The sequence below is a fragment of the Triticum urartu genome, chromosome 6 (genome assembly GCF_003073215.2).
Source record: "Triticum urartu cultivar G1812 chromosome 6, Tu2.1, whole genome shotgun sequence".
Taxonomy (NCBI): Eukaryota; Viridiplantae; Streptophyta; class Magnoliopsida; order Poales; family Poaceae; genus Triticum; species Triticum urartu.
The window spans coordinates 34,240,195-34,312,283 of NC_053027.1; the positions used below are offsets into that span (position 1 = coordinate 34,240,195).

The 72,089-nt window shown below is 47.2% G+C and overlaps 3 protein-coding genes and 1 pseudogene across 16 annotated transcripts; 1 reads left to right on the forward strand and 3 right to left on the reverse strand.

The window, feature by feature from the left end:
* Positions 1-10,636: 10,636 nt before the first annotated feature.
* Positions 10,637-32,076, reverse strand: LOC125516241. Of its 14 annotated transcripts, XM_048681721.1 has the most exons (8): positions 30,794-32,076; positions 29,667-29,983; positions 28,827-29,131; positions 27,882-28,025; positions 19,935-20,060; positions 18,287-18,590; positions 18,070-18,176; positions 17,571-17,915 (listed from the first exon to the last, which is right to left on the reverse strand). In XM_048681721.1, exon 1 carries the CDS (start codon positions 32,017-32,019, stop codon positions 30,865-30,867), a length of 1,155 nt encoding a protein of 384 aa, XP_048537678.1. In that variant the 5' UTR covers positions 32,020-32,076; the 3' UTR covers positions 17,571-17,915; positions 18,070-18,176; positions 18,287-18,590; positions 19,935-20,060; positions 27,882-28,025; positions 28,827-29,131; positions 29,667-29,983; positions 30,794-30,864. The 14 variants fall into 14 exon arrangements, with proteins under 14 accessions (XP_048537675.1, XP_048537679.1, XP_048537687.1 ...); XM_048681718.1 differs by lacking the exon at positions 17,571-17,915 and adding an exon at positions 10,637-10,886 and having other exon boundaries at positions 27,882-29,131; XM_048681719.1 differs by having other exon boundaries at positions 27,882-29,131; positions 30,802-32,076.
* Positions 11,621-12,950, reverse strand: LOC125516244. Its single transcript, XM_048681732.1, has one exon. It carries the CDS (start codon positions 12,457-12,459, stop codon positions 11,761-11,763), a length of 699 nt encoding a protein of 232 aa, XP_048537689.1. The 5' UTR covers positions 12,460-12,950; the 3' UTR covers positions 11,621-11,760.
* On the reverse strand, positions 13,784-14,542 carry LOC125516243. Its single transcript, XM_048681731.1, has one exon. The coding sequence runs from the start codon at positions 14,539-14,541 to the stop codon at positions 13,837-13,839; it is 705 nt and encodes a 234-aa protein (XP_048537688.1). The 5' UTR covers position 14,542; the 3' UTR covers positions 13,784-13,836.
* Positions 22,986-27,875, forward strand: LOC125516240 (annotated as a pseudogene).
* Positions 32,077-72,089: the final 40,013 nt, after the last annotated feature.

Genomic DNA, 72,089 nt, shown 5'->3' on the forward strand with positions numbered 1-72,089 from the left:
ATCAAATAAACTTGGTACGTAGCCAAATTATACCTGCAACAACCTGGCCATCCCTCGGACCAGGCCTCGCCAAGCCCGACGCAGAAAACCCAGGCCCGAGCTCGGTCCGGCTCGAGCGTCGGGCCTAGAAAATCAGCCCCAAGCCTGGCCCACATGTGTAAAAGCCTGTCGGGCCTCGGGCCGGGCCCCTTCGGTAAATCACAAAAACGGCGGGCCCGGGCCGGCCTTCAGGCTCAAAATCTAGGCCGGGGCCCAGCCCGGGTGCATTGTCGGGCTGGGTCGGGCCGGGCTGCCCATGGCCAGGTATAGTTGGGAGCAATTAATTGAGGGAGGCTCCTGTTCGGCCGGCCCACGACGTGAACTCGCGTTGTGCCGACGAAGTGTTCTGCTAACCACTATAGCTGGTAACCGCAAGTGACTGGGAAGAATGCGAAAGGTTTAGGAACCATTGTATCCGTGCTATTTATTAGGTTTTTGAATTATTTGTAAACAAAACTTTTTATGAAAAAGGGTTCATCAAATTTCAAAATAAAGTTTACGAATTTTAAAAAACAGTTCCTTGTTTTAAAAAAAGTTCATCAAATTTGAAAAAAGGTTCATCGGTTTTAAAAAAGTTCATCAAATTTGAAAAGAGTTCATTCTTTTCTTAAGTTCATCAAATTTGCAAAAACTTCATCGAATTTGAATTTTTTAGCAATTTTGAAAATGTTCATCAAATATGAAAAAAGTTCGTCGAATTTGAAAAAAAATTCATCGAATTTGAAAAAGTTCATTGAACTTAAAAAAATCATTGATTTTGGAAAAAGTTCATCGATTTTGAAAAATGGTTCATCAATTTTAAAATAAATTCGTTCAATTTAGCAAAAGAAAAATGAAAAAAAAACGAAAAAAGAAAAAGAGATACGAACGAAAGAGTTTTTTTTGGAATTGTATGAAGGAAAGAGTAAAGAAGATATAATTGTGCACCTAAGTTGATGCCCGTGGTTAGCGCGGTGAAGAATGACCGGGAGGTCGCAGGTTCGAATACCATCGGCCGCCCCTGCATGTTTGTGCTTTCTATACAAACAGAAAGAAAGGGGAAATGGGCCAAGCCCAAGTAGCCGCCAGTTCGTGAACGGGCGTTAAGCGCCAAATAGGATTCACCATTAATTCAAGGGTAATTCTGAAATCCCTATTTAATGCATTCTGAATCAAAAAGCCGGGTTTTTTTACGGTTTTGGCAAACTTTTAGAAGGTTCCTGAACCGGATTTTTTCTGTTATGTTTCTCTTTCCCTTTTCTCTTTTTCCTTTCTCTTGTTCCTTTTCTCTGCTTTTTCCCTTTTTCTTTTTCTTTTCTATATATTTTCGTTTTTTTATTTCTTTCCTTTTTTCCTTTTTTTACTTCCGCTTCATTTTCATTTTTCTTTCTCAATTTTTTGTTATTTGATAAAATATTTAGAAACTAAAAAAATGTTCACATTTAGAAATTTTGTTCATTTGTCCAGAAAAAAATTCTATTTTCAAATTTTGTTCATAAATTCCAAAAAAACTAAGAATTACAAAATTTGTTTACTTTGTTTCAGAAAATTTTCGAAAATTCAAAAATTTCACCTTTTTAAATTTTGTTCGCAAACCAAAAGAATGTTTCAAAAATTTCCTGTTTTCATTTTTTTTTACAAATTCAGAAAATGTTCATGTTTCAAAATTTGTTCACAAATTAATTATTTTAGGGAATATAAAATATTGTTAACAAGGTCAGAAAATGTTCTTGTTTTCAAGTTTTATTCTCAAATTCAGAAAACATTTATGTTTCAAAATTTGTTCACAAATTAACAATGTTTGCATTATAAAATTTTCTCCACAAATTAAAAACTCTTCAGGAATTTAAAAATGCGTTACCGTTTCTCCAAATTTGTTCACAAATTCATTAAATGGCTGGGTTTCAAAATTTGTTCACAAATTTAAATAATGTTCAAAATTTTAAATGTTGCTCACAAATTCAAAAATGTTTTGAAATTAAAAAATGTTCATGTTTCCTAATTTTGTTCAAAATTGAAAAATACCCAAGAATTATAAAAATTGTTCTTGTGTTCCAAAAAATTTCACAGATTAAAAAATATTCCTGTTTTCAAATTTGGTTCACATATTGAAAAAATCCCATTTCAGCATGTTTTCAAAATTTGTTAGCAAGTTAAAAAAATGTTCTATTTTTTTAAAATAGTTTGTAATTTTGAAAAATATTCGATTTTTCATTGTTTAATGTTTTTCATGTTTCGCGTTTACAAAAAGTTATTCGTAATTTTGAAAAATGTTTCGTATTCAATCCTTGTTCCTATTGTGTTGATTTTTTTTATTTTCCTAAATAATGTTTTTGTTTCAAAAAAGTGTTTGTTTTTAGAAATCTTGTTTGATATTTTTTTAAATGTTGAAATCTGCCGCGTATTTTAGTGCATATATACTGAGCTGTCATTTGACATAGTAAATACTGGGCTTGTGTTTGATCCGTCACCCACATGTTTTATGGAATTTTGCGAAGTGGTTTTATTTTTTGCTGTTGCCAGTAGTTTATTTAAGATTCGCACTGCCAATCATTCACAATAGCTAGCCAATTGCAGTGGCTAGCACATCACACACATCTGCTGCACGTCGTGAGTTCTATTCCTATCGCTAGCGTGTCTTATATATATATTTCATTGCAAAGGCTGAGCCACAGCGGATGGGCCGGCCCAGGTAAGCTGCCTCCTATGCGAAACCGCAACTCCTTGCCGCAATAAGCGGCATATAGGAGGTCCGGGGTAATTCCCCTCAAACAAAATTAAAGAGTAAAAGTTAAGGTTCCTTGACATACTTTTTCAGTGTACCCGTAGGCTACTTTTATAAAATGTTTGATAACCTAGAATAACCAGCCGGTATGATGGTCCTACGATATTCTTATGGTCTAAGGATGCAAATCAACGTTAGCATATACTCCCTCTATCCCATTAGTTAGGATGTTTTTGGACACTAATATAATGTCAAAAAACATCCTACATTATGGGACGGAGGGAGTACTATGTAGTAATATTGTCAACCAATTGACGCTGGAATCTCATGGTATATCATAAGTTGGGTCTAGGGAACACCATTATTTTGACAACAATGTGTTCTCATTGTTGCTAGCATTATAGCCTAGTGGTATTCTCAACTTGGATAACCATTAGCTTCTTAGATATCCAGATAGTTAATTGCATGGTCAGTTGATGGGAGGCAGCTATCCCCCATGGTAGCAAACTATTTACCACTAACAATACATGAGATATTCTTAGAGGCAAGACCAGGGATCTACGGTGTTTATGTTTTCACACATACACCAGAATTTTCCTCTGAATATCATATTCAAGAACCATTGCAATTATGATATAGAAAAATAAACTTAATTTTGAACACTGAAATAATATACAACATTTTATTATTGCCTCTAGGGCATATTTCGAGCAAGGATAGCATGTTTTCATTAGGTATTAATGTTTTAGTCTGGTACTTTATGAAAGAAGTACCTTAATTACCCTTAAATTTTATTAAGAACCTACAGAAACGAGAGGGTACGACCAAATGTGCAAGTTCATATTGAAGCAACTACATATGAAAATATATAACTACATCGAGTTGATGAATCTGAGTTAGATTATTATCACCATATGTTAACGTTGTTACATAATTGATTATATCCATACAACACCTCATTATGCATTCTAATGCCAACGCTTTTGATCACCATTTCTCTCTTTAACATAGTTTGTACTTGGCAACTACTGATATTGCTACTTTCGTTACTTTACTGCAATCAAACTCCGAGTAATCCATCGCATTTGCTATTAACAATTTTTTTGAGTAGGTATGCGTTTTCACATGTGGTTGAATTAACAATTCAGTTGCTAAGGGTTATAAATATTATTTGGCTCCCTTTGTCTTGAATCAATAAATTTGTGTTGTGATATTTGTGATGTGATCCCCTTCACTTGTGGGTTATCAGTCGACATGGACGTCTCGGTAGGAAGAGATAGGACGGGAGCGTCAAAATGCTATGGATTAGCATCGTGGAAGCTGGCGAATCCAGCAATAGGAACCGCTAGAGACAGAAGCAGGAGGAACTGTGAATAATAAATGGTGTAGAACTTCGTTGACATTTGGAGGTTGAGAGAGCCTATGTAGAAAAGAATCACAAGAAACAACTTCATACAATAGAGAAATCCTACAATTGAAAGCACACGGTAACCATTGGATTAATATTTGTTGGTTCTAATGCTTAGTGGTATTGAAAAATTCAAAACTGTTAATGGTACTAACATATAAAGTAAAGTAAACAAATCCCACCCCTACCCGAGTAGTTACTCTAGTGTAGACCTGCGCATGGGCAGCCCAGCGCCCGAGCCCAAAAGCCCAACATATAATTGGGCTCAGGCTCCGCTTTTTCACCCGAAGCCCAACTAAAAAGCCCGAAAAAAGGCTGAACGAGGGTAAAATAATAATTTTAATTAAAATGTGTATAATAATATATTAAAATGCTTCCAAAATGATTAGTTTAAATTTAAAAGTGTATTGTTCACATTTCTCTGGTCGGGCCAGATTTCAGGCTTTGTCAAGCCCTGCTCGGCTTGGCATGGGGTATGATCAGACTTACTCGGGTGCATGGTGCAATAGAATGGCTTTTTATTCTCTTTATAATTTACTTTTCTGTTTTTTACCTTTTATTTAGGTTACTATCAATTTTTTCCTTTGCATGCCCTCAACAATTTAGGAAATAATGTGCAAATATTTGAAATAAAATTTGCATTTGCAAAACAGCAAATGATATGTAATCATTTATAATATTGCATTTGAGTTGATGGGTTAGCACTTTTTTTAGGGATGATGGATTTATTTGAACTGTTGGTTTTTTTCTTCTTCTAAATACGTGTAACTATGAATCCCTTTTCCAAAAATAATTCTGGAATAAATAAAACATTTAAAACTGTTGTTTTCCCCGTTCCCACATGTCAGCCTCCCGTCCTTTTCCCTCTGCCCCTGCCATTGTACTAGCAGTGCCGCCGCCGCACGCACGCAACTCGAGAAAGGGGGAGCTTGCGTGTCGCCATCGATGTCACCACCACCGGCGATCTCCCAACGCCCCCTCTACCTCTCCACCCGCTGCTCACGCAGGCATTGCTGATTATCGCCTTCGCCGGAGAAGGAGAGATATGGGGGCCGACGCGGTGCTCGCGCTGCCGCTCCCTGCTGCTCACCTTTCTCTGACGATGCAAGCGAACCTAATCCTGATTCCTGACAAAGTATACATCTGCTGGCCAAATGCAAGCTTTTATCTTAAGGACCCTGAAGATGTCGGCCTTCAGGATCCGCAACTATTCTTCGTCTTCGACATTGGTTTCATCAGAGCGGAGGCCTGAATGGCTAGCACACTCACGACGTGTCTGAGATGGCAAGCCGTGGCCGGAATGGAAGGAAGAGAATAGATTGCCATTGGTCTCTATATATAATGAATGAGGCATGAGCCATGTAGGGGCTCACCCTAGAGGACATCAAGACTCTCATCGATTATGTAGAGTTCTGTTGACGACACATAAGTCACCCATCTCCCCGAAAAGCTGATGCTTTTTTTTCTGTGACCGGTCAGTGTAAGGGGCATATGATCAGGCTGTCATGTCTGGATTATTGGCAGCAAACTCATCTGCACGAGCGTGTAGTAGTTTGATTTTCAGATCCAGATCATGATACCGATGAGTATGGTGAGACAACGAGAGACGAGGAGCTGGTTGCTGGTTGCTGATGGAAGGAATGGTTGACTTGGCGCTGGAGGTTCCAGGGACATGCTTATCTGGTGAGCATCTGATTGATATGCAAATTTTAGTTGCTTCGTACTGCTAATTGTGACTGGCATGCTATTAATTGTAGGGAGCAATACCCTAGCATATTATTATAAGGAGCTTGTGATAGGCTCTCTTTTGCGATTCTATTGATCAGTAGCAATACTCTCTTAGATACAAGCTTTGGTTCGATTACACGAATGGCAGAGGAAGAACTAGGGTTTGAAGGGAAAAGGGAAAGTAGGTAGCCGCCGGTTCGTCCTTGATGCTCTGGATGCCTCTCTCATGGAAGGCCAGGTGGTGTTAAGTAGGCCGCTCTCAGACATTGAGTCGTGGAAGCTGGCCCGCGAGCAGAGTGATCGCAAGGACGGCGAGAGCCAGTACTACGGCAAGACCGAGCAGCACCTGGAGTCTTACACTCAGAACTATCAGAAGTTGCATCCGGATGTTCCTGTTCCTGATGTCGCCCAGTCTTAGATCGACGACACGGCGGTGGTGGCCATCCAGGGGAAGTCACATGACCGGTATTCGTGTTTCGATGGCTTGATCACTCCTTCGATCTCGTACACACGGCTTCGGGCTACCAACCCGAGCCAGTTAGAGAGTACGGGGCGTTCGCAGACTCCCTTAGCCCGCTAGCATGCTGTAAGTACTTCCCCTTTATCTTCTTTCTCTCTAGCATTCTCAGTTTATTTTCAGCATCGCTCGCTTAGAAACAACCTAAATTATGTAGGCATATAAGGCCTTTGTCGAGCATAGGAATCTCAAGGTGCGGGAGTACTTGCAACGAGTGAAGGCAAAAGATGATTACAACCGTCAGATGATGACGGTTAGTTTTGCCCTCTTAAAACCAAGCTAAGTTTTTGCACTTTCATTCCTTCTGACCTTCTAGTTTGCTTGTTTAACTAACATCCAGGCAATGTTGGCGTCTTGGAGTAACCGCACGGATCCACCACAAATAGGACCCCCACCACCACCTGCGGGAGAACCCCCACCGTCAGTGATAGTCCGGTTAGTACATTTGCCTAACTACTGACAAACTAGTTCTCGTTCATTCAACACTATCATATCATATTTACTGTTAGTATCTTCTCTCAAACATGTAGGGGACCGGTGGCTCGACTCCTGCTTCGTCGACCCCAGTCACTCCGATCTGGCAGAGTGATGGTGGTCGCGGTGGCGGTTTTGGCGGAGGTGGTCTTGGCGATGGTGGTTTTGGCGGAGGTGGTCTTAGCGGTGGTGGTTTTGGCAGAGGTGGTCTTAGCGGTGGCGGTTTTGGCGGAGGTGGTCTTGGCGATGGTGGTTTTGGCGGAGGTGGTCTTAGCGGTGGTGGTTTTGGCAACGGCGGTCTTGCTTGATGTCGATGATGATACCCGTGAATGTGGCCATCGTGACATACCGTACCTTTCATGTTCCTACTTATGTTTCATGTCTTGCACTACTTATGTTCATGAACTTTCACCAGTGATGATCTTTAGATGATGAACTTGAGTATGTTTAAATGATGATGATGAAGTTGAGTATCTTTAGATGATGAACTATCATATTTCTACATAATGCCATATTTTCTGCTTTGAAATGATGTGAAATGAATTGAAAAGGAGAAAACGGGGGGGAAAGAAACTATGCCTACGGCAAAGCCGTCGGCATATATGGCCCAGGACTTCCCAGCGCGTGCCACGTGGCAGGGCTATGCCTACGGCTAAGCTGTCGGTATAGATTTTCATCTATGCCGTAGGGCCCCTTCCGCCAGGAGGCACCAGGGGGCGACACGTGGCAGGGCAATGCCTACGGCAAAGCCGTCGGCATAGATTTTGTCTATGCCGTAGGCATAGCCCTGCCACCACGAGGCACCACGGAAAGCCACGTGGCAGAGGTATGCCGACGGCTTGGCCGTCGGCATAGATTTCCACCTATGCCGACGGCAAAAGCCGTCGGCATATCCCTACCACGTGGCTTCCCGTGATTCGTCAGCGCTTTTGACGGCGCCGTCCGTTGCCGTCAGGCGAAAAACACTGCCGACGGCTAAACTATGCCGACGGCCGAGCGGCAGCCGCCGGCATAGGTCCCTATGCCGACGGCATACTATGCAGACGATCTGACAAGACTACACTGACGTGATCTACGCCGACGGGGCTATGCCGACGGCTCAGGGCCGTCGGCATAGGCCGCGAGTCCGGTAGCGAAGGCCAGGTGGTGTTAAGTAGTAGCGCCTGGCTGGGCCTACTAGACCCATTTCGGCCCAGCCACTCTTTGGTTGATCTTGGCCCGTCTTAGAGGCCGGCCCTGTCCTGGCTCACAGCTGGTGCTTCGTGGGGCCGGCATGTCAGGTATGCAGACAGCTTGGTTTGAGACATATCTCATGTGATGAAGACATAACAACCTCATAGCCTCGGGTTAGTGTGTCTGAAGTCTGAACTATGTATGTAAACCATTGAACTGAACAACATCAGAGTTGAGTAATTTTGCCATTTTATACATAATAAATCCTGTAAAACGGCAGGTGCCAACCACTGGGTATTGGATCTGAGTATGTACCTAGCTATCTATAAGCTATGAGTATTCAGCAGAAAAACTCTGTTGCCCAACTCAAGTGCCGGCAATTGCTCCTCTTCAGTTATGGAATGCGCTGAGAGAAGCAAACACCTGCCAATGTTCGGCATTGCAAGTTGCTTTGACAAGAGCCAAAGTGTAGATTTGAAGTAACAAGACTGCCATTTTGTTTACAGCTGCAAGTAGTCTGATCACCCCTCAGTCCTCAGTAACAGGTGTAACCGTCTTCCCGGTCTACCTGAAATGTTCATGTGCTTTCTTTGCTGATTGGGCGTACCATGTACGACTGAATATTGACCTGAAAGCTGCGGACCGGCCCTGGGGCCCGCCTGAAATCGTGTGGGCGCGCATAATGCCATCGTGCGACCTGTCTTAAATCTGGGGCGGCAGCTGGATGCAGAAAGGGGGCGCTCCTGAGGCGGCGGCGTCCAGGAGCTCGGCCACTCGCTTTAACAACACATCGCGGCCGCCTTCCAGCAAGCGGCACCGTAGTAGCTCTCAGGCCACCGTGAGTGCGGCCCTGGAGTTCGCCTGCTCCCGTCGGGTGTATGGCGCCGTGGCAGCGGCGTGGTTCGAGGCCCTTGCTGCGGCCCGCACCTGCCGTGGCGTGAGGGCAGGCGGCGTCTGGCCGCGTCGCCCGCGCCTTGCAGCGCCCTGCGGAGCGCGAGCTGCCTGAGGCGCAAGGTCGGGGTCGCCCTGAGATGGCGACACGGCGTGGGCGGGCCACGCCGCCCAGCGGTTGGCGTTGGCAGCCGGGTTGCTTGACATCTGGGTGGAGAAGCGGCGGAACGCGACACGGAGGAAGGAGGACTCCGGTGCACCCCTACCTGGCGCGCCAAATGTCGGGTTTCGGGTTCCGGCAGACCCTTGAGGTTCAAACACTGGGGTGCGCACGGAGATCTCCCCTACTGGTCTACGTCTGATCCTCTCGTGCGAACTAAAATGAAAATGATGAACAACACAAGGGACACGATGTTTATACTGGTTCAGGCCACCGTTGTGGTGTAATACCCTACTCCAGTGTGTGGTGTGGTGGATTGCCTCTGGGGCTGATGATGGACAGTACGAGGGAAGAACAGCCTCGCGAGAGGTGTTCTTGAGCTGGTGCGATGAACTGCTAGGGTGAGTTCAGTCGCCTCTCTCTCTCTCTGCTATGGTTCTACCAGATTTCCAACCGTCATGGTCGTCGTCGTCCCTTCTCGATGTCTCGAGGTTTTTCTAGATGTCTCTACTCTGTGATGGTTAGCTCTATTTATAGAGGCCCTGTGCCTCTCCCCGAATAATTGAGTGGGAAGGGCGTCAATAATTGGTCATTTTGAAGGGGAACATCTAGTACAAGTTATCCTGACCAAAGATGGTCTTCGGCTGCCAAAAGCACTGGCGATGACGTCGTCTTGGGCTTCACGGTGACCTCCGTCCTGCCGTCCGGCTGGTCTTGGTCTCGTTGCACCGGAATGGTAACCTTTGCCTGATGCCTTGGCATGTGCTTGCCCCCTTTGCACCAAAGGGAAAACAAGGACACTGCGCAGGCCGGCGCCCGCCTGGCGCCCGCTTGGTCTCGATCGTCATGGCTTGCGTCACGGGTTCCTCGCGAGGTACTCCTGCCTTGATCTCTCCGCCTCCTCGCGAGCCTGCCTGATGAGGCTGCCTCTGAGAAAGTTTCCTGTCGTCCGCCCCGCGAGGCTTGGCCCCTCGCGAGGGTCTTGAGCTTGAGCTGATGAAGATGGGTCGCGCTGGGCCCCTACTTGAGCCACGCCGCAGGCCGCAGGCAGGCAAGTCTGAGGACCCCCGTTCCCAGAACGCCGACAAGCCGCACTGTAGATTTGAAGCAACAAGACTGGCATTTTCTATGCTGCTGCAAGTGGTCTGATCACCCCTCAGTACTCAGTAACAGGTGTAACCGTCTTCCTGATCTACCTGAAATGTTTATGTGCTTCCTTTGCTGATTGGGTGTACCGTGTAGGTCTGAATATTGACCTGAAAGCTGCAGCGTCTCCTCATTTCATCAGAACCAAGTGCAGCTCTTGGATGGTGTCTACCCCAGTGCGCACATTTTGCTCCCCTCATATATAGGCAGAAGTAGAAGCACTTGCACATCTTTGCTACCTACAGACAACCGGAATCTTGTCAGTTGAAGTCCTGAGAGTTTGTCACCCATCTTCAAGGCAAGTTTATGCTGCTCTGCTGTTATCTTATCGTTTCATACATCTATGAAGAGTGTATGGGCCTGTCGAACGTGTCTTAATTGTTGGAGACAAACTCATGCACGAGGAACAATTTTCGTGTTGGATCTAGGTAGCTTGATCATGCATGCATGTGCATCAGCGTTACATGATGACTGTCCTCTCCATGCTTTGTCGCTCGCATTCTACAGCCGTGTCTTCATTGTTAGTGGCAAACTCATCTGCACCCCCAGGGCGGTTGGTGATTGCTGGTGTAAGGAATCACTGATTTAATCAGCATGTTGTTCCAGGCTGTGCTATCCGGTTCTGTTAACATCCTTTGTGGTGCTCCTATACAATGTGAGAAGGGGTAAGAAAGAGATCAAAATATATTACCAAAGTCTATCTACCATGCTTTGATGAGGCAAAATATTTCGCTTTTACAGGAGATATTTTTGGTATCAATGTGTTAAACATTAAGACATGCTATCTCTGGAAACCTATAATGCTCAATCCAATATTTATCTCCCATTAAACACCAACTAAAATTATGCTGAATATACCATCATACTATTTTTTTTCATCTGCGAACATGGATTATTGTTGTTATCAAGAACATTTAGATTTCATTTTTCCACTTGACCTACCCATCATCATTATTTTTATGATTTTATCAGAAATGCAAGCTTTATCATCTGAATAAATGTGAATATATATCTAAATATTAATTGAGCATATGAGGCCAGCATTTCCAACTATGAAGTGAATCTGGCTAGTTGATTTATGTGCAAGTAGAACCATCAGCCATGTGGCTTCGACCTGGCTTGTCCCACTCCCATGTATGATAAGTGAGATCCATAAAATAAGGCTAATCATGAATCTTATGGTAGGTGTAATGGAACCGACAACCTTCTAGTTTTATGGTAGGCCTAACACCATTGTTGTTATCATTTACCACAAAAATGTAACCTGTAAAACAAACCTAATTAACAGAACCTAAAAAATTATTGACATCATACACATTTGCTTTTGTCATGCATATATTCATCACAAAGCCCCAAGAGATTATTATCAGTATCACAATATGGATCAAAACTTTGGTCTTTGTTTCTATAATTTCTGTACATCTGTACTGTATACTATACACATGGAAAAACTGTATCAAGATTGGCTCATCCTCAAAAAGGCGGATGACAATCGCAGGGAGTAGAGTGATGTGGAGTATTTATGAGCTAAGAATGTTTAAAAGAGAAACTCTGTTCTGGACTAATTTCCTGAACAGATTTCCTGCTCCATTCTGAAGATCTCCGATGCTGCACTCTAACTCCTGCAATTGCTCCTCGCAAACAACAACCTTCTTCTTGTAAAATGCCTTGCAGACAAGAGACTGCTTTGGCATTTCAATTTGCTTCGACAAGAGATGGAGTGTGGACTCCAACAGAGAGATGCAGATCTCTCTTGCGTTGGTCAATAGCATGACCATCTTGTCGGATGCAGCCTTCTTGGAAGTCTTCTTGAAATGTTTCCTGGCCTTCTTCGCCAAGCGAGTAAAAGACTTGATCTTGGCTTGAGCAGCCGCATCATCTCCTTTTCTTAGAGCCACTTGCAGCTCTTGGATGATGACCACCATCTCGGCGAAGGTCTCTTGCATGGTGCTGCAGAGATCTAAGAGCTCAACGGAGCATCCCATCTCTCCATCCAACATGTTCCTCTGCTGGGAGGAGCAAACTTGGTGGCTTGGTAGGCAAATAATCTCTTCAAGACCATCGTAGATATTTGCAAGACTCCTGAGACCATCGCACATCGCGCTGATGGAATTGGAGGAAGAGATGCTTGCTTCTAGGCTCTGGAGTTCTTGCTCGACTTGGGTCTCACTAACGTGAGGCCTAGAAGGCAAACTTGTCGATCTTTGGTGGAAAGCCATATCTGAGCTTGAAGCTTTTCTCTGTATTGTGGTTGAAGAGAGGAGGAACAGAAAAGAATACTTCTTGGTTTGATGTGTCTACTGCTCTGCTCAGGCCTATTTATACATAAATGTACATGCAGTAGCATTTGATTGGTAGACATGAAGAATCACGCCATTACATCTCCCAGATGCTGTCTGCTATGCCTTGAGATTTGCCAGACGCATAGAGATCGCAACACTAAAGTCGTCTCGTGTTTAGTACATTGTTTTGTGCTACTGTCCAAACAATTGGCAGCAAGAACCAGCACCGCAGTTTCGTCTGATGGTGGATCTTTCTTGCATGCTCAGGCCATTATTTAATGGGTTGCTAACCTAGCATTTAGCTGTGACATACCTGTATTTAATAACGTGTTTTCCTTGGTGGGCACATTTGCAAATCACAGGTCAAAGCCTCGAGGTCGGACCTGGCATGTTTAGGCCATGGTAGCAAGATCCATATTAGGGGTTCAGCATATTATCCCCATTTTTTCAGATTGAGGCTTCCAGCCACCAACCGTGTGAGTAGCATGACCATTTCATATCTAACCATTGCTGAAATAAGATTTTTGATGTGTGCCCGTGGCCACCCTATTTTTTGCAAAAAAATTGTACAATCTTATTACCTCTTTAGTCATACTACTGATACTCCGGAATCAGCATATTTTTTCTTTTGGTAAAGTTTGAAATAAGCATGTAAAGCATCGATTGTTGTTTGTGTATTGAGAATCATTTTATTGAAACAAACAAAAGGTCTGTGCACTGGCAATCATTTTATTGAAACGAACAAAAGGTTTGTGCACTGGCAAGTTTAGATCAGGTCTTGCTCGGATTATTGTTAATACGTAGATCATGCAAAAAGTTGTGGTATCAAAGTAAATGTTTTTGTTGTTTTGTCGCCTTCAATGCTTGAATGATATAGATGTCATAGATGTTAAAGTTTGAGTGCACTAATTCAGACTCTGTTGTATGAAACAAGAAATATATTCAATTGTAGTGCCAGACTGCACAACCATGTGGTAGTGGTGGAGAATCTGGATAATAGAACTGAATGATTCTGTTAAATACAGGTTGGAGTGATTCTGTTAAATGCAGGTTGGAACCATGTGACTTTGGTTTTGCATGTTCCATACATAAGGAACAAGATCCACTAACCATGGGCATAAAAATAAACTATACTGGGATCACAAACACATCTTCAAGGATGATGGATCAAAACTTTGGTTTCTCTTTCTGTTTCTATAGTATCATGTACATTTATACAGTATAGTGTATACACATGGGAACATTGTATGAAGATCAGCTCTTCCTTAAAAGGCGGATGCCAATCGGAGGTCGTCAACAGTGACTTGGGAGTATCTATGAGCTAAGGATGTTGAGTAGAGAAACTCTGCTCTGGACTAACTTCCTGAACAGATGTCCTGCTCCGATCTCAAGATCTACGATACTGCACTCTAACTCCGACAATTGCTCTTCCTTGCAGAAAACTGACTTCTTTTTGTGAAATGCCTTGAAAACAAGAGACTGTTTAGGCATTTCAATTTGCTTCGACAAGAGACGGAGTGTGGACCCCAGCAGAGAGACAGAGATCTCCTTGGCCTTGGCCAAGAGCATGACCATCCTGCAATCTACAGAAGTCTTCTTCGCGGTCTTCTTGAAATGATTCTTGGCCTTCTTCGCCAAGCGGGTGTAAGACTGGATCTTGGCTTGAGTAGCTGCATCATCCCCTTTCCCTAGAGCCACTTGCAGCTCTTGGATGATGGCCTTCATCTCGGCGAAGATCTCTTGCATGACGCTGCAAAGATCTAGCAGCTCAAGAGAACCTTCCATTTCTCCATCCAACATGTTCCTCTGCTGGGAGGAGAAAACATGGTGGCTTGGTAGGCAAATAATCTCTTCAAGACCATCATAGATGTTTGCAAGACTCCTGAGACCATCGCACATCATGCTGATGGAATTGGAGGAAGAGATGCTTGCTTCTAGGCTGAGAAGCTCTTGCTCGACTTGGGTCTCACTGACGTGAGGCCTAGAAGGCAAACTTATCGATCTTTGGTGGAAAGCCATATCTGAGCTTGAAGCTTTTCTCAGTATATATTGTGGTTGATGAAGAGTTGAAGAAAGGAACACTTATTTGTTTGATGCGTCTCCTGCTCTGCTGAGGCCTATTTATACAGAAATGTAGAAGCAGTAGCATTTGATTGGTAGACACGAAGAATCATGCAATTACATCTCCCACATGCTGTCTGCTATGCCTTGAGATTTTTTAAGCACAAGCATAGAGATTGGAATCCTAAAGTCGTCTCATGTTTAGTACATTGTTTTATGTGTCTACTGTCCATGCTATGGGCCATTACATTATTATGTTCCAGCAATTGGTAACAAGAACCAGCAGTCCAGTTTAGTCTGATGGTGGATCTTGGCATAATTGCTTACCAAAGTCATTATTTAATGGATTGCTAACCTAGCATTTTTCCGTGGAATGCCTGTATTTAATCAGGTGTTTTCTTTGGTGGGCACCCTTGCGAATCACAAGTTAAAGCTTCGATGATCAGAGCTGGCATGTTTAGGCCATGGAAACAAGATCCATGTTAGTGGTTCAGCGTGTTATCCCTGTTTTTTCAGTTTGAGGCTTTCAGCCACCCACCATTTTATATCTAACCATTACAGAAACAAGCATTTGTTGTGTGCCCGTAGCCACCCTATTTTTTTCAATGTTTTGTACAATCTTATTACCTCTTGAACATACTAACTGATTCTCGAACATCGCCATATTTATTTTTGGTGAAGTCTGAAATAAGCATACAAAGCATTGATTGTTCTTTGTGTATTGAGAATTATTATACGAAAAGGAACAAAGACTTTGCACACTGGCAAGTTTGGATTAGGTCTTGCTCAGATTATTGTTAATCCTGCAGAGCAAATGTTTTTGTTATTACTTTGCCTGAAATGCTTAAATGATATACATGTCGACGATGTTAAAATTTGAGCACTAATTTGGACTTTGTTGTATGAAACCAGAAATATAATTAATTGTAGTGCCAGACTGCATAGCCATGTGGTGGTGGTGCTGGAGAATCTGGATAATAAAACTGATTGATTCTGCAAACTACAAGTTGGGACCGTGTGACTTTGATCTGGCATGTTTCATGCATAAGGGACAAGATCCACTAACCAAGGTTATCAAAATTAAGTATACTGGGATCACAAGCACATCTTCAAATATGAAATGGTCAAACGGATCAAAACTTTTGTTTCTCTTGCTATAGTATCATGTACATTTCTACTGTATAGTGTATACATAGGGGAAAATTGTATGAAGATCAGCTATTCCTTAAAAGGCGGATGCTAATCGAATGGTGTCAAGAGTGACTTGGGAGTATCTTATGAGCTAAGGATGTTGAGTAGAGAAACTCTGCTCTGGACTAATTTCCTGAACAGATGTCCTGTTCCACTCTCAAGATCTATGATGCTGCACTCTAGCTTTGACAGTTGCTCTTCCTTGCAAAAAACTGACTTCCTTCTGTGAAATGCCTTGGAAACAAGAGACCGTTTAGGCATTTCAATTTGCTTCGACAAGAGATGGAGTGTGGACTCCAGCAGAGAGACAGAGATCTCTCTGGCCTTGGCCAAGAGCATGACCATCCTGCAGTCTGCAGAAATCTTCTTCGTGGTCTTCTTGAAATGATTCTTGGCCTTCTTCGCCAAGCTGGTGTAAGATTGGATACTGGCTTGAGCAGCCGCATCATCCCCTTTCCTTAGAGACAGTTGCAGCTCTTGTATGATGGCCTTCATCTCGGCAAAGATCTCTTGCATGGTGCCACATAGATCTAGCAGCTCGAGAGAACCGTCCATTTCTCCATCCAACACCGTCCTCTGCTGGTAGGCACAGACTTGGCTGCTTGGAAAGCAGATGATCTCTTCGACGCCATTATAGATGTCTCCAAGCCTCCTCAGACCCTCGCACATCATGCCGATGGTCGTGGAGGAAGAGATGCTTGCCTCTAGGCTCAACATCTCTTCTTCAATCTCGGTCCCGGTGGGGTGAGGCCTAGAAGGCAAACTTATCGATCTTAGGTGGAAAGCCATGTCTGATCTTGAAGCTTTTCTCTATTTTGTGGTTGAGGAGAGGAGCAGAAAAGAAGAGCTTATAGCTTGATGTATCTACCGGTCTGCTGACGCCTATTTATGCAGAAGGTATGTTCAAACATGTACTGTAGCATATGAATGGTAGACATGAAGAATCATGCCATTGCATCTCCCAGATGCTGTCTACTATGCCTTGAGATCTGCCAGAAGCATGGAGATCAGAACACTAAAGTCATCTCATGTCTGCTACATTTTTTATTGTGTCTGGTGTCCTCGAGAAGAACCATCACATTGTCATGTTCCACTTATTGGCAGCATGACTAATTAAGAGGGGCATAGTTTGGTGGTGTATCTTGACATAATTGCACGCTGAAGCTATTATCTAGTGGAATGCTGCTGGCTACTGGCATGTTCTTCATTTAATCGGCTATTTTTTCTTTTGATGGATACTCATGATAACCACGGCCGGTGCCTCATAATTTGGAGCTGGCATTTTCATGTATCGGAAAACAAGATCCAATGCGCCTTTTATTTTGTTCAACATTGTGTCCCCATCTTTTCAGTTATATCGTATCAAACAATGACATAAACAAGGTTTTGAATTGTGACCTTGCTCACCAATCTCTTTTCAATGTTATGCGATGCTATTTCTTTTTGGTTATACTAATTGATTCGCAAACATCATTGTGGGTGAAGTTTGCCATCCTAATAGATTTTTTTCTTTTTTAGGTTATTTCTGTTGCTAGCCAAAATTGTTCAGTTCTACGACTGAGGTCACTAGCCAAATGGCATAGATGCTAAACGAATCCTGTTTGCTAGTAATTTTGAAGCTTTCTGCCAATATACCAGGTCTCGTAATAATTTGTAATGTTGGCACAAACGTAGTTACATAATAATTTGTTGCGCTCTGTAATCGTTTTCTTTCCTGCCCGTTTGGGTGTGTGTACTGTGTCTCTTCTACCTTCTCAATGGAATGAAACACAAGGCTTCTGTGTTTTCTCAACCAAAAAAAAAATGGTAGAATATGCTGCTTATTTTGAAGTCAGTGTTTTACCCAGGTCGGGTCATTGGTATGATGTAGTACAATTTAGAGCACACTTTAAAATTCTGCACCGCGTAAAGAAATGGAGTAATCTCCAATGGGTTAGTTTGGGGGGTCGAATTTCTACAAGATTACATTGTTTTACAGTCTGTTTAAAGGATGGTCATTCCTTTCTTCCTTCTTTTCTCTTCTCTTCTCTTTAAAGGATGGTCATTCCTTGGTTGAAATGGCGGCAATTAGAAGATTAGAGTATCTGGCAAATACTCCCAGCAAGAAATCAGGGCATTTGCAATTGCATATTAACTGCAGTCTACGGGTGCGGGAGAAAGTGAATTAGTGATGTATATATAGCACATATAGTGACAGAATGTAAAATGAAACCAAATAAGTGGAAGATCTCGTAGTTGCAAAATCAACATGTTTCTTAGACAAATAAATGGTGATATTTCGTAAGTAGAACTTACTTTTGTTGCACTACAAGCACCCAGAACTATTTTTAGTCATAAAGAATGGGTGTGCACTGTTGGGGGCGATGCTGGACCAATCCCAACATGGAAGTATATAAAAAAACCTATACATAAACATAAGTCTCAAATATCCTTCATGCTGAGCGCAGTGGAGTGTAGCTGAGTATTCTGAAAGGTGTGCAACTTCTGAAGGAGACAGAACTCAGATTCGTACCTGGTCTGGTCCATGGGTGCCTGGAGGGTGTTACCCGACAGTCAGGTAGTCATGCCAGTGCCAATCTCCCTACTGAAGTTGGCAAGTTACCGTGCTCATGGAGGCAGTGACTGAAACATGGGGCACGGGATCGATTCATCAAACTTTTGCAGCAGAGGATGTTCCCGTGGTCCTCATCATGCCGATATTTGAACAGAGTGAAGATTTGGTCCTGGGAACTACTTGGCACATAAAACTTGAGCGCATGATGTATCTCGCACCTTGATGATTCGCCAGCCTTGTCACCTGAAGTTTCACCCTGTGACTGGAAGCGAACCAGGATGGAATCAAGTATTGACAAGGTACAACAGACACAAAAGTGAAGGGTTCAAGCAAAGATGATCCAGAGAATAGCAGTACACTCTTGGGGATTACCACAAAGCTATAACTAGACGCTCGGTGAGTTAATCCATGGTTTTGATGGGATTTTGTTTATGACAATGTCATAAGTGAGCAGACCTACCCTCTGTGGCTCACCGTATGAATGTTTCAAAAGCAAATGTTATCAACATCCAGTCTAGTACCTTCAGCAAAAACAAAGTATAGGGATTAACAGTCGCTGCTAAGATACATAGGAAGATCTTCCCGTTGTTAGTGTTCGTGGAAAAGAGTCAATTGACATCCTTTGAAACCAATCTCCTACCATAAAAAAATGTTAATATTTCCACTGTTGAAACCAATTCGACCAAGGTGTAGCTTACATATAGCATGAAGATAAAACTAGGACTCTGTTGCGTGGAAAACATGAAAACTGTTCCCAGCCAACAAAAACTATTCATAGTACTGTAATTCGAATATCTAGCTTATAAGCATTCTCAGTTTACAGAATGGTATGGTTCCATGGAAAACTACTGGAGGCCATTACCGCCACCGAAATAGTTCCCATTATCCGTTGGATGAGTTGATATCGCATTATCAAGCTCTAAGCTGACAAGCTCTGAATCATGCATAGCAAAAAACAAAAAAGATCCAAATCGTTTTTTTACAACAAATTTCTAGATGCATTTTTTTTACAAACGGAACAATTGATGGTGCCTAAGTTTCTTCCATGTTATAGTCGTTGCTGGTGCTTGCAAATACACCAAAGATTTCAGGTAAGCGCTATGACAGAAATAGCACAAAAAACTACTGTATAGCTATTTAACAAAAGAAAAAGATAGCTAAATTATCTTGATTTCTACATGTATACTTGTTAAAAAAACATCATAGCTAACCGGGGCAGTTCTTTTTTTGCTTCCGTTTTTCTGTTCTCAGCTGTGTCAGGTGGAAACAAATATACAGATAGGAACTTTCACAGATTCCTTGGGCGACAACAGGCAGGAAAAGTACTCTTCCAATGCCTACGAAACCTAAACTGCTGCATGACAGGCTCCTCAACAAAGGCCAAATATAGAGTTCAATCCTCTGTTCTACACATACATTCTATCATATCCCTACATTTTGCACATTTTTCCTATCTTGTGAACCAACGGAGCCCTAAAGGTGGGAACTACACAAACCCGCCCGTCAAAGTCAATGTCATCACAACCACCCCAAGGAAACTTCAGTCAAGATTGGAGGGCAACCAAATTTGCATAAAATAATTGAAGGCCAAGGTCCTGATAATTACCTGACAGTACATAAAGTTCATATCGGGAACATGCGGCTACTAAAGCAATCCACAAGTAGTAGCAGCTGGTGGTCGTGTGCCCGGCCCACTGCCCACAGACTTGCACCCTGGTTTCCATCTTTCAGACTATCATATAGCAAAGTTAGCAACTGGTACAATTAAGTGGAGGCTCAGAATAAAACAACTTGGAAAGGTAGCACAGTGATGGCAGTGTGCATGAATGCCTTCAGTAACATGCAGGAAGATTCTTGCCACCTACTTATATTCAGACATGACTCGGATGAGATACATGCACCCACGTGATTAATCTAAAGGTAATTTAGTCGTGTATATATGCCGCAAGTTCACGCTCCTGAGCTCACAACACCCCAACGCCAGCCAGACAGCGCTAGCTAGACAGACAGCCATGTTTCCTGCAAGCAATGGCGCGCCCCAGTAGCAGCTTCTTCTCATCATCATCCTCTACGCCGGCTGCTTCCTCCTCTCCTCGCCACTCGATGCTCCTTGACATGTCGCCGCCGCAACGCCGCCACCCATCTCATTTAGCTTCAACTTCGCCAACTCATCCTCATGCGACGCAAAATACCTCAATTTCTCGGGTGACGCGGCCGTGAACGACAGCTTGGTCAACCTTGCAGGCAACTCCGTTGCAGCAGTGACTACCGGCGACCGCGGCTTAATGTCGTATGGGCCCCCGTTGCCTTTGTATGACAACACCACCCATGAGGTGGCGAGCTCATGCATGGATGGCTTCACAGGCATGCCCAGACCGGATGACCTCACGACATCTTCTTCAAGAAATGCACGACATCTTCAAGAAATGCTAGGACACCATCAAAGATGACATTATGAGGGTCATACACATCTTTGAGTCCCTACATCGAAATTACTATGCACACGACAATGTGCTGGACGATTCTCAGACGACCTGGTGATCGATGGCTGCGGCCCACGTGAACCCAACTGATCGATGGCTGCCGTAGCCTGTCGTCCACAGATCGGGCACAACCCATCATGTGTGTAGCAGTCCTCTCCCTACATTCGGCAAATTTCCATTGGCTCAACTCCGCAAATGTGGTGCTTTTGCCCAAAGAGGGTGCGGAGGGCATCTCCAACTACAAAACCATTAGTCTCGTCCATGCTATCGATATTATTGTGAACGTGCTATCCATCAGCCTTGGCCCCCACATGGATGCCCTGGTCTCCAACGTGCAAAGTGCAATCATCAAGAGGGGAAGGATTCACGATAACTTTATGTATGTCCGAACTTTGCCCGCCGGTTGCACAAGTGCGGGACCCCCACCCTACTCTTCAAGCTTGACATTCGCAAGGCCTTTGATTCGGTTAAGTGAGAGTACATCCTTGATCTTCTACAAAGGAAAGGCTTCCCGACCAAGGTTCGGAATTGGATCACCGTGCTTTTCTGCACATCTTCATCGCGGATCCTCTTGAATGGTGTCCTTGGCCATCCCATGGTGCATAGTAGGGGGCTTCGCCAAGGAGATCCACTTTCACCTCTCATGTTCGTCATTGCTGGAACTAGCAACTCAGAAGGGTCTCCTTCACAAGATTCGTGGGAGAGGTGCTAGGGTGAGAACCTCCCTATATGAGAACAACGCGACCGTGTTCATGACCCCTATCAAGAGGGATATTGATAACCTCGCGACTATTTTAAAGGGGTACAACGAGGTGACTAGTCTTTGCACCAACTTCCAAAAGAGCTCAGTGGTGCCCATTCAATGCAACCAACTCAATTTAGGCCACATTCTGCAGAGATTGCCGGCAACTAGAGCTTCGTCCCCCTTGACATATCTGGGCCTTCCTCTCTCGGTATGGCAGCTCAAGAAGGTGGACCTTCACTTCCTTGAAGACAAGGTGGCAGGAAAACTCGTCACATGGGAGGGTCAACATATCACTACTAGTGGCCACACAACGCTAGTCAAGTCCGTCGTCACTTCCCAGGTGGTCTACTTTACAACACCACTTGTCGTCCTGCCGAGCACACTCCTCGATTTTAACAAGCTTGAGCGGGCCTTTCGTTGGTTCGACTCGAACAACACTACTAGTGCAAAACGCAAGGTGAAATGGGAGGCGGCCTGTCAGCCACTCAAATATGGAGGCTTTGAGGTGCTCAAACACTGATAAAATCGCTATGGCCTTGAGGTTGTGTTGGTCATGGTTTGAATGGAAGGAGCCGGGGAACTTGCAGATTGGTATGGGAAACCGTTATAATGAGGATGACCTTGATTTCTTCTATGCCTCCACCACCATCACGGTGGAGAATGGCGCTAAAACACCGTTCTGGGACTCACCATGGCTCCTTGGACGAAAACCAAAAGAGATTGCCCCTCTCATTTTCAAGGCATCAACGAGAAAAGATTGGAAGTTGCGTGAGGCCCTCAAGGAGAATGCTTGCATTTAAAAGATTAAATCATCCACAATTGTTTCCGTCGACCACATAAGGGAGTTCTTCACAATTTGGATGCTTGTGCGTGACTTCCATCTTGATGAGCATACCAAGGACGACATCGTGTGGAAACTCAACAAATGGGCTCTACTCAGCGGCTTCCACCTACAAGGCGCAATTCTTTGATATGACCTCTCCCCTATGGAACAAATGGTTTGGAAAGTTTGGGCTCTGCTAAAAGTCAAGTTCTTCGCTTGGTTAGCCATACAAGGCCGAATTTGGACCACCCATAGATTGGCCAAACGAGGCTGGCCAAACTGTGGCCTTTGTCCTATTTGCAAGAGGGGTCGTGAAGCTAGAGCACATCTCTTCTTCAAGTGACGTTTTACAATTTAGCTATGGAACTTGGTCATTGAGAAGCTTGGTCTCGACCACATGTACACTTCTACTTGGCACTTGGAGGATTCCATCAAGTCTTGGTGGGCTAATAGGACCGGGTTGAACATCCCCAGCTAGATGGCCATGACTTCTCTCACCATGCTTGTATCTTGGACAATTTGGAAGACAAAACTCCCGTGTCTTCTGTAACAAGAGTAAACCATCGGTGATCTTGCTAAACACCATTTTAGCCGAAGCCAATCTTTGGAGCACCGCAGGGGCTAAGAAGCTAGGCACTTATAGTATGAGAGTCGGTTGTAAAACAAACTCAATTCTTTCCTTAATTAATAGATGAGGCAAATCTTATGTCTCCGTTTCAGAAAAGCTCATGCATGGATACCCCAAAGGGGATGCCATGGCTTTCTTCCTCGTCGGCTAGCCATCGGCGCTACCGCCAGACTCGGCTGGTGATGCCTTCGGCGTCACAAACAAGAAACCTTGAACAACATTGGCATCGACCTCAGCTCCTTCGGACACTCGGTTAACACAACAAGCCTACCCAGATTCAGCCTGAATGGGACCATGACGGCATCCATCAATTTTAACATCACCGGGATGCTGGTCGCTAGACTGCACTTCGATGGCTAAAATAGCCTAGACGTGACCGGCAACAACTACAGTCAGAACACATCATCATCATCCGCCGGCAGACCACTCTACTGACTATGCATTAAGCCAGACCATGAGGTAACTGAGTGTTGGCACCATTTTGATGAAAATTATCTTCTCGGCAAACACCATGTGGTTGTTGCTCTCCGGGAACAAGGAGAAGGAAACATGGTGTCGTATGCTGACTCCGGGCTTGAGAAGCTTGCCATCCGCGAGAAGTATTTCGGCAACAACCAAGTACACACTGCCACAAGCGGTTGACATATGAACATCCATCACATTGGTCAAGCCTCAATTAGTTCCCCAATTGAACTTCTATTAAAAGATGTTCTCCACGTTCCACAAGCCAATAAGAATCTTGCTTCTATGTCTCGCTTAACAACCCATAACAATGTATTCTTTGAAACTCATCCTAAATATTATTTTTATAAAGGATTGGGCAACGAGGAAACTCCTCCATCACGGTAGATGCATCAGAGGACCTTACCCCATCACATCAGGAGCATTTAGTCATCAAAAGCGTCGTCATCAAGCCCTCCTTGGCAAGATGGCATCAAAGAGTAGGACATCCGTCATCAATCATAGTTGAGCAAGTAGTCAATCAAGGCAATCTTCCATTTTCAGGTAGTGAAAATAAAGAGTCTGTTTGTGATGCTTGTCAGTGTGCCAAGAGTCACCAACTCTTTGATGACATCTTGCCAAGGAGGGTTGACGACGGAGTAGGCTTGACGACAACGCTTTCGACTAAATGCTCCTCATGTGATGGCGTGAAGTCCTCCGATGCATCTACCGCGATGGAGTTCCCTTGTTGCCCCAATCCTTTAAAAGAAAATATTCAGGATGAGTTTCAAAGAATACGCTGATAAGCGAGACATAGAAGCAAGATTTTGTTGGCTTGTGGAACGTGGAGAACATCTTTTAATGGACATTAATTGAAGCTTGACCAATGTGATGAATGCCCATACCTCCACCGCTTGCGGCAGTGTGTACTTGGTCGTTGCTGAAATACTTCTCGTGGATGGCAAGCTTCTCAAGCTCACCTGCGATGTGGTCGGTCACCCCGGAGTCAGCATACCACACCGTGTTTCCTTGTTCCCAGAGAAAAGTGGCTACATGGCGTTCGTCGGGAACATAATTTTCATCAAACGATGCCAACACTCAGTTACCTCATGGCTTGGCTTCTTGCATAGTTGGCAGCGTGGTCTACCAGTGCAGGAGGATGATGTGTTCCTGATTCTAGCCGCGTGTGTGTTGTTGTTGCCACGCCCATGCACGCCGCTGTTACAGCCATGTCCTTGGTGACCACGGCCTGGGCTGCCACTGCCACGGCCACGAGCCGCAACATTGGCAGAAGACTGTTGTACGAGCATCCCTTGGGAAAGGTTGAGTTGTGCCTCAAAGCTCATCGGCTGGCTGTAAAGCTCCAGGGGCATGACAAGCTCGAGGCGGTCAAGGGCTGAGACCACAAAGTTGTACTCAAGGTCCAGACCTGAGCGGACATAGGAGATGATCTCGTGGTTGGAGAGGGGCGCACAAGCGAGAGTGATCTCATCAGAGAGCACTTTGATTTGGGCGAGGTACCCCTTCATGCTGGAGTTAGCCTTCTGAAGGTTGACAAGCGCGATTCTGGGTGTTCACGGACTCGGCTCGTGTCTGGGCAGCGAACGTGGCATGGATGGCGCCCCACATCTCGGCCGAAGTCTGCAGCATGACGGCCTAGGCAAGCACTTCGCGGGACAGAGAACCCATTCGATAGCCTTGTACATGTTGTTGCTGAGCGTACCAGATCGCGCGCGCATAGTTGACGTTCTGCTCTTCCTTCTCATCGGTGGTGACAGTGACGGTGACGGGCGACGCTGGGCTTGCTGCGTCCATCTATGCGCCCTTAATGTGGGGCAGCACGATGGCCTTCCACAAGAGGAAGTTTGTCCTCGTGAACTTCTCTTACGGTGGTTGACTAAGGGACACGACGTTGGTGCTGGAGGAGGGAGCAAAGGTGGAAGATGAAGGTTGGGAGGTCAGGGCACTCATGGTGCTGGCGAACACGGAGGCGGTGGTGCCGGTCATGATTTCTCTCAGGAGCTTGGCTAGATGTGATCTACGATCCTTATGAGGAAGCAGCTCTGGTACCATGTAAATATTATGGGAAGCATATCTCCTGCCGTAGCAGGCCACGGGTATTTATAGACTGAGGCGATCAGCCAGCCATGTCACATGGCATACAAGTTGAGGACGATCGCTAGGATGCGTCCAGATAGATGGGAGATCGAGAGGAGATCAAAACTATTTAACTAAATTCTATCTCTACTCTATCTATCTGTCTAACAAGCTCGCAGTTGCCCTACCTGGAAATGTTACTCCCACCAAATGTGGCGGTAGGGTTCTCTGCAGCCACTGGCATAGGTGTGGAGCTCCATGAGATATTGTGATGGTCCTTCAACTTCACGCTTGCTCCCAAAGAACTACCAATACCGATATGTATGTGCTCATCTTGAGTAGGGCAGTAACTTTTTACAACCTTGCACAAAGATTTAGGAGGTTATTTCACAATCCGGGTGTGTTATCCGGTACGGGTCTAACTGCAGCAGCGATTACTGGAGGAGCTTCCGTGTTCCTGCTCGTGGATTTGTTCATTCTATGATGGTTTATGTGGAGACAAAGGCGTAATTCCCTCATGGTTTCGAGGGCTGGCCCTGAGCAATTCCGGTACCGGGACTTGGCTCGCCCAACCAACAACTCCTCCATGGAGAGGAAGCTCGGAGAGGGGCGGCTTTGGCACGGTGTACTGGGGAACAGGCCTCAAGGTCGATCATGATGGAGGATAACAACAGGTTGTTGTCAAGGAGCTCTTGAAGGGGTCCAGGCTAGGAGGAGTCAAGGACCTCCTCACGGAAGTCAACACCATTAGCAACACCAAGCACAAGAATCTGGTCAGGTTGCAAGGCTGGTGCTGCATAAGCAGATGGGACTTGATGTGCCGGTGCCTGAAGCAGCTGGATGATCATAGGCTTTTCCTTGTCTACGAATTGATGCCTCAGGGTGATCTCGACCATCACCTACATGACAAGGACGCGACAGTTCTGCGATGGCCAACCAGGTACAAAATAGTGAAGGGGATAGGATCGGCTCTTGTCTACCTCCACCACGAGTGTGTGTCGTACATCCTACATAGAGATATCAAGCCAGGCAACATACACTCTTGGATGATGATTACAATGCCAAGCTCGCCGACTTCGGGCTATCAAGGACTGGCAACAAAAACAACTCCTCACTGGTGACCACCACCGTGGGGACCGATGCGTACATGGATCCCAAGTTAAAAATATAAGGTGATGTCAAGTTCGACAGGAGCACCGATGTCTATAGCTTCGGGCTCATTCTACTGGAGATCGCGTGTGGGTGGCGCAACTCCAGGAAGTATGGGATCACTATAAAAGAAGCGGTCCCATGCTCGATGAGAATTCGAGAGGCAACTTCCATGGGGAGCAGATGAAGATGGTGGAGGCCACTGCTGATGAGAGGTTGGGAGGCAACTTTGATATGGAGCAGATGCAGCATGTACTTGTCATGGGCCTTTGGTGTCCCCTCCCCAACAGTGCTGAGCGACCTTCCATGCTGTAAGCAATGCAACTACAGGAAAAAGACGAGCTGCCTCACCTTACATCGTCGGCCACCGCCACTTGTATTTAGTCTGATCATTATTAGCCAACATTTGAAATAATGTTATTGGGCAAATGTCCAGTGGGGAAGTTCCCAGCAAACGCACCCACAGGGCACATGCCTTAGATCCTGATCGAGCGATGACAGTTTTTCTAGAAAAAAAATGGCTTCAAAAGTAAACCTGTCAGGCAAAATGTTGCCACTCCCCAGCGAACTGCCCCCCCCCCCCACCCCTCCTCATCAACTAAAGTTGCCACCCCCCTAGAACTAAATCTGTCAGGCAAAACGTTCGCTTTTGCCACCTTTCCTGACGAACGTTTGTCAGATAACGAGGTCCAATATAAATACCACTGCAAAATAGGGGTTAATTCCACAGGAAATTTTTCAAGGCAATTTCATCGGTTGCCTTTCAACATCTGCTCATATGAGAGAATCCCCTCGGGCGACACAAAGAACCAGGACCCTGTAACTAGAAGGCACGTCTTGGTCTTGTCACAGACAGAAAGAATTGGGATGGAATCAAAGTCTTGACAAGGTACAACAACACAAAGATGAAATATTCAAATAAAGATAGTCCAGAGAATATCACTGCAATCTAGGGACTAACATAAGGCCATAATTAGGAGAAGCTCGGTGAGACAACCCATGGATTTTGAAGGAATCGTTTTATGAAAAAATATCATGAGTGGGCAGAACTGCCCTTCTCTACAGCCTATATGGCTGACAGTATGCATAAGTATCAATATGTATAGAGTGCAAAGTCCTACTTTACACGGACATACAACGCAATTTTACGTATCATTGTTACCAAGAAGAGAGGGGGAAGAGGGTACCTTAGCCAAATGCAAGTGTATGTGTATATCTCCTCTGAGATGCGATCACAGATTGCCATTAAGTTCACTGCCTTCAGATCGAAGATCCTGTCATTTTTTCTCTCCAAACATGCTGCCAAATCATCATGACAATGGAGGAGAAATCTGCCCGGACAATGTGCAATCATGTTGTGCAGGTTTATTGGAAGACACGTAAAATTGCTTAAATATTTAGGTGGGTTGCAAATATTTAGTGTCAGGTAAGTAGCCCCTACAGTTTTCAGTGTACACAAAAAAAATAATTCAACCATGGCATTGGCAAACGCACATACAAAAGCAGAGATATCATTAGCTCCGAAGGAAAAATACTTATAGAAGGGTACATATAATATGCATTGATCATGTTAATACACAAAGGATAGCAGTAAGTAAAAATATACTTATAGAGCCTGTCTGAGTAGTATGTGCATATGGCAGCTATGATACTTGAAGCAAAATAGTACTCCCTCCGTCCGAAAAAGCTTGTCCGAAGCTTATTTCTCAAATGGATGTATCTAGCACCAAGTTAGTGCTAGATATTTTTCGGACGGAGGGAGTGGTAGCAAAAACTATTTACAGGGCCATGCACAACATGACTACGGATAGCATGAAGATAGAAGTAGGGCTGTGTTACATGGAAAACATGAACACTATCCATAGGGCCATACTTTTGAGTATTTAGCTTAGAAGCATAATCAGATATTTGGATCACGTGATGAAATTATTCCCAAGAATCAGAAGATTTTTTTTAAATAGCATTTTCTTGCTAAGGTTACTTAAACAACTACGGAATGGGCATCAAACCCAATGGAAGCCAAGATATACTGATGTGAAGCTTTTAACACTGAACATCTAAGGTAGATATCAAATCTATGGATGCAAAGGAAATACAAAAAGCAATTTTAGCACTGGAAGTTTTGGAGATACCAAGTGATGCATTCTTTGGAGAATTGACGCAGACACATAGCCATTTACCGATGTACATCAAACCCAATGGAAGCCAAGGTATATTGTCCAGGGTTTAGATTTTGGCAGTTCATATATTTCATCCTACGCTTCATACCTCACCAAATATCTATGTTACAGATATGAGCAGTCTTAAGCCAATCAAAGACATTATCCTTTTGGCACCACTTGCTGAGCTTAGAGTTGCAAAATCCAGATCATTTCATCCTTGATATATGTAAGCATTCCATAGAGCTCAGATTCGCCACTTGCTTGGTCAGGCACAGCTGAACATAAGAAACGATTAAATTTTCATGACAGACTAATAAGAACCGCAAACAATTAGAATTTTAAAAGAGCTTGCAAAAGAGTTCACAACAATAGGCATCTATATCATGGATGCAGAATTTAATAAGAACAGCAAACAATTAGAATTTAAAAAGAGCTCACTGATCAGGCTATTAATCAATAAAACTAATGTGCGTAACTCTAAACTAAATGGCATAAACGGTACTAAGAACTACAGTATGATTATTTTAACACAACAAAATAGATAGGTAAAAATTATCTTGATTTGCACATCTATACTTGTTCAAAAAGCAGTATAGCTCAATGGGGCAGATCCATTTATTGCTTCTATATTTCTGTTGTCAGTTGTGTCAACTGCAAATAAATATACAGCTAGGAAGTTTCACAGTTCCTTCTGCAGCAAGAGGCAGAAAAACACTTCGCCGATGACAAATAAACCTACATTGCAAATGAACCTATCCTGTTGGCGAGCCTATCCTACATTGCATAAGGTCAAATATAGTTGAAAACCACCTGAAGCAGATTATGTTACTTCAAAATCAGAGTGGCTTTCATTGGCGGCTGATGCTTGACAAACCTACACTGCAGGATAGGCTCACCAACAAAGTAGCCCAATATTTATAGTTGAAAACCAGCTGAAGCAGATTATTGTACTTGAAAAGTACAAAGAATAGCTCACTGATACTCTCAATTCACTTGCTAAATGGCCTGATCTCGTACTGTCTTTAGCTCCAATACATCTTTCGTGCGTTTTAACAGGGGTAAACTTTGACTCATTGATTTCAAAAGAATGACATCTCATGATTTTGAACAGTAGACCAGATACCCATCTTGCATCATTAAACACAATCAAAACGAAGAATTCCATCAGTAGACATATAAATTTGCCACTTATGCTAGGATGGACAACAAGCCGAAGGTGATAGTTTGTACAAACACTTACAGCTTAGCTGAAAGCAACAATTTGGTCTGAAATTCGTAACTTGATGAAATTCGTAATTTTGTGAACTGACAGTTTTGCAGTAGATATGATAAGATTAATTCAAGACTAGTAGATAGATATTATAAGACTAATTAATTCCATATCCACTGATTTAATTCTGAAGATTAAGGGCAGATATAAATGATAAAAAATCAGTTGTTAATCATACTTTAGAGCCAAATAGGTTAGTTGTTCAATATTTAAACATTCCCAGCAAAAGTATGGTCAACTACAGGATTTAGGAATTTGAAGAATACAAGGAAAGAAATCAGAAGGCAGGCAATAAACATAGAACAGGTAGAAATATATCTTCTAGAAGCATAATCTAAATATTATACAGTGAACAATTTGGGCAAAAAAGACGACGAACTGAAAAAGGAACATGCTAGACAAAATTCGGCGTGAAAGCATATCACAACTGCAGGATAGTTCTTTTGCTTTCTGATTTTCAGGGTCCTGGTTTCAACAGAAAATTGGTTCCAACCACACATTCATTTCCGTCATCTTAAACAGAAGAGGGAACCATAAATAATTCCTGGACTTCTTATCTTGAGAGATTGCAGGCAATGCTTTCTTCTCTATCAAATGGCATCAACTCATGTGGCTTAAGGAATCAACAGATATCCAGTTAGGCAAAGAGCAAACAAACATAATTTACCAGATTACCATGCAAAGTGAAAACTTTTTCGCGCCATATGCAGCTACCAATTCTCATAGCCCGTTCTTGGTTCATGTAAATCTGAAATTAGTCGGCATTTCCCCTCTGCATGCGGCATCATAATCTTCAGCAAGGTTCGGTGCAGCTTCCTTGTGAGGGCATATGAACGTCTCCACAAATACCATCTCGGACACCCTGACAATTGTCCCATAGGTCCAGTGGCGATCTAGCAATCCATTTGCCTTAAGAAACTTTATAACATAGCACCGTGGCTTGACTCGGCCCTCCAGGCTAAGGCAGAGCATTACCGGGCAATGAGCAAGGTACGCCGGTTCCAACCCCATCTCAGAGATAAGAAACTCCGACTTGCTCTGCATTGTCTGATTGGATTTGGTCAGCATCAGTGGGGCCTTACGAAGAGCAATGCCCACCTCAGCATCCGACCACCTGAACGTGTTTCTTAAGTACTCCACTTTGGCAGCGAGCTTCTCCTCACTAAGGGATTCAACAGCCTTCAACGCGTGCCTGAACATCCCCGATCCACGGGGCACACCGAGACGTTTCGCGCACGCCAGCATCACCTGGACGCGCTCCGGCTTGGCGCTGAGCAGCCATGGCACAGCGAGGCAGAGCTTCGCAATATCGGAAGTGCCTATCCCGCACTCCCGCAGTAACTCAATATTGGGCTTGACCACCCTCTCTGGATCAGAACTGAGAAAGTACTTATATTTCTTGAGCCCCCGGAGAAGGCTCTCGGAGGAGCTAAAGAGGGGGAGGTAGTACTCCAGCCCGGAAACGACAGATCTAGAGCGGAAGCTGCGGGGTGCGAGCGAGGCGACGCGCGCGATCTCAGAGCGCGATAGGCCGAGGCCGGTGAGCCCGGCGAGGATGGGAGACAGGGTTCTCTCGACGCCGGCGCAGAGAAACTTCGGGTCGCGGGCCACGAGTGCGGCGACGTCGGCGCTGGATAGGCCGAGGCCGGCGAGGAAGGCGAGCACGGCGTCGGGGTTCGTGGGGGATTTGAGGTGGGAGAGCTTGGTGGAGGCCTTGAGGGCCTGCGCTCGGGTGAGGCCGCAGGTGTCGACGAGGTAGTCCTCGACGGCGAATCGGGAGCCTGGGGAGACGGCGGGCGCGGCGGCGGAGAGGAGGCGGTGGAGACAGGGGACGGGATGGGTGGCGGGCGAAGAGGGGGGATGGGTGAGGATGCAGGTTCGGAGGCGGAGCATGGCGCCGGTGCAGGGGACGTCGCCGGCGGCGATTGGGGGGGGGGGGGGGGGGGGGGGGGGGGGTTGACGTTCGCCGCTGGCTGTTGGTGGCTTGGTGCGGGAGCTCGTTTTTTTTCTAGGCAATGGTGCGGACTGCGGAGCTCGTGGTCTGGCTTGTTCGAAAAGAGCAGCACCCAGCACGCATCGTCTTCAAAGCCCAGGAAGGAAATCTATGAGGCCAACTTGAGGCCCAATAGCCGAACACCAAGGCCCAGTATACACCAAAGAAGGCGACGGGGAGCTGATCTATAAAAAAAAGGGTAAGCGGCTGTGTGTTGGGAGCAATTAATTGAAGGGTAATTCCACTCAAAAAATGAAAGGTAATTTTTTCTCAAGTTTTCTTTTGCGGGGTAAATGAATGTTTTATTCCATAGAGATAGGGTTACAGTCAAGTGGCAAAAGAGCCTCAATACATGATAGTACCATTTATCGGAACCACGTCAAAAATCTTTGAGTCTTCAATTGCGTTTGCAAACTCCAATCACATCCCTTTACTTTCTTGCAAATTGCATGTTTTACTTTTCGCTGCTCAAATACTTTTGCCATGCTTGCTTGAATGTATTGTGAATGGTTAAACTTGTGCTAAAACTCCATCGTACCTTAACTTAAAGAAATTAAAAAATGTTACTTTTCTTTGCTAAGAGTCTATTCACCCCCCTCTAGACACCTCTTCTCAATCCTTTCAATTGGTATCAGAGCATTGGTCTCCATTGCTTTAGTTTAAATATCTTTGGAGGAAGATGGATGAGTTGGGGAGTCTTAGACGTAGAGTGCCTATACTTGATGGAGAGTTCTTTCATGAGTGGAAAATTGAGATGCTTGAGATTTTCAATGAATATCATTTGAACAAGTACATTACTAGCCCTTGTGCGCGTCTTGTTGATCCCTTGCATCCTACCCTTGATGAGTCTATTGACATGATTCGTAATCTTAAAACTGTCAATTTAATCACTAGAGGTTTGCCTAGAAACTTGTGTGCTAGCTTGCCTGCTCTTGATTGTGCTTATACCATATGGAGATTCCTTGAGGAACGATTTCCAAACTACTTGCAAAACTTGGATGAAATTCTTCATAAGTCTATTGCCTTGAGTAAGATGAGTTCGATTGACCCCAAATTTGGTAATTGTCTATTTGAGCTTACTAATCTTACGCGTGCCAAAGGAGATGTTGGAATCATTAGCAATATCATCTTCAAAGCCATTAGAATTCATAAAGATGACTATTGTGATGACCATTTATCTAATGAATTACCCTCTCTAGGAATTGATCCATCACAAGACGATGTTGAACGTGAATACTATGATGAGGATGAGGATAGTGACTTTGATCTCGATGAGTCTATGAGACACTTTGGTCTTATGGCTAATCTACGCGGCTACATGGCTAGAGGAAAGGAATGGGTTCTTGATAGTGGGTGTACCGATCACATGACCAGAGACAAGGATATGTTTCGTGAGCTTGCTGAAAATGACGGCCCTCGAAAGTATGTCCCTTTTGGTGACAACTCAAAGGGTAAGGTGGTTGGCCTCGGTAAGGTGGCCATCTCACATGGTAGCTTCATACAAAATGTTATGCTCGTTGAATCTCTTGGATATAATCTACTTTCCGTATCTAGACTTGCTGACTTTGGTTTCAATGTCCTATTTACTGAAGTAGATTGCCAAGTGTTTCGTAGAGATAACCACAATATGGTCTTTACTGGTTTACGTAGAGGTGATCTTTATATTGTTGATTTCACTAAAAAGGCTCAACCTAGAACTTTCTTAATTGCTAAATCTTCTAAAGGTTGGTTGTGGCATAGAAGATTAGGTCATGTGGGCATGCAAAATCTTGATAAGCTTATTAAAGGTGATCACATCCTTGGAGTAAAAGATGTTATATTTGACAAGGATAGATTATGCAGTGCTTGTCAAGCAGGAAAACAAGTTGGAGGAAGTCATCCCGTGAAGAACAGCATGACCACGAGGAGACCGCTCGAGCTACTTCATATGGATCTCTTTGGTCCCAATGCCTACAAAAGTCTCGGTGGTAACTCATTTGGTCTAGTCATAGTCGATGATTTTTCAAGATTTACGTGGGTGTTCTTTCTTGATGATAAATCGCAGGTCCAAAAGATCTTCACTAGGCAGGCCCAAAATCAATTTGAAGTGAAGATCAAGAAGGTTCGAAGCGACAATGGAACGGAGTTCAAGAACGCAAATGTGGATACCTTTCTTGACGAAGAGTGGATTTCACATGAGTTCTCGGCTACGTATACGCCTCAAAAAATGAAGTTGTTGAGAGGAAGAACCGGACTCTTATTGAGATGGCGAGAACGATGCTTGATGAGTACAAGACACCAAAACACTTTTGGGCGGAAGCGGTTGAGACATCTTGTCATGCAACAAATTGCTTGTATCTTCACAAGCTACTCGGCAAGACGGCGTACGAGCTTCTCACCGGTAACAAACCCCAAGTTGGATACTTTCGAGTATTCAGCTCAAAGTGCTACATTCTTGATAAGCATCGTCGTTCTAAAGTTGCTCCTAAATCTCACGAGGGTTTCCTACTCAATTATGGCTCAAACTATCACACTTACCGTGTCTACAACAATTTCACCCGAAAGGTTGAAGAGACGGTAGATGTGAAGTTTGATGAATCTAACGGCTCGCAAGTAGAGCAATTGCCAATTGATGTAGGAGACAAAGACCCTTCGGAAGCAATCCAAGACTTGTCTATTGGCAAGATTCGTCCAATGAAGGTGAAGGAGAGTACCTCGTCCGTCCAAGTGGAAGCTTCTACCTCACGACAAGGTGAACCAAGAGTTGAGATGGAAGCATCCACAAGTGGGACACGCCAAGATGAAGAAAACGAGGAAGTACACCAAGATGAACCTCATCAAGCTACTTCTCCACCTAGACAAGAGAACGACAACACCAACAATGATGAAGGCCAAGAAGAGGAACGAGATGATGAAGAAGATGCTCCACCCCGACCCAAACAAAATCTCCCACGAGTTCGAGCAAGAGTTTCACGAGACCATCCCGTTGAATAAATCTTCAACGATATTCAAACCGGGAGAATCACTCGCTCTAAAACTCGTTTGGCTAATTTTTGTGAACATTATTCATTCATCTCTAGCATTGAACCTATGAAGGTTGAAGAAGCATTGGAAGATCCGGTTTGGATAAATGCTATGCACGAAGAGCTACACAACTTTGAGAGAAACCAAGTGTGGACATTGGTCGAGAAGCCCGACAACAACCACAACATCATCGGTACCAAATGGGTGTTTCGTAACAAGCAAGACGAAGATGGACAAGTAGTTCGCAACAAAGCATGTCTCATCGCCCAAGGCTACACTCAAGTCGAAGGTATGGACTATGGTGAGACATATGCCCCCATTGCTAGACTTGAGTCCATCCGCATCTTACTTGCCTATGCTAATCACCATGATATCACCTTGTACCAAATGTACATTAAAAGTGCTTTCCTAAATGGTGAAATTGAGGAGGAAGTTTATGTTAAACAACCTCCCATCTTTGTTAATCCTAAGAAACCTGACCATGTTTACAAACTTCACAAAGCTCTTTATGGTCTCAGACAAGCTCCTAGAGCATGGTATAAATGCTTGACCAAGTTCCTTATTGAAAAAGGCTTTGAGATTGGGAAGGTTGATTCTACTCTTTTTACTAAAAGGGTTAATGGTGAATTATTTGTGTGCCAAATTTATGTCGATGATATCATATTTGGTTTGACTAACCCTCATTTTAGTGAAAAGTTTGGGAAGCTAATGTCGGGGAAGTTTTAGATGTCTATGATGAGTGAACTCAAGTTCTTTCTTGGTTTGCAAATCAAGCAAACTAAGGAATGCACCTTTGTCTCTCAAACAAAGTACACCAAGGACTTATTCAAGAAGTTCAACATGCAAGAAAGCAAAGGTATGAAAACCCCCATGCCTACTAGCGGACATCTTGACTTGACCAAGGATGGCAAATCGGTTGACCAAAAGGTTTATCGCTCTATGATTGGTTCATTGTTATATCTATGTGCCTCCTGTCCTGATATTATGCTAAGTGTGTGCATGTGTGCACGATATCAAGCGCCCCCCAAAGAATGTCATCTTAAGGCTGTGAAAAAGATAGTGAGATACCTAATACATACACCAAATTTTGGAATTTGGTATCCTAAGAGGTCTTCTTTTGATCTTTGTTGGCTACTCTGATTGGGACTATGCCGGTGACAAGGTTGATAGAAAGTCCACTTCGGGTACTTGTCAATTTCTTGGTAGATCTCTTGTATCTTGGTCCTCCAAGAAACAAAACTCGGTATCCTTATCCACCAACGAAGCGGAATACATTGTCGCCGGTTCATGTTGTGCTCAATTACTTTGGATGACCCAAACTCTTAAAGATTATGGGATCTATGTGAAACATGTTCCATTGCTTTGTGACAATGAAAGTGCTATTAAGATTGCTCATAATCCCGTGCAACATTCTTGAACCAAGCATATTGTAGTTCGTCATCATTTCATTCAAGATCATGTTGCCAAAGGGGACATTGATCTTAAGCATGTTCACACCGATAAGCAATTGGCGGATATATTCACCAAACCGCTTGATGAGAAAGTATTTTGATGTTTGAGAGGTGAATTGAACATCATTGATGCTTCAAAGTTGGAGTAGAAACTCCATTTGGATACATGCAAGGCATGAGCCTTTGACTAATCCTTGATGTTTCTCTTATGATGATGATCATATGTCTTGGATATATTTGCACCTTTGCATGCTATCTACCCCTTGTAGGTACTTGGTTGAATCAAAATCTATGAGATTGCAAATCACTCACATATTGAACAATCTCTACATCACCAAGTCTCTACAACGTGGTGGTTGAAGATAAGGAAGCATGAAATCTTTCAACATATCCTTTGACCATTTCTATACATTAAATTTCATTTGGTATCAAATTCTTGATTATCAATTTGGATACACAAGTGCTCTTCCTTGCAAGACTAACGCATGTAGGTAGATGAACTCAAACTATAAGTGGTGCTCCCAATCCTTGATGAGCTACAACAACCTTGAGCATCCCACGCAAGTTCAACTACACGATCGAGTTCAACACCACCACCCAAGGTATGTTATTCCATCTTAGAGAAGCTTTCACTACAAAAAAGACACATCCATGACATTTTGGGCCGAACGAAATTTTTTTCTGTCATACATATGACACTTCTATGACAATAATTGTGACAAAACCCGGTATCATCATAGATGTGATGGGCTCCTACTTCTATGACAAAAAATCATGACAGAAAATGGGCTTTTCGTCCTGGGCGGGCCGGAGACGCAGTTGCATGACATTCTTTGGGCCGTCCATGACGGAAAAAATCGTGGTAGAAGCGAGGGGGAGGAAAATTTCGGGGAGTTCCCGGTTACGGTGGGAGGTCGGGGGCCGAGCGATGCGCGTTTCTCTCGTACACGTACGCGCATGTGTGCGAGGCGTTGGCTCTAACTGAACCCGAGCGAGGCGTTGGGCTCTAACTGAACCCAAGCGATTGGACTGCAGGCTACGCGTTACTGAACCCGAGCGATCGATCGATGGCTGTTAACTGAACCCGATCGAGCGATTCCTTCGCTACTGCTGCTAACTGAAGCCGATCGATTGGATGAACAGTGAGTGTTGCGGGGGGGGGGAGGTTGGATGAACAGTGAGCGGTGGCGTTGCCTCTGGATGAACAGGACTCCGTGGTGTGGTGGAGGGCTGGATGAACAGTAGACGGTGGAGGGGTGCCCATGGAGGGGTGGTTGAACAGGACCCCGTGGTGTGGAGGGCTGGATGAACAGTAGACGGTGGAGGGGTGGTTGAATAGTAGCCGGTGGAGTAGCGCGCGGTGGAGGCTAGATGAACAGGAGCCCGTGGAGGCTGGAGGAGGTCGACAGTAGCCCATGGAGGCTGGAGGAGGTCGACGGTGGAGATGAACAGTATCCCGTGGAGTCCCGTTTTGCGGTACGCCACACCCCTCCCGATGAACAGGACCCCCGTTTCGACCGTAGCGCTCCAACACAAGTCCGTTTCGTCCGTTTTGCGGTACGCCACACCCCTCCCGATCAATAGGACCCCCGTTTCGACCGTAGGAGGTCCGTTTCGTCCGTTTTGCAGTACGCCAGACCCCTCCCAATGAACAGGACCCCGTTTCAAACGTGGCCGGTCGAACACAAGGCCGTTTCCTCCGTTTTGCGGTACGCCAGGCCTCGTTTCCATCGCCTGTTCCGTCCAAGCCCTCCCGATAAACACGACCACGCATTCCGTTCCGACCCAGCCAGTTGGCTCCCACGCGTTCCATTGCCTCCCGATGAACACGACGCATTCCGTTGCCTCCCCATGAACACGACGCATTTCGTTGCCTCCCCATGAACACGACGATGACGCTGTTTCTCCGTTCCGACCCAGCCATGTCAACGAGCCCTGGCCGTACGTATGCGCGAGTAGGCGTTCGAGACCCCGCCCGTACGTACACATACATGGCCGTATTTTCTTTCTTGCACCCTGGCCGTTATACGTACGTGTACATGCTACGTGCGCGCCTCTACTATGACACGTGCGCGCCTCTACATCCACTAGTATATATGTACGTACACGTTCGCGACCAGAATGACAACGCTACATACGCTTCGACCAGGTGGGTCCCGACTGTCAGGCACTTCCTTGCATGCGAAGATGTAGCTGGTGGGTCCCAGCAGTGAGGGGTGATGAAGCTATGTACCTAGGGTAGGGGCATGGACATGTCCTAAGAGCCCTACCCAAGGACATCCCTGGAAGAAGTCACCTTTCAATCGACTTGAAGGTATCCCACTCGACGGATTCAAGACACTCGACCAGGGAGCTACCACTCGACTACGAAGCCAACCATTCAACTGACAGGAGATCTAGAGTCACTCCGCAAGCAAATGGTCGGCCATTAAGTAGTCTTTATGGTCATCATAGCACTTTAATAGGGGCGTTACCAGTAACGCCCAGTCTTAATGTATTTTAACCCTGCATTACTGAGGACCGGAGGGGTCTGGCGAACTCTATATAAGCCACCCCCCTCCTCAGTAGCAGGGGTTGGCACCCCTGTAATTCGTACACACATAATCCAGTCGACCGCCTCCGGGCACCGAGATGTAGGGCTGTTACTTCCTCCGCGAAGGGCCTGAACTCGTACATCCTGGTGTATTTACAACTTCTCCATAGCTGAGATCTAGCCTCTCCATACATACCCCCCTACCTCATTGTCAGAGTTAGAACCACGACAGTTGGCGCCCACCGTGGGGCAAGAGTCTTAGCGCCTAGTTGGAGAAGTTGCGATTTTTCCGATCCCTTTGATCATGTTTCCGTGCGGAGATTTGGTGGAGGGCCGCGAGATCCGTCTCGGCGCACTCACGTTCGTCGCCGACAACTCCGCTTGGCTTCAGGAGGCTCCACTCGACATCGACGCCCTCCCCGTCCGCGGTGCGACGCACTTCCGTGCATGTGTTCGTGGCGTCCTCCTGCGGCAGCCGTCGACCCAGTATCGGTCGACTCCCGTGTCATCTTCCCGCCCTGTCTCCCACCGGCGCAAGCGCTCCGGCTGGTCGAGACTTCGGAGGTGGGTGAGGCATGCCGTGGCCCGCCGGTCGGCAGCCCCACAAGTCGCGGCAATCGAGCCCGACGAATCCCTCTACGGCCTGTTCGACCTGTCGACTGGCTCCGCGGAGACCGCATCCGAGTGCGGCAGCAGCGACCCGGCGGCTGAGGTTCTGGCGGTCGATGGAACACATAGTCCTCCCGGTTTCCGTCGCACCGATGGAGGCGCGGGTGGAGGCGACCCGTCGCATCCCCATGATGAGTATCTCCCTGAACCTCTCACGTCATTGCAGCGAGAGGAGTTTTGCCGCCAGAACATGGATGCACTCCACACTCCTATCGTCGGAGAAACCCCCGAGGCCTGCGCCTTGGAGGACGCGCGCTTGGCTAACTTGGCCGAGCGCACTCGACTGGAGAATCTCCAGCGAATACTCGACGAGCAAGCGCGTCAGCGAGCTCCCGAGTCCAGTCGACGTCAGCTCTTCCCGACTACGCAGGTATATCGAACCCCAGTTCAGAATTTGGCAGCCATGGCCCGTATAGCAGAATCGATTTAGCCCTCCCAGTCAGAGGCTGGCAGGGGCTTGTTGCAAATCAGAGCGTTGCTCCGGGTAGTGGGAAACCAGAATTCCGCTGTTTCTCAGTCGCGGAATAGGATCCACAGTCGATCCGTTGCAACGGATACAGTCCAGTCGGCTCACAGCCCAAGATCGCCCCCGAGGCGTGAGGGACGCGAAGACCGGCACGATCAGTACAGAAGAAATGAGCAGTATGATCACCGGTTCGATCGACGTCGAGTGCCAACCCCTCCCCCGAGGAGTGGGTCATATGCGCCTCAACAGCAGGATGACAGACACCCTCATAGTGTTGGGCGGAGAGTTCCAGTCGACCCCAGGGACCCAGGCTTTGATGCGAGATCCATCCTCGTTCAGGGTCTGGTTGACAGGAACGGAGCTCACCGAGAAGGCCACGACAGGGATGCGCTTGCCAGCAGCAGAGTACGTGTTTCGGGGCCAGAGTGTTTCAGTCGAGCCATCAGGGCCGCAGTGATTCCTCCCAACTTCCGGTTGGCGACTGGAGTCAGCAAGTTCACCGGCGAGTCTAAGCCTAACACTTGGCTTGAAGACTACCGAGTGGTTGTCCAAATTGGGGGCGGCAATGACAAGGTGGCTATGAAGCATTTGCCTCTCCTGTTAGAGGGCTCAGCCAGAGCGTGGCTGAATCAGTTAGCACCCAGCAGCATCTACACTTGGGAGGATCTCTCTCGAGTGTTTGTCACGACCTTTGAAGGAACATGCAAGCGACCAGTAGGCCTTACAGAATTGCGGCCTTGCATGCAGAAACCGAGTGAAACTCTGAGGGATTACATCCAGAGGTGGATCACTTTGCATCACACAGTTGAGAATGTACCAGATCACCAAGCAGTTTGTGCCTTTAAAGAAGGCGTCAAGAACAGAGAGCTGAACCTGAAGTTCGGTCGGACCGGAGAAATGTCTCTAAATCGGATGATGGAAATTGCCACCAAGTATGCTAACGGAGAAGATGAAGATCGACTCCGGAGTGGCAAGCAGAAAGAAGTCGCCCAGGAAACCGGAGGCAATTCCAGTCGGAAGCAGAAGCGGAAGGCCGAGCCAGCCGCTCCTGGGGAGGCCCTGGCTGTAACTCAGGGAAAATTCAAGGGAAAACCCAAGGGGCCCTGGAACCCCAAGAAAGTCAAGGATCAAGATGGAAATGATGTTTTGGATCTGCCATGTCACATCCACACCAAGAAAGATGAAGAGGGTAATCTTATTTACCCAAAGCACAACACTCGACAGTGCCGGCTCCTGATCCAGCAGTTTCAGGGCAAGCAGTCCAAAGACAAGGAAAAAGAGTCAGACAGAGTTGAGGACAAAGAAGATAGTGACGATGGATACCCCCAAGTCAATTCCACCTTGATGATTTTTGCTGATGTCGAAAGCAAAAGTCGACTGAAAGTCATTAACCGTGAAGTGAATATGGTTGCCCCGGCAACACCCAGCTACCTGAAGTGGTCTCAGACTGCCATCACGTTCGACCAGTCTGATCACCCTGTACACATTGCCACCCCTGGGAGGCAAGCTCTGGTGGTCGATCCAGTTGTCGAAGGCACTCGACTGACCAAAGTCCTGATGGATGGTGGCAGCGGCCTGAACATACTGTATGCAGAAACGTTGAAAGGGATGGGCATTCCGATGTCCAGGCTTAGTGCCAGCAACATGAGTTTCCATGGAGTCATTCCTGGAAAGGAAGCCGAGTCACTCGGTCAGATTGCTCCGCAGGGAAAAGTTGACATTTGAGGTTGTGGACTTCCAAAGTGCTTATCATGCTATCCTGGGCCGGCCAGCTTATGCACGCTTCATGGCTCGATCGTGCTATGTGTATCTCAAGTTGAAGATGCCCGGCCCCAGAGGTGTGATCACCGTTACGGGCAATCGGAAGAAAGCAGAGGAGTGTTTACAGAAAGGATCAAAGATCGCTGATGCTCAGATGTCAGTAGTCGAGCTGCAAGAGTACCAGAAGACTGCTGATCCGAGTGAATTGTTGCGAGCCAAGAAGCCAGCTTCAGAATCAGCTTTTCAGTCGTCCGGTGAAACTAAGCCAGTTCACATTCACCCGACCGACCCCAATGCTGCTCCGACTCTTATCTCAACGACGCTCGACTCCAAATAGGAAGAAGCGCTCGTCCAGTTCCTCCGTGAGAACTGGGACATCTTCGCATGGAAGCCTTCTGACATGCCTGGAGTTCCCAGGGGGCTGGCTGAGCACCGTCTACGAGTCAACCCGAAGTTCAAGCCTGTGAAAGAACATCTTCGACGGTCCGCCGTCCAGAAGAGGAAGGCTATTGGCGAGGAGGTGGCTCGGCTCTTAGCAGCGGAGTTCATCCGAGAGATTTACCACTCCGAGTGGCTCGCCAATGTTGTCATGGTCCCCAAGAAGGACAAGTCACTTCGCATGTGCATTGACTTTAAACATATCAATCGGGCCTGCCCGAAAGATCATTTCCCTCTCCCCCGCATCGACCAGGTAGTCGACTCGACCGCGGGGTGTGAGCGTTTGTCTTTTCTAGATGCCTATTCAGGATACCATCAGATCCGTCTGTATGGACCCGACGAGATCAAAACGGCTTTCATCACCCCATTCGGGTGCTTCTATTATGTCACCATGCCCTTCGGCCTCAAGAATGCTGGAGCCACATTCATGAGGATGATTCAGAAGTGTTTGCTCACTCAGATCAGTCGGAACGTAGAAGCATACATGGATGATATTGTGGTTAAGTCACGGAAAGGTTCCGACCTGCTGGCTGACCTTGCCGAAACCTTTGCTAACCTCAGGAGATATGATATCAAGCTCAATCCATCAAAGTGCACATTCGGAGTTCCAGGTGGAAAGTTACTCGGTTTTCTTGTTTCCGAACGAGGAATCGACGCCAATCCCGAGAAAGTTGGCGCCATATTCCGATGAAGCGCCCTGTGCGTGTGCACGATGTCCAGAAGCTTACAGGCTGCTTGGCCGCTCTAAGTCGATTCATTTCTCATCTCGGTGAAAAGGCGTTGCCTCTTTACCGACTGATGAAGAAGTCTGACAAGTTCGAGTGGACTCCAGAAGCTGATGTAGAGTTTGCAGAGCTCAAAGCCCTGCTCTCCACCCAGCCGGTGCTTGCTGCCCCAATCAGTAAAGAGCCTCTGCTGCTTTACATTGCGGCCACGGGACAAGTTGTCAGTACAGTACTTACGGTCGAGCGGGAAGAAGAAGGAAAGGCCTTCAGAGTTCAGCGCCTAGTATATTATGTGTCTGAAGTTTTGATTCCTTCGAAACAAAGATATCCCCATTACCAGAAGCTTGTATATGGGATTTACATGACCACGAAGAAGGTTGCACACTACTTCTCTGACCATTCCATTACAGTTGTCATCGACGCTCCACTGTCAGAGATGTTGCACAACAGAGATGCAACTGGTCGAGTGGCGAAGTGGGCGATTGAACTCCTTCCCCTAGATATCAAGTTTGAAGCAAAGAAGGCTATCAAGTCCCAAGCAATTGCAGATTTCGTCACCGAGTGGATTGAACAACCGCTTCCGACTCAAGTTCACTCGGAGCACTGGACCATGTTCTTCGATGGATCTAAGATGCTGAATGGTTCTGGTGCTGGGGTAGTATTGGTCTCCCCCCGAGGATATAAGGTCAGATATGTTCTCCAGATTCACTTCGATTCCTCCAATAATGAAGCAGAATATGAAGCACTCTTGTATGGGTTGCGCATGGCCATTTCACTCGGCGTCCGGCACCTCATGGTCTATGGCGACTCAGATTTGGTGGTTAATCAGGTGATGAAGGAGTGGGACGTCAGAAGCCCAGCTATGACTGGCTACTGCAATGCAGTAAGAAAGCTAGAAAAGAAATTCGAGGGGTTAGAGCTTCATCACATCCCCCAACTGAAAAATCAAGCAGCTGATGATCTGGCAAAGATAGGCTCCAAGAGAGAAGCCATTCCTAGCAATGTGTTTTTGGAACACATCCACTCGCCGTCAGTCCAGGAGGATCCTTTTACAGAAGAAGCCCCGCAACCAAAAAGTGCCACAGATCCGAGTGAAGTCGAAATTCCTGTTGTGGTCGACCTAGTCATGGAGGTCTTGGCAATCACTCCCGCCTGGACGATACCATACATCGCGTATATCTTGAGGAAAGAACTTCCAGAGGACGAAGAAGAGGCTCGACAGATCGTCCGTCGACCTAAAGCTTTCACAGTCATAAAAGGATAGTTGTATAGAGAAAGCGCGACTGGAATCGGTCAGAAGTGCATAACGCCAGAAGAAGGTCAGATAATCCTTAATGATATCCACTCGGGGACCTGTGGTCACCATGCGTCCTCTCGGACCATCGCGGCCAAAGCATACCGAGCGGGTTTTTACTGGCCCAGGGCAAACGAAATGGCAAAAGAGATAGTCGACAAGTGTGAAGGCTGCCAGTTCTACTCCAACATGCCGCACAAGCCAACATCGGCTCTGAGGACCATTCCACTCGTCTGGCCCTTCGCTGTTTGGGGACTGGACATGGTTGGTCCACTGAGAACAGGCAGGAGCGGATTCACACATGTGCTTGTGGCAGTCGACAAGTTCACCAAATGGATTGAAGCCAAGCCTATCAAAAATCTTGATGCTAGCACTGCTATCAGTTTCGTTAGAGAGTTGATATTCAGATATGGGGTCCCGCATAGCATCATCACTGACAATGGGTCAAACTTCGATTCAGACAAGTTCAGAGCTTTTTGCGCCTCTCAAGGCACACGAGTCGACTACGCGTCGGTCGCGCATCCCCAGTCGAATGGACAAGCTGAAAGAGCAAATGGTCTGATTCTCAAAGGACTGACGCCTCGACTGATGCGTGATCTCAAGCACGCAGCAGGCGCTTGGGTCGACGAGCTTCCGTCAGTTTTGTGGGGACTGAGGACCATCCCGAACCGGTCGACTGGAAGAACACCATTCTTTCTGGTTTACGGAGCCGAAGCCGTCCTGCCGAGTGATCTACTTCACAACACCCCCAGAGTCGAGCTTTATAACGAAGACGAAGCAGAGCAAGCCCGGCAAGACGCAGTCGACCTCCTAGAGGAGGAGAGGGAAATGGCTATGATCAGATCGACCATCTATCAGCAAGACTTGCGTCGATTCCATGCCAGAAATGTGAAGAGCCGAGCCTTCCAAGAAGGAGATTTGGTCCTCCGAGTGGATCAACAGAAACCACACAAACTTGCTCCTACTTGGGAAGGCCCCTTCATCATCACCAGAGTCCTCCACAATGGAGCATATCATCTCTACAACGTTGGTCACCGGATCGACGAGCCACGAGCTTGGAATGCGGAACTACTCCGCCCATTTTACACTTGAATTCTCACTCGGATGAGGTGTAATAAGAAAAACTTCTGTAGTTTATTTTTATCAAAGACAAGAGTGTCCCAGTTCTTCCTGTAATTGCTGTCACTTTTGTTTGCGTACGAAATCCCCCAGTGGGTGGCTCAGCTGCGAATCCGTTTCGCCTAAGTTTGCAAAAAATCCTACCGAGTGGTGAGCCAGACTCCCACTCGGGGGCTTAGCTGCAGCCCAGTGCTCGCCTAAGTATATGAAAATCCTACCGAGTGGAGAGCAAACCTCCCACTCGGGGGCTTAGCTGTAGCTCAGTGCTCGCCTAAGTGTTCAAAAATCCTACCGAGTGGAGAGCAAACCTCCCATTCGGAGGCTTAGCTGCAGCCCAGTGCTCGCCAAAGTGTTTGAAAATCCTACCGAGTGGAGAACAAACCTCCCACTCGGAGGCTTAGCTGCAGCCCAGTGCTCGCCTAAGTGTTTGAAAATCCTACCGAGTGGAGAGCAAACCTCCCACTCGGGGGCTTAGCTGCAGCTCAGTGCTCGCCTAAGTGTTCAAAAATCCTACCGAGTGGAGAGCAAACCTCCCACTCGGGGGCTTAGCTGCGGCTCAGTGCTCGCCTAAGTGTTCAAAAATCCTACCGAGTGGAGAGCAAACCTCCCATTCGGAGGCTTAGCTGCAGCCCAGTGCCCGCCTAAGTGTTCAAAAATCCTACCGAGGGGAGAGCAAACCTCCCATTCGGAGGCTTAGCTGCAGCCCAGTGCTCGCCTAAGTGTTCAAAAATCCTACCGAGCGGAGAGCAAACCTCCCATTCGGAGGCTTAGCTGCAGCCCAGTGCTCGCCTAAGTATATAAAAATCCTACCGAGTGGAGAGCAAACCTCCCACTCGGGGGCTTAGCTGCAGTCCAAGTACTCGCCTAAGTATTTGAAAACCCTACCGAGTGGTGAGCCAGACTCCCACTCGGAGGCTTAGCTGAAGGAAATATGCCCTAGAGGCAATAATAAAGTTATTATTTATTTCCTTATAATCATGATAAATGTTTATTATTCATGCTAGAATTGTATTAACCGGAAACATAATACATGTGTGAATACATAGACAAACAAAGTGTCACTAGTATGCCTCTACTTGACTAGCTCGTTAATCAAAGATGGTTATGTTTCCTAACCATGAACAATGAGTTGTTATTTGATTAACAAGGTCACATCATTAATTGAATGATCTGATTGACATGGCCCATTCCATTAGCTTAGCACCCGATCGTTTAGTATGTTGCTATTGCTTTCTTCATGACTTATACATGTTCCTATGACTATGAGATTATCCAACTCCCGTTTACCGGAGGAACACTTTGGGTGCTACCAAACGTCACAACGTAACTGGGTGATTATAAAGGAGCATTACAGGTGTCTCCAAAGGTAGATGTTGGGTTGGCGTATTTCGAGATTAGGATTTGTCACTCCGATTGTCGGAGAGGTATCTCTGGGCCCTCTCGGTAATACACATCACATAAGCCTTGCAAGCATTACAACTAATATAGTAGTTGTGAGATGATGTATTACGGAACGAGTAAAAGAGACTTGCCGGTAACGAGATTGAACTAGGTATTGGATACCGACGATCGAATCTCGGGCAAGTAATGTTGGGGAACGTTGCAGAAAACAAAAATTTTCCTACTTGTTTCACCAAGATCCATCTAGGAGTTCATCTAGCAACGAGTGATTAGATGCATCTACGTACCTTGTAGATCGCGAGCGGAAGCGTTCAAAGAACGGGGATGATGTAGTCGAACACGACGTGATTCAAATCACCGATGATCAAGCACCGAACGAACGGTGCCTCCGCGTTCAACACACGTACGGAACAGATGACGTCTCCTCCTTTCTTGATCCAGCAAGGGGGAAGAGAGGTTGATGAAGATCCAGCAGCACAACGGCGTAGTGGTGGATGCAGGGCGTCACAGTAGCAGGGCTTCGCCTATACTACGAGAGAGAGACGTAACGGGGAGAGAGGAAGCACCAAAGGCTGAGGTATGAAGTCCTCCCTCTCCTCAACTATATATAGGAGGTCCAAGGGGGGTGGTGCGCAGCCTAGGAGATCCAATCTCCTAGGTGCGGCGGCCAGGGGAGGGTTTCCCTCCCCCCCAAGGCACCTCGGGGTGCCTTCCACCACTTGGACTCCTCCGTGGTGGAAACCCTAGGCGCATGGTCCTAGTAGGGCTGGTGCCCTTGGCCCATGAAGGCCAAGGCGCACCCCCTACAGCCCATGTGGCCCCCCGGGACAGGTGGCCCCACCCGGTGGGCCCCCGGGACCCCTCCGGTGGTCCCGGTACAATACCGATAACCCCGAAACTTGTCCCGATGGCCGAAACAACACTTCCTATATATAATTCTTTACCTCCGGACCATTCCGGAACTCCTCGTGACGTCCGGGATCTCATCCGGGACTCCGAACAACATTCGGGTTACTGCATATTCATATCTTCATAACCCTAGCGTCACCGAACCTTAAGTGTGTAGACCCTACGGGTTCGGGAGACAAGCAGACATGACCGAGACGACTCTCCGGTCAATAACCAACAGCGGGATCTGGATACCCATGATGGCTCCCACATGCTCCACGATGATCTCATCGGATGAACCACGATGTCGAGGATTAATCAACCCCGTATACAATTCCCTTTGTCAATCGGTATGTTACTTGCCCGAGACTCGATCGTCGGTATCCCAATACCTTGTTCAGTCTCGTTACCGGCAAGTCACTTTACTCGTACCGTAATGCATGATCCCGCGATCAACCACTTGGTCACCTTGAGCTCATAATGATGATGCATTACCGAGTGGGCCCAGTGATACCTCTCCGTTATCCAGAGTGACAAATCCCAGTCTCGATCCGTGTCAACCCAACAGACACTTTCGGAGATACCTGTAATGCACCTTTATAGTCACCCAGTTATGTTGTGACGTTTGATACACCCAAAGCACTCCTACGGTATCCGGGAGTTACACGATCTCATGGTCAAAGGAAAAGATACTTGACATTGGAAAAGCTCTAGCAAACGAACTACACGATCTTTGTACTATGCTTAGGATTGGGTCTTGTCCATCACCTCATTCTCCTAATGATGTGATCCCGTTATCAATGACATCCAATGTCCATAGCCAGGAAACCATGACTATCTGTTGATCAACGAGCTAGTCAACTAGAGGCTTACTAGGGACATATTATGGTCTATGTATTCACACGTGTATTACGATTTCCGGATAATACAGTTATAGCATGAATAAAGACAATTATCATGAACAAAGAAATATAATAATAATGCTTTTATTATTGCCTCTAGGGCATATTTCCAACAAGTAACATACCGATGACAAAGGGAACAACGTATGTTGTTTTGTGGTCTGACCGATAAAGATCTTCGTAGAATATGTAGGAGCCAATATGGGCATCCAGGTCCCGCTATTGGTTATTGACCGGAGACATGTCTCGGTCATGTCTACATTGTTCTCGAACCCGTAGGGTCCGCACGCTTAAGGTTACGATGACAGTTATATTATGAGTTTATGCATTTTGATGTACCGAAGGTTGTTCGGAGTCCCGAATGTGATCACGGACATGACGAGGAGTCTCGAAATGGTCAAGACGTAAAGATTGATATATTGGAAGCCTATATTTGGATATCGGAAGTGTTCCGGGTGAAATCGGGATTTTACCGGGTTACCGGGAGGTTACCGGAACCCCCCGGGAGCCATATGGGCCTTCATGGGCCTTAGTGGAAAGGTGAAAGGGCTGCCCACAAGGGCTGCGCGCCTCCCCCCTTCCCCTAGTCCTATTAGGACTAGGAGAGGTGGCCGGCCACCCTTCCCCCTCTTTCCCACTTAGGGAATCCTAGTTGGAATAGGATTGGAGGGGAGTCCTACTCCCGGAAGGAGTAGGACTCCTCCTGCGCCTCTCTCTCTTGGCCGGCGCCCCCTCCCCCCTTAGCTCCTTTATATACTGAGGTAGAGACACCCCAAAGACACACAAGTTGATCCACGTGATCTATTCCTTAGCCGTGTGCGGTGCCCCCTGCCACCATATACCTCGATAATACTATAGCGGAGTTTAGGCGAAGCCCTGCTGCTGTAGTACATCAAGATCGTCACCACGCCGTCGTGCTGACGGAACTCTTCCCCGACACTTTGCTGGATCGGAGTCCGGGGATCGTAATCGAGCTGAACGTGTGCTCGAACTCGGAGGTGCCGTAGTTTCGGTGCTTGATCGGTTGGATCGTGAAGACGTACGACTACTTCCTCTACGTCGTGTCATCGCTTCCGCAGTCGGTCTGCGTTGGGTACGTAGACAACACTCTTCCCCTCGTTGCTATGCATCACATGATCTTGCGTGTGCGTAGGAAATTTTTTGAAATTACTACGAAACCCAACATTAGCTGCAGCCCAGTGCTCGCCTAAGTGTTTGAAAATCCTACCGAGTGGAGAGCAAACCTCCCACTCGGAGGCTTAGCTGCAGCCCAGTGCTCGCCTATGTATATAAAAATCCTACCGAGTGGAGAGCAAACCTCCCATTCGGGGGCTTAGCTGGAGTCCAAGTACTCGCCTAAGTATTTGAAAACCCTACCGAGTGGTGAGCCAGACTCCCACTCGGAGGCTTAGCTGCAGCCCAGTGCTCGCCTAAGTGTTTGAAAATCCTACCGAGTGGAGAGCAAACCTCCCACTCGGAGGCTTAGCTGCAGCCCAGTGCTCGCCTAAGTGTTTGAAAATCCTACCGAGTGGAGAGCAAACCTCCCACTCGGGGGCTTAGCTGCAGCTCAGTGCTTGCCTAAGTGTTCAAAAATCCTACCGAGTGGAGACCAAACCTCCCATTCGGAGGCTTAGCTGCAGCCCAGTGCTCGCCTAAGTGTTCAAAAATCCTACCGAGTGGAGAGCAAACCTCCCATTCGGAGGCTTAGCTGCAGCCCAGTGCTCGCCTAAGTGTTCAAAAATCCCACCGAGTGGAAAGCAAACCTCCCACTCGGGGGCTTAGCTGCAGCCCAGTGCTCGACTAAGTTCGGAACACGTCCCAATCCACAAGGACGGCAAGATGCGAATCGACTGTTACCTTTTCCTTCGGAGCTGCACCACAAATACGAAGTTATTTCGAGTGAAGGCTAAGTTCCACTCGGCAGATAATTCCCGAAGATATTCAACGATAAATCAAGTTCGGATAAAACCCAAAGGTCCAGGACCTAAGATCAAAGTACTCGAGCCCTCGGCTCGACAGAGTTTAACGGTTACAGAATCCACTCGGCATTCCGAGGCAAATTTAAAGTGAAGCATAAAAGTTTTTCATTCCTTAAGCGGAGGACTGGAAGGGGCGACGAACTCGTCCAAGTCGATCCCGTCTGCAATATGAGTAGCAGCAGCAATGAAAGTCTCCATGAAGTCTTGAAAGCTGTGCTTCCTGGTATTGGCAACTTGGATGGCGGCCAGCTTTTCTTCTCGCGCCTCCTTGCAATGGACGCGGACCAGAGACAGAGCGACATCAGCACCACATCTGGCAGAAGATTTCTTCCATTCCGCCACTCGACCTGGGACTTCATCCAGTCGAACCATCAGGGACTCGAGGTCGTTCTGAAGCGTCGTTCCAGGCCATAGTGATGTGTCGATCCGCGACATCGCAACCTTCAGCCGAGCAAGATAGTCAACAACGCTGGCAACACGAGACTCCAGTCGGAGCACGTTCATAGCAGCCTTGTCCTTCACGAGAGAATTGGCGGGATCCAGCCTGGCTCCACTCGACTGGTTTCCTCTTTGAAGCTCTGGCATAATTCTGCAAACACGATTCAAGAATAAAACAGTGGCCTTGCGCGGGCTTGGTAACTGCAAGACAGCCGGGTCGGAATAATTACCTTCGAGCATGGCAAACAGCTTCTTGGCGAGTCCACCGAGATAAGCCTCCAGATCGTTTACCTTCCCCGCCAGCTCACCCGCCTTGTCGTGCAGAACCATCTTTTCTTTCTTCAGTCGACTAACCTCTCGATTAGCTGTTTCAAGAGCAGTTTTTAGTCCGGAGTTCTCCTGTTCAAGAGTTCCGACCGAAGCCAGTTTCTCTTCTGTAAGCTTCGTTTTGCTCGAGGCCTCCTTTTGTGCTTCGGCAAGATCTTGATCCTTCTTCTTCAGAACTTCCTCCAGTTCATCTACAGAACGTCGAGTGAACTCAACATCAAGAATGGGCAAGAAAGGGAAGTCACTCGTCAAGAATGAGAAACCTCGCCAGCCATACCTTTTGCTTCGTCTCGCGCCTTCTGCAAGTTCTATTGAGCGAGCTTCAAGTCAAGGTCGAGCTGGATCTGTTTGTTCTCCAACTCAGTGTCGAGAGCCACAAGTTCACAGGATTTCTGCAAAAGTCAGTCGACAGAGGTCCAAGATAAGTTGCTTCCGAGTAACCAAGAGACAATGATGACGTTTCTAAGACTACAGCTGAATCAAAAACATTCAACAGTAGTCTCGGGGACTACACCCAGTGGGTGCACTCAGCGTGCCCCCACTGGTTTTGAAAAAAAAATCGACTGCCCGCAGTCGACCGGATACAGTTTCATTTGACATGGCCTAGCCAGACCGAGTGAAGGAGTAAAACCGCAACAACGCAATATAAAGACTACAGTCGACTGCCAGCAGTCCACCGTAGTCTCGGGGACTACACCCAGTGGGTGCACTCAGCGTGCCCCCACTCGACCAAAAAACTTAACAGAAACACCCAGTGGGTGTACAGATTTAAAAGATCTTCAGAAAAGAGATTCTTCAGACAGCATACCCTAACAGAACAAGCAGTGAATCGACTGACCTGGACGTTACTCTGAAGAGCTGAACTCGCGTCATAAGCCGCTTGGCTGGCTTCTCGAACCACCTTGACCTGCTCCATCATGATGCCTGCCTGGCGTATAGCTTCCTTAGCTGCACCCACTTGGTCCTCAGGGACGTGGTGTGTGGCGAAGAGTGAAGGCGGATTTACGGTCGACGTCGAGGGCCGCGCACTCGCCAGAGGATTGGCAAAAGTCACAGAAGCTCGGGTGGTATTGCCACCGTCTCGAGCTACGGCCTCAGGCGCCGGAGTGGATTGTGGAGTCTCGCCAGCCGACGCTTTCCTGTTCCGCCTCACTCTCAGCGGCGCTTCGTCTTCGTCGTCACTAAGGCTAATAACATGAGGAGGAGCTACGAGAAAAATTCAATCGACCAGAGTTATAAGAAATCGTCAGCCGATTCAAGGCAGAACATCAGTAATCATACCAGGGTTGGAAGTAACAGCATCTTCCATCTCTTGATCGTCGTCCTTGGCGGAGATCTCAGAAGTAGCAGCACTGCAAATTTTGAAAGACCGTCAGTCGGCGCAGTGGATCGACCAAGGATCCGTCCACGGTCGACAAAGGAGAACAAGTTCTATCATTACCCAGAAATGGTGGGGACGGTCATCCTCATCTTGGGCAGAGCCTTGGGTGGCTTGGATGGCGCCGCGCGGGGGTGCTTGGGAGCTTTTTCAGTCGGCGCTGGAGAAGAGGTCCGAGGGCGCTTCGACGACTGCCCAACGGGAGCAGTCGCCTTACCACATTCCCGCGCAGGGTCGTGTGTAAGCTTGGATCGCCTTTCCGAGCGGGGAGGTCCAGCTTCCTCCTCCTCCTCCTCTTCGCTGGAGTCGACGCCGTCGTCTCCCTCTCCTTCGCCGTCAGACTCCCACTCCCCCTGTTCGTCCCCGCTTTCGCCTCCGCTCGCCTCCCCTTCCTCGGCCTGCCCCTGTGCTCCGTTGGGTGTCGAGTACATCTCTGTAGTTGCCTGGAGAATAGCAGACAAGTCGAAAGTCAGTCGACCGATTCAAAGAGAGCAAATGAAGAAAGCAAGATCTCGGTCGGGGACACAAGGTCAGACCTGGTCCACCTCGTATGTACTGTCAAGCGGGACAGCCCTCCTGGCTCCTCGGGGGTTGTCTTTGTTCCCTGTGATACTCGACAGCCACCCTTCCAGCATCTCATCGGTGACCTCCTCTGGGTGAACCCGAGTGGTGTCGTCGAGGCCCGTGTACAGCCACATAGGGTGGTCACGAGCCTGAAGCGGTTGGATGCGCCTCCGAAGGAAGACCTCCAGCAAGTCCATGCCAGTCACGCCGTCTCGGACAAGCTGAACCACTGGACCAATCAGCACCTTGACTTGCGCCTTTTCCTCCGGTAGCACTTTCAGAGAGGGAGGCTTTTGAGCTTGGTCCATAGAGAAAGGGGGAAGACCAGTCGACTGTCCTGGGGTCACCTGGTCTTGGCAATAAAACCAGGTCGACTGCCAACCACGGACCGACTCGGGAAAAGTGATAGACGGAAAAGAACTTTTACCCCTCATCTGGATCGCCAGGCCCCCGCATAGCTGGATCACTTGCGTCCGTTCGTCACTCGACTTGGCTTTCTTTACCGATTGGGAACGGCAAGTGAAGATGTGTTTAAAGAGTCCCCAATGAGGGCGGCAACCCAAGAAACTTACACACAAGGAAACGAAAGCCGCAAGATACACGATGGAATTGGGAGTGAAATGGTGGAGCTGCGCTCCGAAGAAGTTCAAAAAGCTCCAGAAAAAAGGATGAGGAGGTAGAGAAAATCCGCGATCGATATGGGTGGTGAGGAGGACGCACTCACCGTCACGAGGTTGGGGTTCGACTTCTCCCCCCGGGAGACGCGCAGCTTCGTGGGGAATGACTCCCCCCTCGACCATGTCATCAAGATCTTCCTGCCGAATCACCGAGGGCATCCAGTCGCCCTGGATCCAATCCCTGGGCAGGGCAGTCCTCGAGGAAGATCTGCCCCGAGTGGACTTATTCCCCTTCCCCTGCACCGCCGCCTTCTTCGCGCGCTCCAAAGCCGACGTCTTGTCCTTCACCATCGTTGCCGGCGAGGCTCGAACGGACCTACGGCGCTAGGGTGAGAGCGGAGGTGGCAGAGGACCTTGCGGGGGGAGAAGGAAAGGCGAGAGCACACTGTTGGGGAGCCCCGAGCCGGCAACTTATAAGGAGCCACTTCCGAGTGGCTGACCGGTAGGCCCAGGCGATCCCGTCAAATCTCGCAACAGGCGCGCGCGCGGTACGTGGCGAAAAAGGTGGCGCGGAGATCGAGGAGCTTCCATCCTATCCCGTCCGACTACTTCGGCCGCCCCCGTCCCGCTCGCTTCCCGAAATTTGAATCCCGCAAAATCCGCGAGCTGCAGAACAACTCATCAAACTGAAGAGCCCGCTCGTGCCGGCACTCGGTATTCCACAAGTAAGGAAATTCACTCGACGAGAGACCAAGAATGGATCAAGGTGACCGAAAGAAGTTGACAACGTCATCCGTGACGATTGATCCAGTACAAGACATTCGTATAACGCTAAGAACCAGTCGGAAGGACCCCCAACTCCTTCCCCACTCGAACCTCGATCCATTCGGGGGCTAATGATGAAGCTATGTACCTAGGGTAGGGGCATGGACCTGTCCTAAGAGCCCTACCCAAGGACATCCCTGGAAGAAGTCACCTTTCAATCGACTTGAAGGTATCCCACTCAACGGATTCAAGACACTCGACCAGGGAGCTACCACTCGACTACGAAGCCAACCACTCGACTGACAGGAGATCTAGAGTCACTCCGCAAGCAAACGGTCGGCCATTAAGTAGTCTTTATGGTCATCATAGCACTTTAATAGGGGCGTTACTAGTAACGCCCAGTCTTAATGTATTTTAACCCTGCATTACTGAGGACCGGAGGGGTCTGGCGAACTCTATATAAGCCACCACCCTCCTCATTAGCAGGGGTTGGCACCCCTATAATTCATACACACATAATCCAGTCGACTGCCTCCGGGCACCGAGACGTAGGGCTGTTACTTCCTCCGCGAAGGGCCTGAACTTGTACATCCTGGTGTATTTACAACTTCTCCATAGCTGAGATCTAGCCTCTCCATACATACCCCCCTACCTCACTGTCAGAGTTAGAACCACGACAAGGGGGGCGAATCGTTTTTTTTGCCCAGATGCACTTCCTTGCGTGCGAAGGTGTAGCTGGTGGGTCCCAGCAGTCAGGGGGGAACATTTTTCTCGCGAAATACGGTGGCCCGTCCGGTGGGTCCCCGCTGTCAGGTGGAGGAATAATTATTTTGCGCGTAATAAGGAGGCACTTCCTTGCTGCGGCCGTGGACCCAGCTGTCAGCGTCTCCACGCACAGTACTCTTCCGATGGAAGTCGGTCGTTGACCACATTGACCACGCCGCGCCGAGAGCACCACGGCGGTGAATGATGGCGAGGCCTAGGAAGGGGACGATATGGAGGCAGGGAAGACTCGGCAGTTGTTTCCCACGCGGAGGGGAGTACGACTGTACGAGGGTTTACTGGTTCGTCTGCCGTCGCCGGAGAATAACAGCAGGTGTGGGTGAGTAGAGGGATGGCTAGGCCAGCGATGGGAGTACGATGGGGCGGTGAGGCCTGCGCGGCAGCACAGCCGGCCGCGGGGAGGAGGGAGCAGGCAGTCCCGCCGGCACTTGTTTGAGCGGCTGGAGCAGGAAGAGCAGAGAATGAAGAAGCACGACGGCCATTGGATGGACATCCAACAGTCAGTGCTTGTGCGTTAACCTTTTTTTAGGAAAGCCTCAAATCTGTGGAAAATAGCATACAACCCATCTGCCATTATTTCTAATAATTTACAGCCCATTTGCTAATTCTTAAGGTTTTTTTGAAGCCCATATTCTTTTTGTTAGCATTACAGCCTATATTGTGGCCACGGTTAAAAAATTATACGAATTTTTGAATATTTCGGTGCGGTCCGAACTGTTTTTAATCCCGAAATTTCGACTCACATTCAAACTGATTTTAAAAATAAATGTATATCAATATAAAATCCAACAAATTCTCCATGCATAAAAATTAATGTAATTTAAAATCTTGAAATGAAAAAAAGATATTTGAAACCAATTGCCGGTTTGATGTGTTTTAAAAATGTACAGCCCATTTCTCATTACTAATGGGCCATTTTCTTGGCCAGCCGAATGAAAGCTCTCCTCGTCTTGAAAGATTTGCAGCCCAACACGCCTGACAAAGCGACTTACTTGGCAAATCACAAAAAAACTAGGCTGTGGCCATGGACCCAGCTGTCAGCCTCTCCACGTACAGTACTCTTCCGATGGAAGTCATTCCTTGACCACGTTGACCACGCCGCGCGGAGAGCACCACGCGGTGGACGACGGCGAGGCCTAGGAAGGGGACGACGCAGAGCCGGGGAAGACGCGGCAGTGGAAGCCCGCGCGGAGAGGAGTACAAGGGTTCACTGGTTCGGCTGCGGTGTGAGGCTGCCGTCGCCGCAGGGCCTGGCCAGCGGTGGGAATAGTAGGGGCGGTGAGTCCTCTGCGGCAGCACAGCCGGCCACGGGAGGCAGGAGCATGCGGCACGACCGGCGCTGCTTTGGGCGGCTGGAGCAAGAAGACCAGAGGTTGAAGAAGCACTACGGCCGTTGGATGGACATCGTACGGTCACTGGAGCTAGAATCGTTCATATTGACTAAGTTGACAAAGCCCTTCGTCCCCGTCAACTTAGTAGGCCCACAAGTCAGCCTCCCACCAAGGTGGGTCCCAGCTAGCCGGGGGAGTATTCATTTTTTTTGTGTAATAAGGAGGCACTTCCGGTGGGTCCGAACTGACAGCGGGGGGAACGTTTTTTCGCAAAATACGGTGGCCCGTCCGGTGGGTCCCAGCAGTCAGGGGGAAACGATTTTTTTCGCAAAATACTGGTGGCCCGTCCGGTGGGTCCCTGCTGTCAGGTGGAGGAATAATTAATTTCCGCGTAATAAGGAGGCACTTCCTTGCGGCTGCCGTGGACCCAGCTGTCAGCCTCTCCACGTACAGTACTCTTCCGATGGAAGTCGGTCGTTGACCACATTACCACGCCGCGCCGAGAGCACCACGGCGGTGGACGACGACGAGGCCTAGGAAGGGGACGACGCGGAGCCGGGCAAGACGCGGCAGTGGATGCCTACGCGGAGAGGAGTACGAGCGTTCACTGGTTCGGCTGCGGTGTGAGGCTGCCGTCGCCGCAGAATAACAGGGGGTGTGGGTGAGTGGAGGGATGGCCCGGCCAGTGGTGGGAGTAGTATGGGGGCGGTGAGGCCTCTGCGGTAGCACAGCCGGCCACGGGAGGCAGGAGCAGGCGGCACGACCGGCGCTGCTTTGGGCGGCTGGAGCAAGAAGACCAGAGGTTGAAGAAGCACTATGGCCGTTGGATGGACATCATACGGTCACTGGAGTATTGACTAAGTTGACAAAGCCCTCCGTCCCCGTCATCTTAGTAGGCCCACAAGTCAGCCCAACAATATGGTGGGTCCCAGCTAGCAGGGGGTATTCATTTTTTTGGGCGTAATAAGGAGGCACTTCCTTGCGTGCGAAGATATAGTTGGTGGGTCCGACCTGTCAGCGGGGGGAACATTATTTTCGTGAAATACAGAGGCCCTTCCTGTGGGTCCTAGCTGTCAGGTGGAGGAATCATTATTTTGCGTGTAATAAGGAGGCATTTCCTTGCGTGCGGCCGTGGACCCAGCTGTCAGCCTCTCCACGTACAGTCCACTTTCGATGGATGTCGTTCATTGACCACGTTGACCAGGCCGCGCCGAGAGCACCAGGGCGGTGGACGACGGCGAGGCCTAGGAAGGGAACGACACGAAGCCAGGGAATACTCGGCAGTTGTTTCCCACGCGGAGGAGTACGAGGGTTTACTGGTTCGTCTGCCGTCGCCGGAAAATAACTGCATGTGTGGGTGAGTAGAGGGATGGCTAGGTCAGCGATGGGAGTACGGTGGGGCCGTGAGGCCTGCGCGGCAGCATAGCTGGTCGCGGGAGGAGGGGGCAGGCAGTCCCGCCGGCGCTTGGTTGAGCGGCTGGAGCATGAAGAGCAGAGATTGAAGAAGCACGACGGCCGTTGGATGGACATCCAATAGTCACTACTCTCGTGTGTTGACTAAGTTGACAGGGCGTTGCGTGTGCGTCAACCTTTTTTTATGAAAGCATACGCGTCAACCTGTAGTAGGCGCACAAGTCAGGCTCAAATCTGTGGAAAACAGCATACAACCCATCTGCCATTATTTCTAATAATGTACAGCCCATTTGCTAATTCTTAAGAATTTTTTTGGAGCCCATCTTCTTTTTGTTAGCATTACACCCCATATTGTGGCCACGGTTAAAAAGTATACGATTTTTTGCATATTTTTGTGCGGTCAACTATTTTTAATCCAGAAATATCGACTCACATTCAAACTATTTTGAAAAATAATTTATATAAATATAAAATCCAAATAATTGTCCATGCATAAAAATCAATGGAATTTAAGATCTTGTAATGAAAAAAATTGAAACTAATTCCCGGTTTGATGTGTTTTAAAAATGTACAACCCATTTCTGGGCAAACCAAATGAAACTCTCCTCGTCTTGAAAGATTTGCAGCCCAGCAGGGTCGATAAAGCAAGTAGGCCTTATTTGGGTATTTCTTAAAAAAAATAGAACTGGGCTAGCCATTTTCAGCAAGAAAAAAACACAACTGGGCTCATGATGTGGTAAACATAAATAAAACCCTGGCTAGACGGGCCACAACCCCCGCACAGCCCCGTTGTTACCCTGATCCGTCGCTAAAACTAGTATAAATAACAACTGCTTGTTCCTCAAAAAAAATGCGCGACTTGCTGGGTCCCTGGTGTCAGTCGCTCGTAGTGTAATTCTCTCATTTATTGACTACGTTGACAATGACGTGAGCCCCAGATGTCCAACCATTAGGAGGAACCATATTTTTGGGCTTGTACTATAGAGGCACTTGCTTGCATACTGCCATGACGCTGGTGGGTCCCTACTGTCATCCTCTCCAGGTACAGTCATCTCCTTGTTCCTCTCGGTTGTTGACGACGTTGACAACGCAAGAGGGCGGCGCACTGCGCACGGCGAGCGAACCAAGGCCGCAAGGCGGAGGACGACGGCGAGGCCTCGGACGGAGCGAACAGGAGCCGTTGAAGATGCACCGGTCTAGTCGCAGGCGGAGGGGAGTACGAGGGTTGACTGGTTCGGGCGCGGGTGCGTGTTGGGGCTGACATCGCTGGAGAATAACAGGACGTGTGGGGGAATAGAGGGAGGAACTGGCCAATGTTGGAGGGTACGTACGGTAGGGCGGCGGAGGCGCAGCCAGCCAGGGAGGTGGGAGCAGGCGGAGCCGACGGGGTGGTTTGGTTTGGGCGGCTGGAGGAAGAAGAAGACAAGAGATAGAAGATACATGACAGATGTTGGATGTCAATCCAACGGCTGGTAGGAAAAATCGTTTGTTGACTGGCTAGTAAGTCGACACCACCTTGGATAGGCTATTTCCTCGCGGGTCCCAAATATCAGAATCCAAATCTGTCATGGTCATGCAGCCTTTCCTATGAAAATTTACAGCCCATTTGATGTGCTAGTTTGAAATAAGTTTGTGGGTGCTGGTGGGGGCTAATCACTTGGCTTCTGTAATGCACAGTGAGCTCAAGCAGCCGACGAGAGTGATGTTATTTCCCTTGGTTGGAATTTGTTACAATATTTCACTCTAAATTAAACGAATGGCAAGCCATTTGCCTTGTTTCAAAGAAAATATGACAGTCACAGCCAAGTTGAAAAGGGCAGGAACATCTAACTCCAGCTTACAAATTGTACAAAAGCACGAGGGTTAATTGTTCATTAGGTTTACAAAAAAAACCAGATTGAAAGGGGCAACAACATCTAACTCCAGCACTGTTTTCGGTAGTCACAGTCAAATGGATCGGTCAGGTCCATAGAATGAACATCCTAGGTCGTAAAATTTACTAGATTATGACCACAATATGTTGTAAATAGAAGCCCGGCACGTTCAGAAGCTCTTTTGCCCACCTGAAACTCCTTTTTTTGCTCTTCGACATACCCATCCGTCAATTCAGTAAATATATGGGCTTTTGAATTGATTTTACTATTTACTAGTGTGGATGGGCTGTTTTGTCTTGGGCCCAGAGAAACAATTACTACTAGTACAGTGGAGACACTCTACAGCTACCCAGAAAAACAATTACTACTAGTACAGTGGAGACACTCTACCGCTTCTGGCTCCTCCTAGGTCATTGAAATGTCTCCCTCTACTGAATGCCGTTATATTTTTGTTCACCGACATGCGGGCCATGCAGCGCGCGGGCCCAAATGCCATCCACCAAATTAGAAGGCAGTATGCAGGCGGAGAGTCACCCCAGTCGTAACGCGGCAGTAACGAGCCGTCGTATCACAAAACCCCACCTCCCCGCAGTCTAAGTTTGACGGACGAAGCAACCATCATTTCACTCTTCGCTGAATCCCCTTCTCCCTCATCGTCTTCAAGAAAGGAAACACTCGCATCTGCCACTGTTCTTCTCTCCGAACGAAGGGCAGGTAAGAGGATTCGTTATGTTGGTATATTTTCATTCAGAAAAAAAGAACTTTTGCAAAGCAGTAACCGATCCTCACTCTCTTTTTGTTTCATTGTCATTGCGATTGTGTTTTCCTTTCAGTGGTCTCCTAGTATTCGTTAGTTTCATTATGGACCAAGGAGAACCAGGCAAAGATCTGCCGATATTGGAGCAGACGCGGGAGGCTGATCCCCACGAGACAGAGAGCTCCAAGAAGATGGAGGCAACCACCGAGCCGACTCCAGATACACTCACGGCCACTACTGAGATGGTCAACGCCCCGTTTGAGGTTATAGCCCCCATGGCACTGCAGGAGCTGTTTCCCCCCTTCGAGGATGTGTCCCCCCCCACGCTGAGCTGCCCAAGGTGATTTCCTTCTTTGCCGATCTCGATTGTGGTTTTTCATCTAAGTATGTGGTGATTTTTTTAGAAAAGGAAGTATGTGGTGATTAATAATGCAAAATTTTATTAGCTTCGTGCCATGCTATACATAGTGGTTTAAATAACTTGTGTTTCTTATACTGAAAAGTAATTCAGAATTTGTTTCTGTTTCAATTAGAGCCCTGATGCAGACAATGATTGTGTGGTTGTACATGTCACTCGCTATGAGGCGGACGACCTGAATATACGCACTGGGAAAACAGAGTTCTTAGGCTGTTGGATCCTGGAAGCCATTTGCGGTTATACCAATGAAGAGTTGTATTCCAGCCTCACTGTTGTCAGGCATGTTGTCCAGGGTGTACTGAAGCACAAGAAGTTCAAAGCTACTCCTTCGTTTGTGAGGCATACTGTTCTTGTCAAGCTTACGCAGGAAGATGACGTGGCATGCCTCCACAGACAAGTTTATCAGTGGCAAGGCCACAAGGTTGTCTTCATGAAGGTTCATAGGATTGAGCTGCTGCGGGACGTCCTCGATGATGTTCATGGCAAGGTCCGTCTTGTGTCCAACCCAAATTAGATCGAGGCATGAAATAGTTGCCCCAGCTAGTGTTTAATAGTAGTTTGGATTGTGTCTAATTATCCGAACCTTGTCCTGTTATCGACCCCTTTGGGGCTAGTACTCTGTTTGAATCCGTCTATGGGAACTGCTGCTACTTTTGTGTGCCCGTGAATCATGTGAGAACCATCGTAATTGTTGCCGAAACAGATGCGTCCTCACTAGTTTTTTCATGAATATGGCATGGTAAGACATAAGTTGTCACGGTTTATCATACGAGTAGTGTGTGTTTTAATGAAATAGAGCACTCGTCCAAGAACCGTGCGACGACGTATACATAAGTACTTGTAAACACTGTTGGTGCTACCCCACTTGTAAGCAGTTGTGCAAAACATGGCACATTGGCTCAGCTTGCTTCAACACTAGGCTATCGACCAGCTAACAATCAACAATTTGCTGTCTGACATATAAGCAACTATGTATCTTGTTACAGTGGTTCATGCAGTTAATTGAGGCCACAATGTAATAAATTCCAAACGTTCACACGCTAGTCCAGCGCTCATGTGGAACACTCACATTAAACTCGTCTTCATAAAAAAATTGAAAAGCATAAGTTAAGCAATTTTATACATCTCAATGATTCATAGAACATAACAAACATATACTAGTTCACATCAAAAGACAAAGTTGTGAGAAGGTTTACAAATCAGGAAAAAACAAGCAAGGCTTCTCTGAGCAAAGGGCCTCCCGACAGGCTTAAATTTCCTGGAGTTCACTCTGGTTTTTTCTTGTTGCCACCATTCAGGGTTAGGTTCTCTCATTCCAGAATAACCAATTATAATTGTGGTCTCAGCTGGAATGCTGAACTGAACCATGTAGTGTACTGACCAGCTGAAATGCTTGTGCATTCCACTAAATTTAAGCACCGCTATTTGCAGAAATAAGCAGACCACAATGCCTCTTGTCCGTGCACCTGTCCAAAAAACCGCCGTGGAGCCGTGCCAGCTAGTCCTCGGTCCATGGATGAACTGGTAGAAAGTGCATTCCGGACTAGGATGCAATTGTTTTCGCTTGTCCCTGCACTGCAATCAGGAAGTAAAACATACGAATCAGCTTCTTTTAGATTGCGTTGGTTATTCTACCTTAGTTACTTCCAATGTAGGGATACCTTGAGGACGGGAGGTTAGACGACGGCAACGAGGGATAGCCATCTCATTTTGTGCAGTTGTACTAAAACTGAGGTGCATGCTTTTGATTGCGCGGATAGAAACGATACGGAGACAGACATCCCGAAACGATATGGAGACAGACATCCCTGTTTGCGCAAATACGAAATACGGTTATTTAAACAGTGACAGATGTTACTACTTTCCCCCGTTTCCTCTTAGAACCAAGTCCTAGATTCATGCTACAGCTTTCCCACTTTCTTCCCTGTTTGAACCAACGCTTTGAGTCGACTGTATGAACTAGCTTTACTTCTAATAATAGTAGAAGTCTAGGTGGCTTTGGAACAGTGGACAAAAGTAGAAAAAGATCCACACGAAGGGAGCTGGGGCAGTAGAGCAAGGCAGGTTTCGAAGGAATATATACCTGAGAGTCGTCGGCATGTGGCAAAGACGGCGTCGGGAGGCCGCATCTTGGCCACAATACCGCAGGGAAGAAGAAGGGGTCGGAGGCCCTCCCGAGCCGGCGCTCTCTCGGAGAGAACGACACGGCCGCCGATCGGGACGTGCGGGCAGCCGTTGGTCTCCTCCCTCGCCGCCGACGACAGCGTGAACGATGCACCTACACCCCTGCCCCGGTCGAGGTTGTCCGGCCGGATTTGTGACCAGCCGTGAGCTGAGAGAGAGTGTGGCCACCTATGTGTTGCTTAGATTTGGAGAGCATGAGAGAGCGAATGAGAGGAACCCTAGTAAAGCAAGCGCTAAGGCTCCTGCTTTTATATATAGTGGAGTGATTTTGTTGTACCAGCTTAAAAAAATGCGCTCCTACGTGTCCCCGCGAGTGGGTGTGAGAGAACTAGTGTGTGCGTGCACCGCTTCTCTTCGTGAGAGTACAATATACTATGCCCAAAGAACGTTCGCCGCAAGAGTAATAGTATAAGTGTGTGACGTGTGAGCTAAAATAAAATGTGCGCATCGTCTTTTGTTTTTTAGAAGTTCTGAGGGTAGGGTGTGAAGAGCACATATGTGCGTGACGTCTACCTGCAGATAGACGGTGGGTGCGACGTGCGAGTCTGCGAGAGGACTCGGGAGAGTCGTGACTCGCGAGGGTGCGTGTGCGTGAGAGAGAGGGGGGCACGTATCAATGCAATGCATGTGTCCGTAAATCATTATCCGACAAACGTTCGCCATAAGCCTTTTCCTGACGAACGCCGTAAGAACCGTTAGATCGGCATCCGACAGTGTCAGTTTTGCCATGTCATTTAACAGAACAACCACTCCTCCTACACACAAATCTTCCACGTGAGTGTTAGCAACTGCCGTATGCTCCCTCCGTTCCAAAATGTAGTGCATATAGCTTTATTGAAAATTCGAACGTCGCAAATTTTTACCGTGTTTTCGAGTACCAAATTGTACATGTAGAATACCATGTATATATCATTTCATTCATCTTCGAGAGGTAACTATAAAGATGGGTGAGGAGTCTACAAAGAAAGACCATCGTATCACCCGCAGCAATTTCAAGCATCCTTTAGTGTCGAGGAATATCATAGGAACTCTATATGATATGATTTTTATAGGATTTTTTCCTTTAGAGCCAATTGGTTCATAGGAATAGATTCATATACTCCACATTTCAAAGGAAATAAACATGATATCATTTCTATAGCTTTAGAGCCACTTGGTTCATATGAATGGATTCCTATACTCCCTTAATTTCAAAGGAAAATAAACATTAGCGTATATTCAATAGAAAAGTTCCTATGATATGAACCAATTACATCTCTTTTCTAATCCCTCCTCATAGGAATTGAGATACATGTCATCTCTAGATTCAATAGAAAAGTTCCTATGATGTGAACCAAATGACATCTCTTTTCCAATCCCTACTCATAGGAATTGAGATGCTCCATGTCATCTCTTTCCCTACAACTTCCATGTATACATATTCTATTCCTAAATAGATAGTACAACCCACTAGTAGTTTTTTTTCCAAAACATGCAACTATGGCACAAGAACTATATAGTGTGCCAATAACTTTGAGAGATGGTCGCTGGATGAAGCTAACCCGACAGTGCAGAGATAGGCAAATCCGAGCACTACTGGCCATTGGATATCATCAATATTCCACCAGATCTGCCACATGTACAATTTAGAAGACTCCATGGTTGAACTTAAGCATAATGCACAAACCTCAAAACACAAGCACTTCTCCTTTGTTCTAGAATCTTCTGTATCACAATTGATTATTTTTTCTAAATGAATTGCCATTATTTGTTTTTTTACTTTATGATTTACAATGCACAACCCCATGAATCTTAACATTTTTATAAAACTAATTGATTTTGAATGAGATGAACTATAAGAACTAAACGAACATCTACATCATGCATATATGACTCAAAGCTTTACATGCTATAGTGTGTATTTATTCATAATTTGGTTTCGAAATCTCATGTGTTCAATACATGTGTACCTTACTAGTTTTGAGTACAGTAGCAAATTTCACGCGGCCCTGGGTATATCAAAATGCAGGGCCCATGCATCATTGCCTTTCGGTCGAACCTACGTCCATAATTTTTTGTACTATATCTCCACTTGTCCCCGAACCCAAAATGTTGCCTCGTTCCCATAAAACCAAGCGGCCCACACATATTTAAGGCGTCGACTCGAACCCGTTTACTACGACGTGGCCCCGCACGCCGTAGTACTCCTACAAACCCTACCGCCGCACTCATCATCAGTTTTCTTCAAGAGGACGAGGGAGAAGCCGATTTATAGTGGAGGCGCTTTAAAAAAAGGATTTGTAGTGGAGACCCCTACCCTAGGTGCCCTAGGTAGCTGCCACACGCATCATTGTTTTCTCTTTTCTTTATGCTCTTGCGCCCTAGAGTGAAATGATGGTTGCTTCGTCCGTCCAGCTTAATGCGGGAAAGGTGGGGCTTTGTGATTTGACCCCTCATCGCTCATTTTCTACTATTGCGGTGCTACGACCGGGGTGCCTCCAATTCCAACCGCTGCTCCGAACTGTAATTTGGTGCATCGCACGTGGAACAAGACGGTGGATGAGCCACATGTCGGCCAAAGGGGTCCTGTTAAGTGTGTCGCCATTTCTTGTGCGGACTGACCCTGCTTGAGTTGCCACGCCAACACGACAGGAGCAGCCTACCACTTGGTTTTTCTCCTTGGTGAATCCTGACTATATTGATCTAAAATGATATGTGCTGAACTACCCTCTCCAGCTTGGTTTTTTATTTTTAGGCATCTCAGTTTATAGGGTCTGCACGTAGTTCTAGGTCATCCATTTGACTAACTAAATATGAGTTACTATGTCACAAAAAGTATATCATTGGATTCTTAAGCGGATGTAGTTGTATTTAAAAGTTGAGGGCAGGGCTTTTCCTGCGCGGTAGGCGGGGCAGTTCCGCCTAGTCGGTTTGACAGAGACGCGAGAAGACGAGGGAGTAGGCTGCTGCAAACGTAGGGCTATGTGATTTGACAGCGAGTTACTGCTGGACAGGTGGGGCCTCATGATTTGACTTGCCATTATCATTTTAACTACGGCGTTACGACCGGCGTGAGTCTCCCGATTCCTGACCACCTCCATTACGAAGAAAGAGATAGAGAGGAGTAAAAAAATACACTTATAGCCAACCTTATAGCCAACCTTGTTGTAGTATGAGTGACTAAGTGATGACTATGTATGACATGCCAACATCAGATAGCCTAACGCACCGTGTTAAATCTCCAAGGGCGCGACCGCGCGAGCGACGCGACGGTCGTGGTAGGCGCGACCATGATACGGGCTGCTGGCAGCCCTTGGATCTGAGATCAAACGGTCGCATGCTAAGTTGCTGAAAATTTGCAGAATAACCCTCCAGGATAGGATATTCACCCATAGGTCTAGAATCACGCCATGCAACCGTTCGATCTCAGATCCAAGGGCTCTCGGAAGCCTGTATCATGGGAGAATGGAAAGCCACTACCCTGCCGTTCGCACGCTGGCAGTTCGCTCCTACTCGTCCCCGCACGTCCTTCAATACTACGGCGGTTCGCTCCTAGTCGTCCCGTCCATTCACATTATGACAGTTCCACTAATCCTAACCCTCCTCCCAAATCCATGGCGTCCCAAATCTCCACGATCGGCGGTGAGTACAAGGTTAGAACCATCACCGGCGATGAGTTCAACGTCATCTACACCCGTTCTTCCGCGACGGTGAAAGGATGCCTTTCTCGCTTCAGACGCATGTTCGAAAACTCAGATGATGAGTGGGTCGCTGGGCTAGATGTTGAGTACACCACAGTCCTGGGACCAGAGAAAGATCTAAAGGACGAAGAGAGGAAGAAGCCCGTCGTGATCCAGATTTGCGTACATAACGTTTGCTTGGTCTACCACATATGCCATGCCGACGTTGAGTGCCAGGATTTTAAGAACTTCCTCAAGGACAAAACAGTGAAATTCATTACTATAGACTTTAAGAACGACAAGGATGCCCTGCATCAGATAGGTCTTGTTGTAGGCAACCCCTTAGACCTCCAGAAGAATCGGCTGGTGTCCTCTCGTCAGCCTTCAATGCTGACCCTGGCAGGAGCCATGGTTCATCCTTCGTACAGTAAACTGGAGAAACCTCCATACACGTTTCATCGTCATGCATGGCAGCGGAATGTACTAGATATAGACCACATCCACTACGCTGCAATGGATGGCTACCTTTGCTTCAATTTCTACAAGGGTTGGATGAAGAGCAACAGCCAAGTGTGCGGTTCAAGCAAAGAAGTATCGGCCAAGAGGGAGAGAGACAAGGATGAAGTCGAGGACGTGGACGAGGACTCCGAGTAAGGTGGCAGTGTCGTTGCTCATGGTGGTTCTATACTTCTAATGCAGTGTCTACCGGATTAGTTGCATAGTTTAATTTTAGGTGTGCTTAGTTTAATTTGAGGGGTGTGTTGTGCTGAGCCCCCAGCAGAACTATGTTATGTTTCTTCTCGTTACTTTAACTCTTCAGTATGTACATACTACTAGTATTTCTTTAATAGAATTTAGCACCCCAGTTAAGCACGTACTAGCTTTTTTAATAGTACTATATGCATAATTTGGCGACGAGCGCTCTCTATATGTACCACCTTTTTTTAATTTCAATTTTTGCTCCATGGCGCAATCCATTGATAGTACTACTATACAAAAGTATACATTTTTTAAAAGGCTAGAGTACTGTTCATCACATATATAGCCAGTTAAATTCTCAACCTAGAATGACGTGCATGCCATGTAGTAAACCGATATGGAGGAAGTATAGTAAAAATGAGGTGATTTTACCGAGCGATCGGCGGGGGAGCATGGCCTGTCATGCGATCCCACGTGTCATGATGTACCAAGGCGATGCGCTTGTCCCTCTTGAGGCAGAAGCAATACTACATGTTTTGAGATGATGGCGAACCGAAGTGTGAAATAATGGTCGCTTCGTCCGTCTGGGAAGGTGCGACATTGTGATTTGACGTCTCATTGCTCATTACTACTAGTGGGCCGATACGAGTGGGGTGCGTCCCCCTGCTATTCTGCACTATTATTTGGTGCTTGACATGTCGACCCGGTTGCTATATGTCCCACATGCCGGTGACAGGAAGTACAGAATTCATGAAAGGGAGCGTCGATGGAGGAGTATACTACAGAATTCATGAAAGGGAGCGACTTAGTTTTGGAAAAATCTGTTTTTACGGAGTACGTACCCACTAGGGTTTATAGGGCTCATCTAAAAAACATTCGTTTTTCCGTTTGATAAGTCTCAATTCTACTATACTACTAGTAGTACCATTACATGTTGGATTTTGAGGTGCGTTAGATCACCCAACGCAAGCAGTGTTAAGAGGAAACTAACTAATGCATGTACAAGTTCATGGAAATTTAGTGGTCATTCATGCATTCATTCTAATTAATGCCTCGGTAAACATAACTTCTTGAGAAAAACGAGCGTACTAATTACTTGTGCAAACTACGAAATTAATTCGACCACTCACCATCTACCTTGGTTGGAGAGATTTTGAAATTAAGCCATAAACTAGAAAGGAGGGAGTAGTAACTTTTGTCTCGATTACTATTTGTGGCCTTGTATAGATGCAAAATGTATTTTTTATAGTGGCCTTGTATAAGTAAATGGAGGGAGTACTAACCAAAGTACGTAGTAGGGACGAGGAGTAAACAGAGGGAGTAGTAAAATTTTCTCCTCGTGCTGTGAGCCACCGCCCGCGTGGGCGAGGGAGCGGGCGTAAAGGCGTACAGTAGTAGTAGTAGTACTACTACCACTCATAAGCAAGCTTCACCTCATCCTGCGAGCCACCGCGCCCGTGGGCGGGGGAGACGGCGTACTAAGCAAGCTTCTCCTCTTTCTGCGATTTGACGGGACACATCAAAAATACTCCAGTGTATAGAGCCTTGCCTCTAAGGTAGGCCCCACATGGTTTGCCTCTTTTTTTAATTTAACATAACGCGTCAAGTCGCAATTTGTTTGTTCACCCGTGGTAGACGATCCTCCCTCCACCGAGTGGACAACCAGTACACGTGCCAAATTACCGCGTGGACTGCCTTTCTCGTACGGAAATGAGCTCCACCGTGTACCCACGCGGGTGTGGTTGGGAAAGAGACGGGAGTACGTGCGCCGTGCGTGCACCTCTTCTCTTCGTGCACGTCCCCCACCTACGTGTGTGTGTGAGAGAGATATAAACCTAGACATAATGCGCCGTCCATCCCCATGCCTCCGCCCAGTCCGACCACCATTCACCACCACGCCCCACTCCTTCTCACCTTATCTCTCATCTTTCTCCCTCCATTTTATATACAAGGGGCCACTATCAAAATTACAATTTGCAGATATACAAGGCCACTAACACTAATCGATGCAATATTAATGGTGTTTGTCTTGTGGTACTAGCAAAGGAGGACATTAATTATCCCTTGCATGCATGTGGGAGTTTGTAAAAAATGCATCTTGATGTTCCGTGCAATGCACAGGCATCTTGCTAGTCCATGAAAACAACACACGGCAAAATTCCACGGCAAACGAGGGATTTGAATCTGTTGGGAGGGGCTGTTTGGATCTTGCCCAGGGTAGCCAAAATATTGGCGACCCTTTTGTCCACCGGTGCCTTTGCCACCGATGAACGAGGAATGGCTCGGGTGCTCATGTTGTCATGCATCCTCCAGCGCGCACGTTGGAGACGAGCTTGCACGAGCTGTTGTTTTTTGTCTCACAATGCCGCCCGAGCCGCCCGCAGACCGACCGACGACTCGCAAATTACGCCATCCAACCGTAGCCGCACACATTATGACAGCAACTCAACCAACCGGACGAAATTCACGCAAACACGTAGACAAACTGATATTTCATATAAACAATGACAGAAATCATATAAAATACCAGATTTTCATACAAACATGACGGATTTCATTACATTCAAATGAACTACACGGTGCTAGTTCTGGACAGCACAGGTATATAATACCTGGCCTAAATGGTCGCCCGCCGATTGATTTGTGTTCCTCATGTCCGGCAGCACGATCACCAGACTGCCGGGAGCCCCGGAGGTATATGCTTCAGCGCAAAGGACGGCTCGCTTCCCCACTGCCCAACTGATATGATTGGCTGGTGCCGAAGATGATGGTGGCCGGCACCGGTTCGAGTTCATCACCGGCCACTACTTCGCCATGGCCGGCACCGGCTCGAGTTCATCCTAACATTCCCCTCTTCCGTGGAGCCCATACAGGGTCGACGAAGATCCTCGCAACAAAAGGATCCGGCAAGACACCTGCTGTGTACGCCGGCGTCGCCTCCGCGGTGGCCTTCATGGGACCCAAGCGGTAACGGCCTCCCGTGTTCTACTTCTCCTCGATGATGGCGGCGGACACGGAGGCGCTGGCCACCGACTCGTCTCTCTCCGCGCACCCGGCTTCTGTCGCTGCTTGCATGGCGCGGCCGCCGGCATGGGAGTCTCGGCCACAGAAATGGGAGACGCGGTACGAGGCGGCGGCGTGGACGGCAACAATGACGCCCGTGCGCCCCTTCTCGTCGAGCTGGCCTGGAGCGGCGAGTTGCTGAACCGCGCGCCGGCTTGGGGCGGCAATTGGCTCTGTTGGGCGAGGGGAGGGAGGTGGATCAGCGAGCTGCATAGCTCGTATCCGGCGGGCTACCCAGGCGGCTTGGATGCGGAATAACTACTCTTCGTAAGCCATTGTAAGAGTGCACAAAATGGTGGAGGAGATAGGGGAGCGGCGGAGGTGTGCGATTCTTGGCCGGCGTTTGGCCTCGTTTAAATAGGAGATTAAATAGACGGCGAACGGGAGGAGCTCGGCCGGCGTTGCGTTTAACGCCGGCCCGGTCATGAACGGACGTGTGTCCAGAGTGGGTTTCTCGGCTTCCACACGGGCAGGTTTCATGGAGGCGTTTGAATGCGGCACGGAGGCGTGTTCAGTCGGGCGTGCCGCGAGTGGCGCCCTCGACTCTGACCTAGGACACCGCGCCGTTCTTCCACTGACATGTGGGCTCTGCATGTCAGCGACCCAACACAGGAAGCACACAGCAGAGGAACCTTTGGTGGGCCAGGGCAGTCAGAAGCAGGCATTTCATAAACCGATGATTGTTCATTGAGTGTGACGTCATCTTTTTCATGGAGATAAGCCTACTATGTTGATAGCCCGTTCGATACGTTGTGATTCATAAAGACCGCTGCAAACATCAATGTTCTACTTATCACAGATAAGATTGATTAATACCCGTAACAATCCATGTCCTTAACAAAGGGTGCATGCACGTATAGGTTGAGCGTGTGTCTTGTGTAGTGTGTTGTGTGCATGCAGGCGTGCGAGTGTTTTGTGCGCGCAAGGGTACGTTTCAGTGTTGCATGCATGGGTGCGTACGTGCGTGTGTTCGTGAGTGCATGTGTATGTGTCAGTGTTGCACGCCAGCATGCGTGCGTGTGTACGTGTCAGTGTTGCACGCCTACATGCGTGCGTGTCTTGCGTGCGTGC

What these genes read in the sequence shown, in the direction of transcription:
- LOC125516243 (XM_048681731.1), bottom strand. Translation starts at nt 14,541, where the DNA reads ATGGCTTTCCACCAAAGATCGATAAGTTTGCCTTCTAGGCCTCACGTC.
- LOC125516241 (XM_048681722.1), bottom strand. Translation starts at nt 32,019, where the DNA reads ATGCTCCGCCTCCGAACCTGCATCCTCACCCATCCCCCCTCTTCGCCC.
- LOC125516244 (XM_048681732.1), bottom strand. Translation starts at nt 12,459, where the DNA reads ATGGCTTTCCACCAAAGATCGACAAGTTTGCCTTCTAGGCCTCACGTT.